Source organism: Ursus maritimus, unplaced genomic scaffold (assembly GCF_017311325.1).
Source record: "Ursus maritimus isolate PB19 unplaced genomic scaffold, ASM1731132v1 scaffold_26, whole genome shotgun sequence".
Taxonomy (NCBI): Eukaryota; Metazoa; Chordata; class Mammalia; order Carnivora; family Ursidae; genus Ursus; species Ursus maritimus.
This window is the reverse complement of record NW_024425119.1, coordinates 28,003,800-28,075,888: the sequence shown is the minus strand read 5'-3', so window position 1 is coordinate 28,075,888 and position 72,089 is coordinate 28,003,800. Positions and strand designations below refer to the sequence as shown.

The following is a 72,089-nucleotide window of genomic DNA, read 5'->3' as shown; positions in this document are numbered from 1 at the left end:
ATAGTGACCACCTATATTCCTTGGTTTGTGGCCCCTTCTTCCAACTCCAAAGTGCATCACTCTATGCTCTGCTTCTGTTGTTGTCAAATGGCCTTCTTTTTCTCTCTTACTGTAAAATCTCCCTCTGCCTCTCTCATATAAGGACACTTGTGATGATATGGAGGGCCAACCAAGATAACCAGAATAAAATCTCTGTCTTTTTTTTTTTTTTAAGTAATCTCTAGGCCCAGCATAAGGCTTGACCTCATGACCCCAAGATCAAGGACCACATGCTCTACTGACTGAGCCAGTCAGGCACCTAAACTCCTGTCTTAAAGTCCTTAATGTAATCTCTTCTACAAAGTCGCTTTTCCCCTGTAAGGTAACATTCACAGGTTCTGTGGATTAGGATATCTTTGAGGGCCATTATTCAGCCTACCACACTGCCTATCTTTTCTACTTCCTTAACTTCAACCAGCAGGGTTGACTGTTTAAACCACTCTCTCCAATATCCTCCCCACTTCTTTGTACCCACGTCTTTTTTCTCCCACCTAGCCCAGTAACTTATTGTCTCTAGAACTCCTGAGTCCTGCTAGAGAGGAAAAACTAGGCAACTACAGATCATCACCACTACAAACTTACGATGTCTAATCTTAGCTGTATCCTCAACCCCCTCAACAATTCTTTGAAAGCACTCTCTCCCACTCCACTCAGCAATGGTTCCCTCACAGTTCTTCTCAATCTACTCAAGCACAGGACTTTGTTTGTTTGTTTTTAAGGATTTCATTTATTTATGTGACAGAGAAACAGCCAGCGAGAGAGGGAACACAAGCAGGGGGAGTGGGAGAGGAAGAAGCAGGCTCCCAGCGGAGGAGCCCGATGTGGGACTCGATCCCGGAAGGCCGGGATCACGCCCTGAGCCGAAGGCAGACGCTCAACGACTGCGCTACCCAGGCGCCCCCAAGCACAGGACTTTGACTCTTAAACACACTAACTGGCTTCCATTTCATAGAGAAAAATCAAGCTCATTAAGCAATAGATATCTGATCTCTCCCATTCCTAAAAATGTGGCTTTATTTTCCACCATGGCTGCAACGTTCCCACAAGTCTTAGAGGACGAGATATCATTCTCCTGCTCCAGACTCACTCATTCACCTTTGCTCCTGATTCTGCTCTGTGTTGTTTTCCCCAGGACCCTGCTTTATCAGACACGTTCTCTCTTTATCTCCAATTTCTTCCTCTCAACTCACTCACCCTTGGGTCTTAGCCTAGGAGCATGATCAAGTTATTCACACACCAAAACAAAACAAAACATATAAACAAAAAACTTCCCTCGAACTTGCATCCTCCTCTAGCTTCTACTCTTTCTCCTTCCCCTTCTCAAATCAGATGGGATTATCTTCTTCTCTAAACCTGTTCACTTTCCAGTTTTCTTTCTTTCTTTCTTCCTTTTTTTTAAAGATTTTATTTTTAAATAATTTTTCCCCACACTGAATTAATTACTGTAGTTTTATTGTAAGTATTGAAATCAGTTAATACAGTCTTCCAAATTTGTCTCTTTTCTTCAAAGTGATTTAGGCTCTTCTAGGTTCTGTGCATTTTCGTTATAAATTTTAGAATTAGTTTGTCAATTTCCACAAAAAAGACTGTTAGGATTTTGGATGGGATTGCTTTGACTCTATAGATCAATTTGGGGAGAATTGACTTCTTTTTTTTTTTTTTTAAAGATTTTATTTTGTCTAATCTATAGCATCATAATCTTAAGTGATCAGCCTGCCTCCGGTCTTATTTCTTTTAATCTGTCCTCCATACTACACCTAGAATTGGATACTTGCAAACATTAAATCTCATCATGTCACTCCCCTGTTTAAATGCTTTTAATGGCTCCCATTGCCTACAGCCTAAGTCCAAACTCTTTATTAACATGGCTCACAGGCCCTCCATAACCTGACCAGACTTATTCCCCATAAATCCCATTCATGCACTTGACACTGTAATAATTCTGCATGTTCCTTCAACATGGCATGCTTTTTTCCACTTATGGGCTCTTGCTTGTGCTGTTTCTGCAGCATGCAAAGCCCTGCCCATGTTTGCTCACCTGTCAACCTCATATCCATCCTTCCAGATCCACTCAAGCAACATTTTCTCCAAGCCTTCTCTGAACACCAGATGGGACTAAATATTCCAGCTTTGTGTGCACTTAGTACTTTGCCCTTAGTACCTTAGTACCATGTTGTGCTGAAATTATCTATTTACCTATCTGGTTTCCTTACAAACTGCTTAACTGAGGGGGACAGATCATCTGAACTCATATAGTAATAATGGTGAGTATATTTCATTAACACAGAGCTTGTTTTATTTACATTTTATTTTGAGTGTTTGGGTATTTACTTTTTATGTCAGTTATGTCTCCCTCATGGGCCTGGAAGCCCATTAAGAGTAGGAAGTATATTTTATGACACATCCTTATTATACAGCAGATTATGTACATAAAGATATCTATTAATGACTATTATTGTGAATATTATGAAAAACAACTCAGGCATATACTTTACTAATCGTGGGGAGCTCTATCATTTCTGTGTAATAAGGGCAGCTCACTTCTGGTCAAATCTAATCACAACTAATTACAACAAGATCTCTAAATTCTTATACTGATAGTTAATATAATTCACACAGATTTGTTGTTGTTTTTATTGTAAAAGTATCTGGCTAACAGGCAGATATATTAACAAAAACAGATTCCCTTAATAGGCAGTTCCTCAGGTAAGGAACACCGTATTTTATGAGGCATATGTCGTCAGTCCCGTTCAACCACATTCCTGCTGTAGTCCCCTTAAGTCCTCTTCCCCACCCCACATAAATGCATCCTTGTTCAAAGCACTTCCAGGCACTAGCTAGTCTCCTTTTGCTATCTTATAAATTCAAGGGAATTTGGGGAAGCCAACGCAAACTCTTTTATTTTTCCAGGATAGCACGATCATTTTTATTCAAGTGTGATATGGATAAAATAAGGATGACTTTCAAAGGAAAAGACAGAGCAGAGTCATCATAAAGGGCAGTATATAACCTGAGAGAATGACCTAAAAAGCCCGTTCTCCTCACTCCTTCTGGCTGTTTTTACGTTAACATCTGCAGTGTGTTTGAACACACCTTTGTGCCCCAATTGTTTTACCCGTTATCCGCACAGCATGCTACCTCCCTTGAGCTTGTGTCTGGCTGGTCCTTACAGTGTCCCCCATCGCCCGACCTCTTGGACTTTTCTTCCTGTAAAGGCAGCTCTGAGTCTATATTTGGATTTACAAAGATCATGAATGATTATTTGTACTTGGACAAATAGTTATTGGACATCTGTTTTTCACACAAGGGTCTATGAACATTCAAAGGTGGATCAGGTGTGGATGAGCTGAGCAGTCCTCAACCCTTGGTGTGAACCGAATGACCTACGCCGGTTTTAAATACGCGGTTAATCAGGCATCGACTGCAGAAAGTCGGATTCCATCGGTTTGTGGTATGAACATTTTTTAAAAGTTCACAGATATGTTGATACCAAAGTCAGACAAAAACAGTATAACTAAAGAAAACTACAGACCGACATCCCTTATGAACATCAATGCAAAAGTCCTCGACAAAATTCTAGAAAACCAAATTTAGCAGCATATTAAAAAGTACTACACACCATGATCTGGGGGAGTTATTCTTGGAATTCAAAGACAGCTCAACATTTTTTAAAACAAAACAAAACACATGATTATCTCAATTGATACACTAAAAGCATCTGATAAAATTCAACACTTTTTTTTTATGATAAAAACACTTAACAAACTAGGAAACTACCTCAACATAATAAAAGCCATATATGAAAAATCCACAGTGAACATCATACTCAATGGTGAAAGACTGGAAGGTTTTCCTCTAAGATCAGGAACAAGGCAAGGATGCCTACTTTGCAATTTCCATTCAACATAGCACTGGAAGGTCTAGCCAGAGCAAATAGGCAAGAAAAAGAAATGAAAAGCATCCAGATTGGAAAGGAAGAAGTACAGTTATCTCTATTTGCAGATACAAGGGAGAAAAAGATTTCCTTTGGCCCTCTTAGGGTCTCCGGTGGCATCTGAAAATTAAAAGGACAAAGATCAAGGGGAGAAAAGCATACGAATTTATTTAAGCGTTATGTAATATGAGAGCTTTCATAAGAAGACTCAAATAAACAGTTAAACCTGGGTATTTTTATGCTAAAAAGCGTGGACAGTCATGAAGATATACAGTAAGTCAAAGAGTATGAGGTAAGTGTAGTAAACTGAGGGAAACTTGTTAAGGTCTGCTTGTTCAGATTCTTAATGTCTCTTTATCTTTGAAAACAAGGGTGTTCCTTTCCTCTAGGTATAGGAAGGGCATCTTTCACATGAGAGTTTTATGACCTGTTTCAGGGGAGAAGGATGAGAAGAAGGCCAGAATGACCTTCCTGCTTCTGCCATTCTGTCAAACCCCTTTTGCTTGAAATATTCAATATGCCAAAGTGCCATCTTCTGGAGTAATGCGCCTTAAATCTCATCATAGATGATACGATCTTACATGTAGAAAACTCTAAAGATTCCAAAAAAGAACTATTTATTAGTTAGAATTAAGAAACGAACTCGGCAAAGTAGCAGCATATAAAATTAACCTGCAAAAATCAGCTGCATTTCTATACACTAACAATAAACAATCTGAAAAGGAAATTATGAAAATAATTCTGTTTACAATAGCATCAAAAAGAATAAAATACTTATGAACTAAGTTAATCAGTGAAGTGAAAAACCTGTACAATAAAAACTGTAAAACATTACTTAAAGAAATTAAAGAAGATATAAATAAATGGAAATACATTCCATGTTCATGGATTGGAAGACTTAATATTGTTAAGATGTTAAGACTACCCAGGGCACCTGAGTGGCTCGGTTGAGTGTCAGACTCTTGGATTTGGGCTCAGGTCATGATCTCATGGGCCTTGAGATCAAGCCCCACGTCTGGCACTCAGCAGGGAGGCTGCTTGAAGATTCTATCCTTCTGCCCTGCCCCCCAACTCGTGTGTGCATGTGTATGTGTGTGTGTGTGTGTGTGTGTGTGTGTGAGAGAGACTGCACGTTCTCTCTCTCTCTAAAATAAATAAATAAATCTTAAAAAAAGATGTCAATACTACCCAAAGTTATCTACAAATTCAATGCAATCCCTACTAAAATCCCAATTTTTCAGATATAGAAAAACTCATCCTAAAGTTCATATGAAATCATAAAGGACATGGAATAGCTAAAATAATCTTGAACAAAGCTGGAGGACTCACATTTCCTGATTCCAAAATTTACTACAAACCTCCAGAAATCAAAACAGTGTGGCACTGGCATAAAGACAGACATATAGACCAGTGAAATAGAACTGACAGCCCAGAAATAAACCCTCACATATTTGGTCAAATGATTTTTGACAGGAGTGCCAAGACCATTCAATGCGAAAAGGACAATCTTTGCAACAAATTGTGCTGGGAAAACTGGATATCCACATGCAAAAGAATGAAGTTGGACCTTTCCTAACACCATATGCAAAAATTAACTCAAAATGAAGCAAGGACTTAAATGTAAGACCTAAACTTATGGAACTCCTAGAATAAAACCAAGGACAAATCTTCATGACATCGGGTTTAGAAATGATTTCTTGGATATGACAAAAAAGGCATAGGTAACAAAAGAAGACAGGCAAATTGGACTTCATAAAAATTTAAACATTTTCTGTATTGAAAGACAATTTCAACAGTAAAAGGCAACCTAAAGAATGGGAGAAAATATTTGCAAATCATATATCTGATAAAGCAGTAATATCCTTAATATACAAAGAATTTCTAAAACTCAGTAACAAAAAACAAACAACCTGATTAAAAAATGTGTAAATAGATATTTTTCCAAAGAAGATATACAAATAGCCAATAAGCACATGAAAAGATGCTCAGTCTTACTAATCTTCAGGGAAATGCAAGTCAAAACTACAATGAGGTACCAACTCGAACCCAGTACAATGGCTACTCTCAAAAAGACAGAAAATTGGGCGCCTGGGTGACTCAGTTGGTTAAGTGTCTGTCTTCAGCTCAGGTCATGATCCCAGGGTCCTGGGGTCCAGCTCCACATTAGGCTCCCTGCTCAATGAGAAGCCTGCTTCTCCCGGCTCATTCTCTCTGTCGCTATTTCTGTTTCTCTCAAATAAATAAATAAAATCTTTAAAAGTAAAAAAAAAATTTTTTTTAAGCCGGATAATTAAAAAAAAAAGACAGAAAATGACAAATGTTGGTGAGGATGTAAAGAAATTGTAACCCTTGTGCCCTGTTGGTGAAAATGTAAAATAATATAGTTCTTGTGGATAACAGTATGGTGGTTCCTCAAAAAAATTAAAAATAGAATTACCACATGATCTAGCAATTCTACTTTTGAGTATATAACACGCCAAACTGAAAACAGGTTCTTGAAGAGCTATGTGGATAGCATGGTCACAGCAGCGTTATTCACAATCACTAAAACATGGAAGCAATCCGAATGTCTATTGATAAGCTAAATGTGGTATATACATACAATGGAAAATTGTTTAGCCTTAAAAACGAAGAAAAATTTCACATATTCTACAACATGAATGAACCTTGAGGACGTTATTCGTGTGAAATAAGCCAGTCACAAAAAGACAAATACTGCATGATTCCACTTATATGAGGTAGTTAGAGTAGTCAAAATCATAGAGACAGAAAATAGAATGGTAGTTGCCAAGGGCTGGGAGGAGGGGAGAATGGCGAGTTATTTTTTAATGGGTTGAGTTTCAGTTTTACAAGATGAAAAGAGTTACAGAGATAGGTGGTGATGATTTGCATAATGTTATAAATGTATTTAATATCACTAAGTTGTACACTTAAAATCATAAAAAATGGTACATTTTTTATGTCATATGTTTTTTACCACAAGAAAAAAATTGGAAAAAAGAGTTCACAGATGATTTTCATGCCCTTCAAGGGCTGAAACTATTAGATTTAGTTCTCATTGTCATATAGAGATACAAGGCTGCACATGAATAACTGAAATAAACTGAAACAAAGCAGAAATTGATGTGTCTTAAGATGCACTGACAACATGTTAGAAGGGTTTGAGAGGACGAAAATATTGCTTTCTGTTTGAGAAGTCAGTGCAAAGTCCGTAGAGGAGGACAGGAGAATGAATCTGGAACTCAAAGTCGAGAGACCTGGTTTCCTCGCACCTCCACCACTTACTATGACACATGACACTGATTAAGGCCCATTGTTTCATACTTAATGAGAAGGACTCATATCTATGTCACAGGATTATCACGAAGCTTTGAAACAATGAAGAGAAGAAATAAAACATGCACATAGAGTAATGCTATATCCAGAGCTGGCAATCAATAAATGATAATTATGTCTAAACCTGAGCTGGCATTTGAGCCAGGCCTTGAAGTATGGGTAGGACTTAAACATTCAGAGATGAGGGAAAAGAGAATTCAGGTAGAAAAAAAGAAGATGTTTATGGGCTGTATGGTTTTATAGCTATTTATGTGCACACACCACACAAAATATTTTGGAAGCTTTAAAGCCAAATTGGATATGGATCTTCGGTTCACGAAGCTAACAGTTACCTCAGTAATTCTTCAAACTAATACACACACTTTTCTTTTTTGTATTCCTAATGTGCTACATGTGTTTTAATAGGTGTTTTTCCACCTTTAATTTTTATACCATAAAAGTAATTGATGCTCGTAAAAGTTCAAGGAGGAAAAAATTATATAAAAATTATTTAAAATAAAAATCACTGCTCCCACTTGCTTTCTGACTTCCATCCTCAGAGGTAACTGTGACTAACATTATGGTATGTCTCCTCGCAATCACTTTTATGCACATACAAACGTGAGATTTATTTATATATATACACATACATATTTTCTCCATATATTATTTTGCTCCTCAAATGAAATCATACTTTTTTTTTTAAAGATTTTATTTATTTATTCGACAGAGATAGAGACAGCCAGCGAGAGAGGGAACACAAGCAGGGGGAGTGGGAGAGGAAGAAGCAGGCTCATAGCGGAAGAGCCTGATGTGGGGCTCGATCCCAGAACACCGGGATCACGCCCTGAGCCGAAGGCAGACGCTTAACCGCTGGGCCACCCAGGCGCCCCACAAATGAAATCATACTTTACCTATTATTTTGGAAGTTTCTTTTTATCCACATACCTGTGTATCCTGTGTAAATATATCTTAGGGAAAATTCCCAGAAATAAAACCAAACAGAAGGTTTTAGATTTCAATAGATAATGTTAAACTGGTGTCTTGTTGGAATGAATATACCACCAGTAACAGAGTATGAAATTTTTTTCTGGGGTGCCTGGGTGTCTCAGTTGGTTGAGCAGCTGTCTTCAGCTCAGGTCATGATCCTAAGGTCCTGGGATCAAGCCCCACATCGGGCTCCCTCTCCCTCTGTCTCCCAGCTTGTGCTCTCACTCTCTGTCAAATAAATAAATAAAATATTTTTTAAAACCCCAAAATATATCAATTATTAAAAAAAATAACAGAGTATGAGTTTTTTTTCTACATAGTCATCAACCCTGGATATTATCGAACAAATTTATTTACAGTCAACTCTAGATAAAAAGTGGTTGATTCCATTTACATTAAAAATTATTACTAAAGTTTTTATTGTAAAATTTATTTTTTTAAAGATTTTATTTATCTGAGAGATAGAGGGAGAGCGAGCATGAGAGAGAGAGAGAGCGAGAGAGAGAGCGCGAGCAGAGAGAGTAAGCAGGGTGGGGGGGGAGAGGCAAGGAGAGGGAGAAACGGACTCCCCACTGAGCAGGGAGCCCCATATGGGGCTTCTCCCTCTCCCTCTGTTCCTCCCTGCCCTGCTCTTGCTCTCTCTCAAATAAATAAATAAAATTTTATTTATTTATTTGAGAGAGAGAGGGAGATAGCAATAGAGAGCATGAGCAGGGGCAGGGGAGAGGGAGAGGGAGAAGCAGGCTCCCCACTGAGCAGGCAGCCCAATGCCGATGCTGCCGGGCTTGGGCTCAATCCCAGGGCTCTGAGATCATGGCCTGAGCCAAAGGCAGATGCTTAGCCTACTGAACCACCCAGGTGCCCCAATAAATAAAATCTTTAAAAAATATATTCGATATAAATTTTGAATTCCACCATAATTCCATCTTTTAATTGCAATATTCTTTTTAAGTAATATTTATGACATACCAAAAAGAGGAAAACGTTTATAAATTTTCTCTTTTGATTATATCATATCAGTTACGGTAAAAGTTAACAGGAATACTTGTGATGAGCCCTGGGTGTGGTATGTAACTGATGAATCACAAAATTGTACTACTGAAAGTAATATAATACTACATGTTAACTAACTGGAATTTAAATAAAAACTTAAAAAAGAGGAAAGTTCATAGAAATCTGTTTTGTTTATACTCAGTTTTCCAAATCAAGAATTTGAATAAAAAATAATTAATATCTGAAATGGATTCCAACATGACTGACAACTGTTCTGATTTGAATAAATGAGGGAAAGGTAAAATTTTAAAGAATGCATTTTTTCAGAAATGATTTTTTTTTATTTATTTTTTATTTTTATTTTTTAAAGATTTTATTTATTTATTCGACAGAGAGAGAGACAGCCAGCGAGAGATGGAACACAAGCAGGGGGAGTGGGAGAGGAAGAAGCAGGCTCATAGCGGAAGAGCCTGACGTGGGGCTCGATCCCAGAACTCCGGGATCACGCCCTGAGCCGAAGGCAGACGCTTAACCGCTGTGCCACCCAGGCGCCCCAGAAATGATTTTTTTTTTTTAAGTGGTCTCCATGTGGACCCCAATGTGTCCTTGATATCAAGACCTGGGCTAAGATCAAGAGTCACACACTTAATCGACTGAGCCGCTCAGGTGTCCCAGTGGCTTTAAAGATCTTGGAATACTCTATTCTCTTCCACAAAATCTTATTTTGTTAATTATTAGTTTAAGTGTAAATTATGTTATTGACATTACATTAATGCTTTAGTTGTCAACAGAGTACCAATATCCTTCCCTATTTTCAACACATCTGAGGATGTTTCCTAATTCTATTCCTGTAAAGAAATTTAAATTATGTTCATATACTAAATGTTGCCTGCTAAGAAGATAGTATGCAATATGTTTTACTCTCTGATGATACCATCTTCTTTAATAACGGCCATAAGTGCACTATGGTACATTAATTACCTCTGTTTCATCTGCTTTGTATTTCCATTTCTGGAACACTACAGCACTGCTAAATTAACAATATATCTAGATAAACTATTTTTTCAAGTTTATTTATTTTTTTTAGTAATCTCTATACTCAACATGGGGCTTGAACTTACAACCCTGATATCAAGAGTCACATGCTCTCCCCACTGAGCCAGCCAGGAGCCTCTAGATAAACTATTGATGTTTGTATCATCTAAGCTATGATACTGCGTTCTATTTTTAAAAATTAATGTACAAGAGTTCAAATTCTTTAAAATATATATTAAAAAGTTTTTATAACTTTTGTTTATAACTATAAACAAAATATTAAATTTTTCTACATTCCTGGATATTTTATTCCCAAAGCTTTTAGAAATGGCAACCCAGCATGTTTCTTTGACTTTCTGCACCATGTGTCTGTTTGTTCACTTGTTTATCTGTTGATGAAGGCATACTTACCTTCAGGAATGATTTGAATAATTAGAACAGGGATTCTTCTAGGAAGTGGACTTTATGGACGGGGGATCGATTTCTTATTGACATTTAGAAAAATAAACTTTCATAGAAGTAAAATATATTGATTTAAACCAATTGTAATCCAATCATATAGGGTTTGATTCTGGAATACTTTTGGCAAGTAACTACTTCTGACTCAGTGTAGGTACTTCCAAATGCATAGGTCTTAAATCCTGATTTCTCTTGGTCTCCAACACCTGACACCTACTTTTCCCTCAAATTGGATTCATGTATGACTTTTATTCAATCAAAGACATGAGTCTTCTCCTAGTCCTGTCTTTCCTACCACCCCAAGTACCATGGCTAAGAACTTATTTCTGATGTTGCCACTTCAAATTCTCCATCTTAATCCTGCTAATAGTTCAACTTTACTTCCTCAAAGATGATTTTTCTTACTTCCAGTTTAGGTCAGATTCCCTTGCCATACATGATTAGGCTCACAGTACTTTTTTTCCCTTTTATTTCTTACAGTTCATAATTATATTTGCGTGGTTATTTGGAATGCTTGTGTCCCACATTCCATGAGAGACCATTTCTGCATTTCATATCATTTTATTGTCAGAAACTGGCAATTAGTAGAAACTCAGTAAGTATTTGTTGAATGAATGAATGAATGAATGAGTTCAAGCTCAAATCCCATCCTCTCCAAAAAGACATTCCTAACCTCTTCAGCCACAGTGATAAATCCCTCTCTTGAGCTTGAGGCACTTATTGATGGTACCACTCATTTATCCCATGGGATAATAGATCCACAGAATTCTATAGGAGTTTAGAGGTAGCAAGCTTTATATTTTACATAATGTATGTAATTCATTGAAATAAAATTTTTCCTTTTATTTTTGTGAAGACCATCATTAGTGATGGGGAGTTAACCTATGAAGTATTTTTTTTTTCAATGTTTTATTTATTTATTTGACAGAGATAGAGACAGCCAGGGAACACAAGCAGGGGGAGTGGGAGAGGAAGAAGCAGGCTCATAGCAGAGGAGCCTGATGTGGGGCTCGATCCCAGAACAACGGGATCACGCCCTGAGCCGAAGGCAGACGCTTAACCGCTGTGCCACCCAGGCGCCCCAACCTATGAAGTATTTTGAACAATCTTTGGACTATTCGTATGTGTTGAGATTTTTTTCTGATGTTTAGCAGAAATCTACATTCTTGTGATTTTCAAAACAAATTTGGTTCCTAGGCATAAAAGAACGAGCCCATTCGTTCTACTAATGATGGTCTTTCAGACTGTCAAAGATTGCTTTCTTGCACAATCAAAACACAGCCCCTCCTTCAATTACTGCTTTTATGCTGTGGTTTTCAGCTCTTTCATCATCCTGATTTACTCTCCTGTGAACTGACTCTAGTTTGTCAATGTCCCTTTTTAAAAAAAAACATATATTTTATTTATTTATTTGACAGAGAGAGAGAGAGCACAAGCAGGGGGAGCGGGAGAGGGAGAAGCAGGCTCCCCATTAAGCAGGGAGCCCGATGGGGGCTTATCCCTGGACCCTGGGATCATGACCTGAGCCGAAGGCAGATGCTTAACCAACTGAGCCACCCAGGCGCCCCAGTCAATGTCCTTCTTAAAATAAAATTACTTTTGTTACCAGTACTTTCATTTTTTTTAAGGTATGCTATTCAAATATCATAAGATAGTAGTATAAATTAAAATTTCTATAAATTTAGAGGTTCCTCTAAGAATAAATTTGTGATGATTCTTTAAATCTTTAAGTTCAAAAATTTGAAAAGTTAACTTTAATTAAGTAACAGATATCTTTTTCTGGCAGCTGTCAAACCGTTGTCAGAGGATTGCTTGGATCATATAACCAATTCTATTCCTTATAGCTTAACATTATCTGGCTTGCTCTGACCACTTGCTAGTTGAACTTCAAAAGAATTTAAATAAGTAACAAAATACCATGCTTGTTTTGGTGTGAGGAAAAAGTTTAGTCCTATGGCTATTACCTGGGAGTAACGAAACCCAATGTTTAATAATAATAATCAGCTCTTTCCTGGGCTCAACAAAATGTTTTGATGTGGTTGGTACCAGCCTCTGATGAGGGTATTAGCCTTCATTTAAAAAACGATCATTAGTTTGAGTTGGCGTTACAAACATTACTAAATTGCTGATAATATCCTTCATTACCAGACAAGAATTGTCCTTTTCAGTCCTCTACAGATAATTTATCATCCATGCCAAGAATATTATAAGAAATTGTGAAGTAGCTTAATAGTTCAGTCTCAAAAGAAGGCAAAGAATGCTACAGAAGAAAAAGTAGCAAATAAAATAGAATTATATGGAAGTTAGAAGATGTAAGGAGGGCTTGAGCTCCTCTACTTCTGAAATGGTTTTACTATCTGGCACAGAGTTACGATCATTAAACCTTTGCTAAATGAATAAAAATGTTCAAGCACTAGGGATAATTCTACAGTGGGGACAACAAATTATGAGGAAGGTAGTTGGCTTAACCAGAATATCTTGTACCTTATTTTCAATTTAAATTTTTACTATATTTTTAATTTCAATATTTTTGAGAACTCAATATGAGTTCAACATAACACTATAGTCACTAAAAGTACTCAAATATTTTTAACACTGTGTAATTTAATCTCCTATTATCCAAATTTATATATTATAAATAACTTCTTTTTTTCCCTCCCTCCCTCCCTCTCTCCCTTTCTTTCTATGAAAATTTCACTTGGGATGTTTATGTAATAGTATTTTAAAGTAGCCCATAAATGAACTATTGGACCTGGATAGAGACAGCCATAACAACATGTTCAAGCAACAAAATGAACACAAGAACCTTTGGAATGCATCTGGCTGTTCAAAAATAGGGGGTTCTTTTTTTTTTTTTTTTTTTTTTTTTAAGACTCTTAGAAACTCAAATTCCTCTTTAAGGATTTTTTTTTGCTACCTTTCCTACAAAAATTACCCAAATTATTTCTTGACCTCTACTTTGAGAGCACAGGAAATCTTGCTGTACAATATTAGGTAACTCGATAGCTCTGAAGCTTACCGGTACTTTTTTATCTGAACAATATATCCTAAATACTGTATGTAATTCCTGCATTGCTTGCACATTTGAACCTATTCCATCCCTGGGTTACAGTATATATTCTTTACATAAACTTTCAAGAGAAAAGCCATTCAAGGTACATTTTAAATTTTATATACACATATAACATGTATAGATACATCTTGTAAGCAATAATTGAAGTTTGAGAAATATTATCACACTTGCAGCTTTCATACTTGCAAAAGCATATACTAATTTGAAATTATTTGGGGGAGATCTATCATAAACCAAAGAAGTATGTGAGTCAATCCAGGACAACTTAAAATTTTTTCTTCAAAAAGAAGGTAGGTGTTTATGCTCAGGGTCCAGTTTGTTACCAAGGAAAGCCCAGAAACAGCTGGAAAGCCTACACCACTTTACCTACTATGATAAGAACCATTCGAGCATCATAGGCATCGTATTAATCGAGGTGATCACTGTAACTTCCCAACTCATTTTAGATTAAATGCAAAAATTCTACACTAAAGTAAAGCTGTTTTGACTTCAGATTAATCTGATAAATAACTTTGAAAATGCCCATCAATTTATTATTTTACAAGCCATTTTTCATTTTTTGTGCTATGCCCTGTTTTAGGCACTGAAATACAAAAACGAATACAATATAAAATTTTTGCCCTGAAGTGAGTTCACATTTTAGTGACAGGTGTCTTTTCTCCTCTTTTTCCACAGGTATTTAATATGCGGTTTTGACATACACAGTTAGGGAAACAGTATGTTACAGGACCCACAGTAAAAAAGAAGCATAGTTGAAAGACATTGGAAGTCGGTATGTCTTGACTGTTCTATGAATTGGTTGTTGAAGTAAATTAGCGTTTCAGAAGTATCTATTTAAATCCATATTGTTGACATTACAGTGAAAGCAGTGAAACTTGTCAGCAGATGATTAAGTTTTATGGTTGATGTCCACACTTTTGTAGCTTGGGAACAATATCAAGTTTCTGGGAAAACCATCCTTCCTCTCTCCCCATCCTCCATCTTTTCATCAGGGGCTCAGTCCGTTGGTGTTAGGTGTGTTATCCAAATAAAGGTGTATCGCAATTATTCTTTTTTCATTTTTCACTTAACATGAGAAGAGTTACTTGAATTTTTCAGGTTTTTTTTCTTTCCTCCTGAGACAGGAAGCTTTTAAATTGTTGGTTTATTATATATTTCATTAGGGAATGTTTGCACTTGACTGGCTACTTTTTCCATTCCCAAGACCACCAGTTAGTGGTATTAGTTCTGGGTGAGTGGCACACCCTTTACAAGCAGCTGGAGGAGGTATGCATGTTCCTAGATTACTGACTTTCCACCGACTAGTCTTTTAGGAAATCTACACTGTTCCCACGGAAATTAACAACCATTCAGCTCGGACAGGCTTGAAATCTTAAGGCCAAAGTGGGGGGAAAATTGGATCGTTATGGGTTGGGTTACTGCTTGAGGACGGCAGGCGGGAGTTAATGAATGGATAGAGTATCAAAATGGGAGTTTATTAAACGACTCATTAAAACTGCACGAAAAACGAACCTCTCGTGGTTCCAGAGGACTAAAAAAAAAAAAGGTTCAAAAACCCAACTTTAAATAAAATTTAGGAAATATAGGAGGCATAAATTCAGTCTGGTGGCTTGGAAGACCACCTCCTCTGACTCCTCCAGCCTGAAAGTAGGCACAGGTGTGACAATTTTGCAAAAACCGCTTCCAAAACTATTTTTCAACGAGAAATGGTGCGTCCCAAGAACTTCAGGGTGGAAAGCACGTCACGCAGCCGAACGTTCTCCCTCCGCTGCTAACCTTTCCGCCTTTCCCACCCCGCCACTCCCCCTACGCCGCAGCCTCCAGCCAGGGGGCGTTTGTTTACGTGACGTCAGCCGTAGTAAGCAGTCCCCGCCCCCGTTTCCCTCTGGCCGCCTCGTTTCCCGCGCCGCGGCGCTTCTCCCCTTAAAAGGACAATAGAGGCCTCGGGAGCGCGCGCGGCCGCCGGGCCTTCTCCCCTCCCAGCCCTCGACGCGCGCGCGCCCGTATGCAAATAAGTTCGATTCAGGAGAATTTTGTACCGGGAGACGCGCGTGCGCAAAGGGAAAGCGGAATCTACACCTTCCCGGCCAGCGGTAGCAACTGCAGAACTGCAGGAGACAATCTTTCTAGACAAGGCAGTTGAGGAGGAGGGAGCGATTGAAGGGGGGGTTGGCTTGGCGTGCAGTCCGCACCCCGGGAACGTTATTGCGCGTGGAACGGCTGCCTTTGGAAGGTGAGTGACTCTAACCATTACTCTGGTGCAAAACTGTCTCACGAGGCTTTGATTTCAGAGTGTTTTTTTTTTTTTTCCTTTTTTTCACCTCCCCCACTTCCCCCAGTCCTTCCACACACATAACGCACACACACGCACGCACAGGAAGTTTTGTCTTGGAGATGGCATTGCTGGGAGCAATGTTCTCGTGATCTTCAAACCCCGGGTTCTTTTGTATACATATGTTTAGTGTGTCTTTTAATTGGGGAGGGTACAGGGGGCAAACCGAAAGTCTTGGGGTGGGGGAAGTGAGTGGTGGCAGCAAACGAGTGAGGAGTCGCCGGAGTTGAGGGATCCACGTTGAAGGTGACAATGACTTTTCTCAGCCGTAGTGTTCTCTGGCGGAAAGGAACTGGGTGGCTGGAAGGCCCGAGAGAAAAATGACTTGCTGGCAATTGCGGAGGGGCCCCGGGCTGGTGCATCCGCGTGGGCGCGCGCCCCGGGAGTGGTCGGGCGCCGTGGTTGAACCTCGTGGTTTAGTTTCATTGCAGCCCCCCGCGCGTGTTTGAGAAGGGTGGACAATAAACGCCATTCGCTCGGAAACTTAAGTTGCCGTCTACTTGCGAGCTGGCGGGCGTGAGGGGGTTTTAAATCGGCCTTTTGGGTCAGCGCCGGGGTGGCCGGAGTGCACGCGGCGTGGCGTTGTTTGCCGAACTCCGGAGGGATGCGGATGCGACAATGAGCAACACGCGGCCGCTCTGAAGCAGCCCGGCTCCCCAACGCCTCTTCCCCCCGGACCGCGCCCAGGCAGCGCGGGGGGCCGATGTGTCTGTGGAGCCTCAAGTTTTGTTCGCAATTTATTCACCTGTAGCGTAGATGTGGGCGCCACGGCGAGGGCTTTCTGGGGCAACCGTGTGCGGCTTAAGATGGCCAGTCAGAGCCAAGTTGACTTGGGGATGGAGGCAGCGGCGTTGTCTGCGCCGAAGGAGTGCGAGAACTCCGGAGGGCACTGCTTTTTGTGCTGAACATGACAGACCACGTGCTTGGGGCTGCGACCCTGGTTTTCGCCAGAGGTCTGTGTGACTGTCCAGCTCCGAGCCGGCAGTGAGGTGCGGGTGCTGTCGGGGCCGGGCGGCCGGCAGGACAATGTGATTTGCTGATGATGGCGTCTTGCCAGTTTAAAAAGCAGAGTGAAAGTCGCCAACTCTCCGCTGGTGCGGGGCGGGTAATCGGGCGTTTCTCATCAAGGACACTGAAAAACTTTGATTAAATGGGCTTGCTGCTGAGGGGAGGACGGGGGGACAGGCCCCGGGCTCTCGCGGCGCGGGGTCCGGACCCTTCCCCAGGGTGTTCGTCAAGTGTCTCGCCTCTGAGAAACAATCCGACATCCCTGATGCTGCACGTAGGCAGCGCCCGGCTGGACAGAAAACAAAGAGCTGCATGTGCCCGTGCGGGCCCCGCCGGCGCTCGGGGCGGCCGCCGGGCGGAGGGCCGTGCGGGCCCGGCCCCCCGAACTTCGGGCGAGTTTCGAGAGGGGCTTTTGTCCCTCAGCCCCTCGCGGGGAAACTTTGGCGGCGCTGCTGGTGTGAGGTGCCATGCTGGTGCGCGGGGAGGCGGCGTGCTCCGCGCTCCGGGCGGGCAGGGAGGCGGCGGTGGTCTCGGGGCCCCGGTGCTTCAGCACGGGCGCCGAGTGCCGCGACGGCCGAGGGGCCGGGAGAGCGTGGCCCCGAGTTCTTGGCCCGTTACCCGTGGCCCGGAGCCTGTGTCTGGGAGGTCTGTGGATTCGCCTTTGAAGTCGAACTGTTGCCATGTTTGAATTACGTCAGGGCAAAGCCATGAGGAGGAACAAGCCCCGGCAGCGCGGCGTGCGGGAGGCGCGGCCTGCGGGAGGCGCCGGGCGGGCGGGTGTGCGCGGGGGCCCGTTGTTCCGGCGCAGGTGAGGGAGGAGGCGGAGAGGGACGCGGGTCACCTCCTGCCGCCCTCGCCCCGGAGAGCAGCTTTCCGCAGGAACTTTCTTCCCGACCCAAGTTGTTCTATTTACCAACAAACCCACCGGGGAGCGTTTCTATTTGCTGCCTTGGTGCCTCTCTCTTGGCCGTCACCGTGTGCCCGAGGGGGAAGCGCGTTTGGGGGGGGGGCCTGAGGGCCGCGGGAGGACTGGGGAGGCATCTAGCTGCTTTCTGGGAAGCCGGTGCGTGCGGCGAGCACCCCCAATCCCCCCGCAGTCGAGCCGTGGTCCGCATGTTCAGGGGACCCAGCCCCGACGACACCCGAAAAAACCACCGTGGGGAAGTTTCGGGGCTCCCCGTCGTCCTACAAAGGGAAGTGAGGACTGTGCCTGAATTGTGCGTGCCGCTGTTTTCTTTGTGTGTTTACGTGTGGGAGGGGGATCCGGGAGGGGCGAGGTTTGTTTTGGTTGCGGGTGGGGTTGGTTTCTTGGGGTGGCAGGGCGGTGCAGTTTGTTCTGGTAACTAGACCTAGTAGGTTTCTTTGTTTTTATTTTCTCCGTCTAACCTTGGATAACTACAGGCACTGGGAAGACTGGGAATTGCCGATTAGACCAGTACGGACCCTGCGTGAGGCAGTTTTATCCCAGCAGTACTCCCCCAGCCCCCACGCATCACGTTGTCCTAAGGAAGGTTAAAAAAAACTTTTTTCTTCTTTTTCTTTTAATAATTAAAAATATGAACGTGATGACCTTGTCATTAAAAGTACACTGAAAGCACCTGTTTTTGAACTGGAGTTTGCTAGACTTGAAAAGCCTTTTATTTTAATAATGTATGTCGCAAAACCGAACACGTTTACTTAGTTGCTCAATCTAAATTAAATTAAAGTCTGGGAGTTTGTTTCTGGTGGAGTTGGAGAAAAGCCTGATGGCATTTAAAGTATTTATATAACGATTTGGGGAAGGGGGGAAAATCTCTCTTAGCCCTAAAGATTTGCCTGGCTCAGTGTTTGGTGATTGTTCACTGCGTTATCTTAGGATGACCTTGAAGAAGCTAGCTGGTGGGGAGTTGGGCCTTTCTTGGAGATTTTATATGGGGGTTGGGGAGGAAGCTGCTCAGGGGGATGACAGGGTAAAAGGCTATAGCTAGGTATCCCTGCTAGCTGCTTCCTAGTTCCTGTGAACTGGGGTTGACCTTCTGGTTACCCCTCTTAGATTTTCTTTTCAAGCCAACCTTTTTTTTTTTTTTTTTTTTTTTTTTTTTTGTTATGTGGCCCCAGGCATAGCTCAAAAATTATGCTGGTTTGACACATGGATGCTTCTTTGGTATTTGGGGTTTGCCTGCAGTCTAGACAACCGATAAGCAGCACCGTATCCGCTGCTTCTTTCCTGATTTCTCGTGCATTTGGATCATGTTTAAGGGTTAGAATCTAAAAGTGGTCATTACCAAAAATTAATATCCTTAGATGCCAAGCCCAAACCCCCCCCAAAAAAGCTGTACAAATTATACTTTTCATTGTTCTGTTATTAAATAGACATGTTTCTCCCAACTTTTGGTTGACCAAAGTCCGAATACTTAAAGGCAGCCAATACTAGTAACAGCACATTTCTGAAGTGGGTAGAAGAACATGTTAAGAAAATGAGAAAGTTTGTATTTAATAACTTTATTTTGTGCAGTTATTTCTCTGGGTTATTTTTTTTAAATGCATAAGATGCTTTGTAAGTACACTAAGAGTCTTTGATTTGTTTTTCTTAATTAGTATTTTATACCTGGGATACAGCTAGAATTTCAGTGTTCTGGAAGATTTCAAATACAATAGAGCTTAATAGTTTGTTTTAAATATCACATGATATGTGCAACGGAGATTTTATTTATCAAAGTGAATGAATGAAGAGTGGGAAAGACCGACAGACAAGGTCTGCTGCCTTTTTGCGTTACTTTTTGAGGGAGTTTGGAGATGAAAAGTTCAATATGTAGTGTATTCTGGAACCTTGGTGGGCAGCAGGCCTCAAGACTGCTGTCGTGCAGTATTCTTAACTCTGTAGGTCTGGAACCTGGATGGTCAATTTATTTTCCCAGTTGTAATCAGGCCTTGGAAAAACCTGGCTCATGGGGCTCAGACTCCAGCAGATTTATGTCAGAAAAGCAATTTGAGAATGATTTTTCATGTAAAATAAGTTTTTCACTGGGACAAGCTTAAGTTTATTTGAAATCTAAACCAACTTCATAAGCTGTCATGAGAACAAATTAATTTACCATGCTAACACATAGTAGGTTGCTTTAAAAATAGGACATTTTTCCCCCCACGTAAAGGGAATATAATTGGCTGAGAAAGAAGGGGGAACCCATTTGTTGAGGCACTTAGGTTAGTTGTTCAGAAGTCTCGGCTTTAAATGCCTAAGTTTCAAAGCTCTGATCATGTTAAATAAGTCACTTTGTGGTCCAGTTTTTCTCCTCTGCAAAACAGTAATAATAATTTAACCTACTTCACAAGGCTGTAAATAATTAAGCTAGTAATGTGCTTGGTAAATACTGGCTGTTCTCACAACTTTGGGAAGTAGACATTTTACAGGAGACAAAACTGAGGCCTGAAGGCCAGTTACATTGCTGGAGGAAATACTCAATAATGTTGAGTGGAAAGAATGAGTGTCTTTGGCCCTCTCCCCCACCTTCAGAAACTGGTTTTGGGAAGACATTGTCTTCTACACCAGGTTGCCTGTCCAATTCTGATTGAACCATTTTACATCAAAAACTTGTGGAAATCGAGAAAATGCCATTTTCTTTCTTTCTGATTTCTCTTGTCCACAAGAGTCCTTTCATTTCCCACACTTAGTTTTGATTCTGGGAGGTTATAAATTGAAAGCATGGTCTTTTGGCTCTTCAGTTTCTCTTTTAATTGAGTCTGTAGCTAAGGTTTTCTGTATTATGGAAATGATCCGGAAATGCATCTAGTCTAAGAGAAGGCGGTTCATTTTCAAGGAAGATTTTCTTTTTTGCACCAGAAGTATAAGAGTTGCAGTTGAGCTAAAATAATTCATTTCTAGCTTTGTATTGAGTTGTTTACACCTATTATGAGTTTGATTTGTCTTAATGTAATTTTAATTTGGTTCATGTTAATGTATGCTGAGTTTAAATAGCTCTCATTTTGAGATTCATTTCGTTCCACGCTATTCTCCTAATCTTTCCTTCCTCCCCACATGCCTGCTTCAAATAAGCAAGAAATATTTTTCTACTGATTGTTACGAAAGCATTGAATTATTTACTATTAATCTTCTCTAATTAAAGTAATTCACTTAGTTTACATTTCCTGGATCTTTGAACCTCAAGATTTTTTTTTCTGCAAAAGTATAGACTAACTGTTAAAAATGACTCCATTCAAAATATCAGTTTTTTAATACACCTCTTTATTGTGGACACCATTTCCCATTCTGTGCCCTTAAGTATACAGTTCAGATCTGCTTGCCTATCCCACCTTCAGGTGTTAGCAAATTCTGCATGTATCTGTGTACCATGTACAGGCACCACCTGGCTGTAATATAAAACTTAGTTCCAGCCCTGCAACAGTTTACCATTGAGAGGAAGAGATAATACAGCAAACAAGTATGTAAAAATCCTGTGTTGGGTGTTATAATACAGATATAGACAGCTTTTGTTTAAAAAAAAATCATCATTTACTGAGTTAAGGGGATGGAGGTAAACCATTCCAGACAGAGATAACAACCTGAGTAGTGATGTGGCTAGTTATTAAAGTTGGTTTGACACTCCTGGAATATCAGGACTCCAAGTTGGGAGCAGCTGGTAGGCAGGACCAGATCCTGAAAAGCTTTGCATTTCTTGCCAGGGAATTTAGATATTATCCTGAAGCCCATGTTGATTGATACCTTGGAAGAGATGATTAATGTTTGAGCTTTGGGAAGGGACCACCTGTTTGAAGGTTCTGAGGAAGTCAATTACGAGGCTCCAGCACCATGATGAGGAACAAATAGGCAGTGGGGACAGAAGGGACATGAACCAGAGAAGTGAAGGAAGAAGTAGAGTCTTCAAGGACTTTATAGTAGAAACATGTTGGAGGCCACCCAGAGGATGAGAAGGGAAAGCCCAGTTGACCTCCAGATTTTTTGTGTGACTGTATAGGTGATAACTAAGATAGGTAAACACCAGAAGATGTTGTCTGGAAGAGAAGATTATAGAATTAATTTAGAGTAAAGGTTAGGACTTGCCAGTCCTTGTGTTGATGCTTTATAGGTACCATCAGAAATGAGAGGGTCAGAGAGCTTAAGAAAATTTTCTGAGGGTTGGCTTAGACCAGGTGTATGCTAACATATCCCGTTTCTTAACATTTTTCGTAAGTTTGGAAATAGCTTCACAGAAAAGAATATGGTCCAATTTCATGACCTTAAAATCTCCCTGAAAAGACCAAGTTCCTCTTTTCCCGAAAACCTGAGCTTAAAAGAAAACCTTCAGAAATCAGGATTCTATCCTCAGTTTAATTTGTTGGACATGTCCTGGGATCGATAGAGTTTATATTTCTATAATGTGCAAGTCTTATAAAAGCAAGGAAATAAGTGGTATACAGACACTGGTATTTTCATACTCTTGCTTCACAGCATCCCTGGAAAGTAGAAGTGAGATTTCACCCTAATATTGCAGAAGGGCAAATAAAATTAGAAGTGACTTCCTATTCAGTTGTAAAGACAAAAGCAGAAATAGACTCCAACCAACTTGACTCATTACAGTGCCTTTTTCACCGGACTCAATAATAGTTACATTTCTTAAATGATGATAATCACCCTTTAGAAGCAAATAAATACTATCTTCACACTGGAGATCCACTGGAATCACTCCTAATCTAGAATTGGGATACCCACTGTTTTTTCACACTATTAAAAATGGGAGGACCTAATATTTTTTTTTTACACTATCTAAAAACTCAGAGACCTCGATTTTTGATTTTTATTTTTAACTTATGCTATTTCAGTTGAAGACTTTATTTCTGAGTTTGACCTCTTTCCTCTAGGATGAGTTCTAGGTTCTTATGCTAAGTGTGGATTCCATAGGTAGCCATAATAAATACTTTACCATATAATTTCTCAGAGATTGGGTGCATGTGTGAAGAAGCCAATGGCAAACAAGTGGGGTCCACAACCCTTTCTCAGTTTTCCTCCAGGCAAGTTAAAATTTGTCCCTTAAAAGTGAATAAGTAAAGTAAATTCAGAACTTCCAATGTTAGGATGTGGATTGGTATCAAGGAGGTATGAGGGAATAATCATGTTCAGTTACTCCATGGCTTTTCCTTAATCGCTGATGAAACAGGTCTCATTGTGGGGGAACATTGCAACCAAGTGGCCTAGCAGCATGAGAACACAAAACACACTTAGTACTATTTGACTCTGAGAAGTGTTGCTCCAGTTACATTGTCGGTGTTTACTGGATCCTGTACTTACAGGTGATTAAAGATAGCATACCACTGAGTAAAAATGGTGTCAAGGGTGACATTAACAGTTACAGCAACTAAAGGTTGCTTATAACTTTTGATCATGGGTGTTTTTCAGTGTTTATATCTCTTCCTTTCCAATCATCCTGTCACTTAAAGTTCAACTCTAAAGAAATGCCATCTCCTTCACTTCAAAGTTGTCTTTGGTTGCTTGGTTCCTTTTGTCTTTGTTCACCGCTGCTTCCTTCCCACTTTACAAATCTTTTGCTTGTCTCTTCTCTGCAGCTTCCTTCCCATTCTGCTCCATGTCTGTTCTGTACTCTGTCTCTGCTGCGGAGCATATTTCCTAATGTGTATCTCTCCATCTTGTGTCTTTGAGGAAGTTTGTTTAAACTCTCTGGGCTCTTTCAGATCCCTCTTTAGTTAAGTCAAGGTGTGCGATAACTCAGGTTTTGGGGCGTGGTGCTAGAAAGAGGAAAGTGAAAGTAAGCTTCCTTCATTCTTGCTCCCCTCAGAGGCAACCACTAGTTATGAGTTTTTAAAAACCTATTTTAAAAAGCCAGTTTATTTAAGGTTCCATTTTAAAAACACTATGGGATTGTACTGTGTAACTATTACTCAGCTTGCTTATTTTACAGAACAAGATATCTTGGATAGTTCCCACGCTGTACATGTCACAGATCTCTGCATTCTTTTTAGGGGCTGAAACTGTATTCTGTAGTATGAAGACATAATTTAACCAGTCTAAGAATCAATGGACATTTAGGATGCTTCCAGTATCTTGTGTATTTTTTTTTAAGGTCTGCGTCAGTTGGTTTTTTTTAGAAAAAGTCGTGATTAGAAGCTGTAGGATTTTAGTCTATTGAAAATGAAAAACACTTTAGGAATACTGTTTTGGGGGAGGATGCACTTGTAATTGTGTTAATAGAATTTCATTTCCCAAAGTGGTGTGGACAGATCGTGACATTAACTATAAAGTTGATTTGTCACCCTTGGCATACATACTTCTCTTTCAGTTTTCTTCTCTCTAGTCCATCCAGTGGCATTTTGAGTTTTGAAAGGTATTTTTGAAAATAAAAAAACCCTTTACTTCCTGAGAGGAATCTAGAAAGTGGAACTGGGGAAGTTATCTTTAGGAGGAACTATTGGTGTCCTTCAAAGTATACCAAAAAAGGTGAGCCTATTAGATGTTGCATTTATCATAAGAAGATAAATCTCTGTTTTCCTAAATGTTAAATTAATACCCTTATAAGATATAAAAGACAAGAATACTGTGTAGAATTAAGTTCTTCACCTCACTGTCTCCAATTCCATATTAAAAAGGGTACTAAAAGCTTTAAAATTTGCATTTCACTAGTCTTCATACGACTTCCTGATTAGAGTCAAGTTTAAAATGAATTTAATATTGTTAAAAGACCCTCTTTAAGGCTACAATTATTTATCAGAAAACTTTTTCTTAAATAGCATCCCTTCACTATTAGCTATTGCTGTGAAGATTCCTTTTCTTTCCCATTTATATTATATTGCACTCAGTATACTTACCTTCCTCATGTTGAATTAAGTGTAAAATAGATACCATCCCCGCCCTTTGGCTTTGTAATCTCATTAGATTAGATTAGAATTGGTCCTTTTGATGGGGCTTCTGGTGGCTCAGTCAGTTAGCAGAGCATTGGACTCTTGATCCCAGGGTTGAGTTTGAGCCCCACGTAGGGCCTAGAGATTACTTGATAAATAAATAAAGAGTAGAATTGGTCCTTTTGTATCTTTGATATGCAGCGTTGACGCCACCCTTTCCCTGTGTTAACGCTAAGGTTGCATTCCCCATCCTTTAATTAATTTGATCATTAGATTTATATGAAGTGTGCAGCTTTAAAGTGGAAAAAAACTCAGGAAATTAAATGTTTAGAATTGTTGCATTTTTCAAAATTCACTTTTTGTTGTCTATGTATGATATTTTGCCCATATAATTACAGTTATTTCTCTTATGGTTTTTGCTGACTTAACTATTAACTTTAATCTTTTTAACTTTGGGAGATTGAGTTAAGTTGGACAGAACAGTAAAAATCTGTGGGTATTTGGCTGACAGAAGCCAAAGAAATAATGTTAATGAAAGTGCCTTATAAAACATGAAATGCTATATAAACAACTTTTTTAAAAAAACCAACAACTTGTGAAAAAAATTTAATCACATTTATTGAGTACCTACTAAGTGACAGGGATTATTCTAGATGCTGAGGTTATAAAGATATATAAAGACAGGAGCAGTCCTAACCCAGTCTGTTTTCATTTTTAAAAACAAGCTTTTTGAGATTAATTCACACACCATAAAATTCACTGTTTTAAAGTGTACAATTAGTATATTTACAGAGTTTTGCAACCATTGCCACTATTCTAATTTTAGAAGACAAATGGCAGTTTTTAATAAGCATTTTTAGTCTTTCCTGATTTTTGGCTTTTTCTCAAAGCTTAATTTTCTCCTGCTTTACCCACACACTTTCGAGCAGGATTGTGTGGTATCCACTCTCTTCTGTAATTATTCATCAGTTAGGAAGCAGATGGTATTAGCTTCCGTCTGTGAAAACAGTGCCGAATGATGGGATTCCTGTGAGTAGATGCAAAAGTCACAAATAGTTTAATAGCTTACAGTGTCATTTGAACAAATAAATTGTTCTGGAGGAATCACTTAATATTGCACAAATGTGGGACTAGGAAAGAAGTATTCTGAAGAACCACCAGATTTGTTGAAATAACAGAAATTCCAGGTTTAAAATCTACACACCTACCTACCACGTTCTCAAATATAAAAAGTAAGTTGGTTTTTGAACCATTTGTGTCCTTTTCCTCCGGACAGTGGATAGGTTTTTTTAGGGTTGTTTTTGTTTTATTTTGTTTTTTTAAACATTAGCAGGTCTGTAGATTCCTTGGAAATACTTTCATTAGTTTCTGGGCTCCCCAAAGTGCAAAATGGTTAAACACCAACCACTGCTTAACTGGGTTGCTGTAAACAAAGCCCAGAATGAAACCCCTGTGTATTTGCTGCAGATTCCCAGGTGCCTCTCAAGTGCAGGAATAAGCTCAGAAAAGGTTTAATAGGTTTAAGTAATCCGTTAAAAGGTTCATACACTACTTGTGTGTTGTGCCAGGTGAGTGCCTTGCACCTTACTGCATTTAGCACTGCCTAGAAGAGCGTGGGCACCCCTCTCAGACATTGAAGCAGAATTTTATCAGGATGAACATAAGGTCTCAGAGCTACATAAAAGATTGTCAGTCAGAAGATATTAGGCTATTTTATTTTCCCTGATAGCAAAAAACAACAACAACAAAAAACTCAATCTGAAGAATGGGATGTCTTGTAGGGATTGTTGGGTAAGTTTTGTGGAGATCCCCACCAACAAAAAAAAATCATACTGAAGATGAACACTTGATTCACAATAGCTGCTTATAAAACAGAAGGCCTTGGTATTTAGCTGTAACCCTAGCATTCCTTAAAAGCTTGCCAGTGTAATAACTGGCACAAACTCTGTTTCTTGGTCAAATCCAGTCTTAGTGAAGATAGTTCCTATCTTGGAGATGACCCTAATGTATGGTTTTGATAGCATGTTTATTTGTGGAAAGCGAAGGGGATTGTGAGTGGAGAGATAGGAATCTATCTGTTGTAATAGGATTTGGTCTGTGTATTAATGGAATGAACTGGCCTTTCTTGCTGTACTTCCTTTGTCCTTGCTGAGAAGGGAGGCTGAAGTTTCCTAGAGCTATTGATGAAGCTGGCGACTGTAAGAGGAAGTGTGGACTTTTGACCTTCTTGATGGTAATGGAGAATGTTAGGGGAGTTTGGAGAGCCCACAGGTTAGTTGTGAGGACTAGAAAGAGTTATGTAACATTTTTGCCTCGAAACAGGAATACATAATCATTTTCTTCATGACATTTTCTTTTCTTTTTTCTTTCTTTTTTAAGATTTTGTTTATCTATTTGACAGAGAGCAAGAGAGCACAAGCAGGGGGAGCAGGAGAAGGAGAAGCAGGCCCCCCACTGAGCAGGGAGCCCAATGCGGGCTGGATGCACATGACCTGAGCCAAAGGCAGATGCTTAACCAACTGAGCCACCCAGATGCCCCCAGGACATTTTCTTTTCGTTCATCATTTGGATTGGTTGTTTGGGGAAAAAAAAATCTGTATCTCATTTCACAGGCCTTACTATATATACCTCTTCCTACCAAATAGATTATCTTCCTCATTTTTTTCTCTCAAAAAAATCAAATTCCTAAGTGCTCCACTTAACAGAAATAATCAACTAAGAATATTTTGTTTTCTTGTGTTAACAATTCTTAAATTGAAATAACTGTTTAGACTTGAAGTGCCTCAGTGGCCTTCTGCCCCGCCCCATCTCCCTTCTTTGCCTGCCACCCTTACCAACAAAAACATTAAAGAAGAACGCTTGATAAATAGCCCCGGTTTTAAAAAGGAAAGCTTCAGTGTTTAGCTAATTGTTAGCTAATAAAACATTTTCTTAAAAATAAATCATAAATCCTCTGTCCATATTTCAGAATCCCTCAATCTCAGACACATACCACAGCATGGGTATTTTGTTATTTCTGTGAATTGTTTTTGTAAATACTTGCTCTGGTATCCTAACCAGAATTGAGATGGATGATCAGATCAAAAGACATACCGAAGTTTTTGTTTTACTCCTGTATTTCAGTGTATTTCTAAAAGACCTTTAAAAGGAGATGGTGTTCTGTGGTTATGACTCCTAAAACTATGGGCACCAATCTAATTGGTATTAATAATTTTTTCTTATTGATGTTGTATGTGATGCTTTTGTGATGATTTGTTGTTGGACTCTTAACACTTGTCCATTGGGGTTCAGTTTCTTTTTTTTCTTTTCTTTTTTTTTTTTAAAAAAGATTTTATTTATTTGACAGAAAGAGAGAGCAAGCTCAAGCGGGCAGAGCAGAAGCAGAGGGAGAGGGAGAAGCAGGCTCCCTGCTGAGCAGGGAGCCTGATGTGGGGCTCGATCCCAGGACCCCGGGATCATGACCCGAGCCGAAGGCAGATGCTCAACCAACCGAGCCACCCAGGCGCCGCGGGGTTTAGTTTCTATATTCATTGCTTTTTAGTCCATCTCTTATGGGACACCATAAGAGAACACCAGATGTTCTGGTGAAACTGGCCCTTGGTTTGGATATTCTAAATTTCTTCTAAGGTGGGTATTTACTGCCTGCTACGTTTTTGCTACATGTAGCTCTAGAGCCGTTTCTTCTTCTTGCTTGATGTTGAGATTTTTTTTTGATCATGAGAATCACAATTTATCTCACCCTACATTTCTTGGATATCTGCCTTTTATTATTTATTACTGCTCTCAGCCACAGGGCTCCATAGAGAGCTCCAGAAACTTCTGTAACAGCTGAACCAGACCAATGGTCAGGAAATACGAGCTTGTTTTTAATTCATTTTAAAGATTTATGAAATTATTATTTTTAAATCCTGACCCTGGATTTTTGTGAATTTTACATCCTCCTTTCAGTAGTTTTAATTCAGAGTCAACTTGCTGCTGAGAACTTCCCATTTATCACAGAAGAAATCCCCTCTAACTTCCCATAGGGCAAAGTGTTGTGGGTTGATGCATATTGAGCTACTTGTGTTCCTAGTATCAAACAGTGGTCATTGTAAATGCTCAGAACTTCCCCAGCAGGGAATCGTATCCATGCAAAGGTGCAAAATAGAAGGGGGGTGCCTTACCTTAAATTTTAGGATGCGTCCTTCATTGTGATTCCATCATTTTATAGTGGGGAGAGTTTGTTACATTTTCTACTTAAAAAGTTGATTTTTAAAAAATGCTTCCCTCCCTTCATTTTTGGAATGAGTGTTGCCAGGAGGGCAGTAGGAGGTATGGTAGAGGCCTTGTTAAGTAACTGAGCTACTCTGTGTTTTATACACTTGCCATGCTAGTGCCAAAAATGGAGGTGGATCCAGGAGGTCTTCCCCAGAGCCCTCCTGTCTGGCTTGGTCATGTAATATCAAGTTGCTGCGGGTGGGGTGGAGCAGAGAACTCTCTTTTTAATGGTTCCTTGTTACAGCCCTCAACAAAGCTGTGTCAATTCCCTTGGCTTTACAGACTATTGCCCAGAAGAAAAGATGTTTGGTTTTCACAAGCCAAAGATGTACCGAAGTATAGAGGGCTGCTGTATTTGCAGAGCGAAGTCCTCCAGTTCTCGCTTCACTGACAGTAAACGCTATGAAAAGGACTTCCAGAGCTGTTTCGGGTAAGATCATCTGATGTTTTTACCATTCTTAGAGTGAAAAAGATCACAGCTTACGGAAGTATTTCCAAGCAAGGCAGGCAATGGGAGTAGCATGCTAATAAATTAAAATCACTTGCATTCTCATCTAGGCTATTTTAAGACTCTTGCTTTGAAAACGAATCAAACAATACTGACCACTTACCCTATTCCAGATTATAAGGAACTACCCAGTTGGAAGCCCCTTAGTTATACCAAACAAACTCTTTTCTTTTTAACTTCTAGATATATAGAGACTTTTACTCTTATTCTCTCCTAATAGTAGTTGTTCTCCGGTAGTTTTCTATTCTTTGCATTGTTTTTTCTAAATTATGGAAATGTATTTTAACTCAGCCTCCTGAGGATAATAACAAGACTTAATGTCCTGCCCTGAAATCTGTCATTTTATAATTTTGTTCATTTATGTTTTTTTTTTTAAGATTTCTTTTATACATTTGGGGGGAAGGGGCAGAGGGAGAGAGAAAATCTCTGAAGCGGACTCCCCGCTGAGCGCAGGCAGTAGGTGGGGCTCCATCCCACAACCCTGAGATCAGGATCTGAGCTGAAATCCAGAGTTGGACGCTTAACTGATCAGCCATCCATGCGCCCCTCCTTTATCTTTTGACAGTAAACCTCTGGTTAATAAAATGGAATTTGCTTTCTGACAAATACTTGGATAAAATACTTAATGTTGAACCATTTCCCATGTTAGAAGTTATTTTTGTGACTTTTTTTTTTTAATGAAAATACTTGATTGTTTGTTAATCCTGGATTTTGTAGTTATTTTGAAGGTTGTTAAAGTTTCTCCTGACCTTGCCTTTTTAAATTAAACATTTTTCTCTTAATGTTTCCAGTGGTATACATGGTAAAAGTCACCAGTATTTTTCTCTATGTATTTATAATACAGGAAAAGTGTATTAAATGAAAGTTCCTCAAAGATATAATTTAAAAAGAGCTTGCTGATTAGTCCTATAGATTTTTCCCCCATGCAGATGCAATCATTTTGAAGAAATTTCAGTGCCTCTTCAGTTATGTGTCTTGTAAAACTAGAATATCATGGTACATTATTTGACTTAAAAGGTGGCATTTGGTTGCCTGTGGAAGTACCTACACACTTCAGAAAGATTAATTGGACAACATTGTTTGAAACCATGGTGATCAGGATCTCCTCTAGGTCTTAAATTTTACTTTAATTTTAAAAACATTATTTTAGAATGACCAAATTGCAGTACGTAGAATTGGTTCATTGGATCGAGGAGTTAATTATATTTCCAAAATGTACCACAGAAACAATGGAACTGGATCGCCCAGAGCAATTAGAAATAGCATCTATAAACTATAAACTGGTGTATTTCTTTCTAAAAGAAGTGTAATTGCATGAATTCTTTTTTTTTTTTCCTCCTCTAACATTTTATTTTTAAGTAATCTCTACACTCAGTATGGGGCTTGAACTTATAACCCCAAGATCAAGAGTTACACGCTCTACCAACTGAGCCAGCCAGGAGCCCCTGCATGAATTCTTTAATGTAAATGAGACTAATAAAGGTTTGATTGTTTTCTTATCAGGTTGCATGAGACTCGTTCAGGAGACATCTGTAATGCCTGTGTCCTGCTTGTGAAAAGATGGAAGAAACTGCCTGCAGGATCAAAAAAAAACTGGAATCATGTTAGTTCATCTTTTGTCTTTCTCAGTTATACCTCTATTACGTTTAAAGTAACATTAGCTCCCCCCCTCATTTAGGAAGTAGTACATCCCTCAGACGGAAAAGTGGAAAAAATAAAAACACCAGTTACTGCTCAGATATAATTACTTAACATTTTGGCATGTTTAGAAGCAAAATAGCTTGGTGTAGCATTTCCCTAAGGCTGTATCCAGTATCCTCATTTTGGAGATTTCACAGTGTACATTCACATATTTTTAGGTTTAACACACATTCCTCCAGTTAATTAGACATGGATCCTTTTTTTCATCTCTTAGGATAACATTTATCCTAACTCAAGGTGGTACCATTATGAACACGTAGGGTTTAGAATCAACTGGATTTGAATCCTGGCGTTACCACTTACTAGTTGTGAACTTCAGGCAAGTTACATTTACTTATGAAGTGCAAGGATAATAGCTATCTCATAGCTCTTGTGAGAACCGAATGAGATTATATACATAAAGTCTAACACACAGTGATCAATTATGTGGAAGCTATTCTTATGCTCTATATTTAAATCTAGTTGAGCTCATACTGATATGTAAGTGTGTTCTATTTGCTCATTGTCACTGGTTTTCAATGACCAGAACAACACCGTTAAGTCTTATTTAATTCTTCTGTATGTAGCTTTTAGAACATTTATGGCATTTATACAAAATACTTGTTTTTAAGCAAGCAGACATTTATCTTTTTTGGTAACACTAGCCTTACATTGTCGTTTGGTGACCGTGTTACATTATTATGATAGGTTTTTGTGGGCCTTATAACTTACAAAAAGTTTATTTAAAAAAGTGACTGTTCTTTAATTAATAGCTTATCTAGAAACGGTCCCAATTGTGATTTTGAAGGTGTTGGCAACGTTTTTAAGGGTAGAAATGCACAAATAGTAAACATGAATGAATTCATGAGAAGTGGTACCATGCAGGGCCGGACCAGTGACCATGCTAGAACATACCGTTGCTGTCATGTAAATGACCCCAGCGGACTAAAACGTGTAGTGAAAAGAGCATAAAGCATAGGTAGTGAAAACCTTGATTTGAGTCTTGTACCCTTCTCTACCCATTCTTGCCCGTTTACTAGCTTAGTGAATATAAGGCAAAAGATAACTTGTCTTGTTTTCCTTCACTCTAAATTGGAGTAACAGAAATAGTCCCCTTACTACTTTGTAGTGAAGGTAAAATCAAAAGTGTGTGAAAGCTTTTTATAAACCGTAAAACACTGTCTCGTAGAAATGTTAGTTGTTGTTAGGCTTGCTTTTCTTTAACCTATTGGGTCATTCTTATATAAATCTATTTCAGTTACACTTATTATTGCCTGCTTCAAAGGAAAAAAAATACGACATGAACTGTTCATTCTACAGTACCATGTGATGATTAAAAGTACATGTGGATGCTCAAACACTCTGAGTAGGAAGCTGGTTCTCAATTTTGGCTGCTTCAAATAGGCATTTGTCTGAACCAAAGGAATACAAGAGGTGTCATTTTTTAAATGGTATTAAATATTCAGTATTTTCTTCCAGGTGGTAGATGCAAGGGCAGGACCCAGTCTGAAGACTACATTGAAACCAAAGAAAGTGAAAACTCTATCTGGAAACAGGATAAAAAGCAACCAGATCAGTAAACTACAGAAGGAATTTAAGCGTCACAGTAAGTTTGATATTGAAATACAGGTACTTAAGAATAGTTGTTTGGTTTTTGTGTGTGGGGTGGGGGGTGGCATATCGTATATATAGATTTCTTAAGTTTCTTTTAAAAAGTGTTTGAAGGCATTGTCTTCTGTAGAGATATTTCTATGGACTCTCGAAACTCTAATTTTGATGTCATCAAAGTACTTTGACCAGCAGCTTCTTCAGATTGTGTGGAGACCCCTCTGACCACTAAGATCTCTTTATTACCATCTTACATTTTCTAGAAGATGTGTTTTTCAAGCTTGTTCACTTGTTTTTTGTGGACAATATGAGACCAAAGCCCAGGTTTTCTGGAAAGTGACTTTAGAAATCATAACTCACATATTGCACTAAAGCTAGCCTCAGGACTTTCGGGTTTCTGGGGCAGTGTGTGTTTTGTGTGGTGAAATGGGAAAGGAATGACAAACTAATATCAGGTTCATACACTCTTAAAGGAAGTTGTTGAAGGAGAGGGCACCTGTAGTGGTATTTCGGAGTTTAGATTTCAGGGTTTGAAAAGGAAATGCAGTACACATAATGTTGCTATATTTAGCATTTGCATCAAGCGGGAGGGTTACTAAGGCAGCACTATTGAATTAAATACAGTAGTATTTCTGTAGCAGAAATTCAGAGGAGTATTCACATAGGTGGAATAAATAAAACTTGCATGGGCTAGTCAGGCTTAGCTACCCTAATTTTATAGTTCAGGTCAGGCCAGATTTTGTGGCCAAACTTTCTGTTTTCAGAACTTTTTTTTTTTTTTAAAGATTTATTTATTTATTTGATAGAGAGCCAGCCAGCGAGAGAGGGAACACAAGCAAGGGGATTGGGAGAGGAAGAAGCAGGCTCCCAGTGGAGCAGGTAGCCCAATGCGGGGCTTGATCCCAGAACCCTGGGATCAGGCTCTGGGTTAAAGGCAGATGCTTAACGACTGAGGCACTCAGGCGCCCCTATTTTCAGAGCTTTTTCTCAAAACTGTAGATGGGGGTGGTGGACCAGTAATAGAATTTTCAGCATTAAAAGAATAATCTGTTGGACCCTGTAGAACAATTATAATAACAGTTCGAAGGACAAAATATTATCAATCAATGCTTGTTTTAGAATAATGGTAAAAGATAGTTAAGTATACTGATAAGGTAGAGTGAGAAAAGGAAAACTATGATTTCTTGGGCATTTTGGTATATGTACCAAGCACTTTACATACATAGCTGTCTTGATAATTTGTTTAGAGACTAGGATAGGAACTAGAGTGGTGATTTTACCGTGACCCAGGTCATTTAGTAAAGATGCTAGAGATGAATTCAGCCTCTGGTTTGTCTTGACTTCAAAGGCCTGTGCTCTTTCTATAATACCACCCTGCTCTCTGGGGTAGTATAATCAATACCCATGACTCTGAAGTCTTTGCAGAACTTCTGCTAACTTTCTGCTCTTTTAAGTAGGTGTTACTAGTTCATAGTTATTCTGATGATATATTTAATCTTTGGCTAAAATATCTTAATACTTTATAGTAAAATATTTAGGTAATAGCATATATGTGTGTATTTTAATTATACATGTTCTTCTGTCTTTTATTTAAAAAAATGTTTTTTCCCCCAAGTTTTTATTTAAATTCCATTTAACATACAGTATAATATTAGTTTCAGGAGTAGAATTTAGTGATTCATCACTTAAATATACCCAGTGCTTATCACAATACGTGCCCTCTCCCTAATACCCATCCCCCACTTAGCCCATTCTCGCCCCACCCGCCTTCTAGTAACCAACCCCTAGTTTGTTCCCTTTAGTTAAGAGTCTGTTCTGGTTTGCCTCCCCCCACCCACGTTCATGTCTTTTATTTCTTAAGTTGTACGTATGAGTGAAATCATATGATATTCGTCTTTCTCTGACTGACTTATTTCACTTAGCATAATATTCTCTAGCTCTATCCATGTCATTGCAAACCTTCTTTTAAAAATCTCATTCTTGGGGCGCCTGGGTGGCACAGCGGTTAAGCGTCTGCCATCGGCTCAGGGTGTGATCCCGGCGTTATGGGATCGAGCCCCATATCAGGCTCCTCCGCTGGGAGCCTGCTTCTTCCTCTCCCACTCCCCCTGCTTGTGTTCCCTCTCTCGCTGGCTGTCTCTATCTCTGTCGAATAAATAAATAAAATCTTTAAAAACATATATATAGGGGCGCCTGGGTGGCACAGTGGTTAAGTGTCTGCCATCGGCTCAGGGTGTGATCCCGGCGTTATGGGATCGAGCCCCACATCAGGCTCCTCCGCTATGAGCCTGCTTCTTCCTCTCCCGTTCCCCCTGCTTGTGTTCCCTCTCCTGCTGGCTGTCTCTCTCTCTGTCAAATAAATAAGATCTTTAAAAAAAAAAAAAATCTCATTCTTTATGGGTGTGTAATGTTCCTGCGCGCGCGCGCGCGCGCGCACACACACACACACACACACACACACACCCCCATCTTTGTTTATCTATATAGATGGACCCTTGGGTTGCTTCCATAGCTTGGCTGTTGTAAATAATGCTTCAATAAACATAGGGGTGCATACATCTTTTCAACTTAGTGTTTTCATTTTCTTTGGGTAAATATGCAGTAGTGGAATCACTGGATCACATATTTCTATTTTTAATTTTTTGAGGGAACCTCCATACTGTTTTCTACAGTGGTTGTACCAGTTTGCATTCCCACCAATAATGCACAAGGGTTCCTTTTTCTTCACATCCTTGCCAACACTTATTTTTTGCCCTTTTTTTCTTTCTTTGGAAAAATGTCTTTTAAGGACCCTTTTGTAACTGAATTATTTGTTTATACATGTTCCCTTCTTAATCAGCTATCACCCAGGGAAAAGAAAAAGACTAACTCTGTCCTCCATTTTTACCAGGTTTTAATGAACATTTGGGAAATAGTAATTTTCTTCTACCACTTGAAGGTTAGAGGAATTGATCATTCGTATGTATATTCTTAGCTCCGCCCTTTAATTATGGGGAAAGTGATACCTGACTCAGTTTTGCCTTACCTAAGGGAATATGTCCAGTGTAATTTTAGATTTTTATTACAAAGCTGTGTTGTGGAGAGAGGGATTGGAGACTGAAAATAAGTCCCTTTGAAAAAGGTGTGTGGGCCTTGTAGGCTTAGACCAAAACAGGGTTTTCCCATGTGCATTGTGAATTGATAGCACCTGTGTGTAACACAACAGTTTTGAGTTTTTATACATCATCCACTAAATAGTGTTCCCACCTCTGGTTATATATTTGCTTCCATGCATCCTGCCTGTACCTGACCTTTATTTCTCTTTCTGAGATAGTCTTTCTTATGTGTGGTGTACTGGAAAGGCATAAGACCTAGAGCTTGAAGATCTGGATTTGAGTTACTGTTCTTGAAACTTAACAAATATGTGACCCTCGTGGCACTTAACATTGAACCATATTTTTCTAATCTGAGAAATGGGGATAATCAAGTTAAAAAGTGTTTTGTAAAACAAAACAAATTCCTATATAAATGTTATTCTTTTTGTCATTCTTCTTAAAATCTACAATGAATTCTGGTTGCTATGGAATAAAGTTGAAAATCCCTAGTGAGTCTTTTGGAGATCCTATTTCAGGCAAAGAATATTTGGACTGAGTCAGTTCCCTTCCTGTGCATAGTGTGTTCTGCTTCCACTACTTTGCTCATCATCCCTACCTACCCCATGCTAGCTAATTACTCTTATGTGCCTTTTCAAATCCCACAGTTTTTAAGATTTTAAAAATTGTAGTTCTTTGAAGAATTTCCAGGCCTGCATTCTAGAAGAGAATTTTCTTCCTTACTGCATTTTTATATAGTTAGTTGTATTCTTGTATCCCAGGTGTTAGATTTAGCCATGTGAAATTGCCATTTTTATGGGTAGAAAATGGTCTAATAAACTGCAGCTTCAAATGTTTCTTAGATATTAAGTGCTTCCTAGGATAGTGCATTTTCTTCACCAGCATAGAGCTGATTGCTGCTGTTGCTGCTAATTGTTTGGGAAGCCTTTTAAACATTCCAGTAGACTTATTTCTTAAAGCGTGCTGTTCTTGAGGATTTTGTAGGTAAACTTTCTGGCTTGTAAATTTGACTTGTCTTTTAGGGGTAAAAATACTAAGTCATGTTTAGCTTGTATCTGATGAATTGCTTTTATACCTTTTGAAATCAAGATCTGTTGTTTTTCCTTTATAGGTAAGGTATTGTTTTTCTTTGGTTGTTTTTAAGATTTTTTCTTGTCTTTAGTTTTAAGAAATTTAATTAATGGTGTGTCTTGGTATTGATTTCTTTGAGTACATCCTGTTCGGGGTTTGCTCAGCTTCTTGAATATATCAGTTTATGTCTCTTGCCAAATTTGGCAAGTTCTCAGCCATTATATTTCTTTAAGTACATTTTCACCTCCGCCCTCTCTGTCTTTCCAGGACTGCAGTGACACAAATGCAGATTTTTTGTTATAGTCCCAGAGGTCTCTAAGTCTCTATTCAGTTGTTTTCTCTGTGTTGTTCAGGTTGGATAATTTCTGTTGTTCTTTCTTCCAGTTCATTGATTGTTTCCTCTGTCTCCTCCATTCTGCTGTTAAGCACATCCACTGAGCTTTTTATTTCATTTATTGGGTTTTTTTTTTCCAGTTCAAATTTTAGTCCACTTGGTTCTTTATTTTTTAAACTGAGATCTACTCATGGAGACTCTTTTCATTTGTTTCAGTCATGTTCATGATGGCTCACTGAAGCATTTTTGTCACAGTTATGTTAAAATCTTGGTCAGTTAATTGTAACATCTGTCATCTTGCTGCTAATATCTGCTTAACTTTTCTTGCAGTTTGAGATCTTCTTGGTTCTGGATATGGGGGATTTTTTAATCCCCTTTTATTTAATATTTATTTTAAATAAACTGTTCCCTGGGTGTGGAACTCGAACTCATGACCCCAAGATCAAGAGTTGAATGCTCTACCAACTGAGCTCTACCATAGGTGCCCCTATGAGGGATTTTTTTTTTTTTTTTAAGATTTATTTATTAGAGAGAGAGTGCACAAGCAGGGGGAAGGGCAGAGGGAGAGAGAAATCCTCAAACAGACTGCCTGCTGAGCACAGAGGCTGACATGGGGCTTGATCCCAGGACCCTGAAACCATGACCTGAGCTGAAATCAAGAGTCAGACATGTAGCCAACTGAGCCACCCAGATGCTCCTCCTTTTTTTTTTTTTTTTTTAAGATTTTATTTATTTATTTGACAGAGACAGCGAGTGAGAGAGGGAACACAAGCAGGGGGAGTGGGAGAGGAAGAAGCAGGCTCCCAGCGGAGGAGCCTGATGTGGGGGTTGATCCCAGAACGCTGGGATCACGCCCTGAGCTGAAGGCAGACGCTTGACTGCGCCACCCAGGTGCCCCCCCCCTTTTTAAAGTAGTCTCCATGCCCAGTGTGGAGCCCAAAGTGGGACCCAAACCCACAGCCCTGAGATCAAGACCTGAGCCAAAATCTTCGGGTGCTTCACTGGTGGAGCCACCCAGGTGCCCCTGAGGCATTTTTTTAAATCGAAACCTGTGGAATTTAAGAAACAAAACAGAGAACATAGGGCAAGGGAAGGAAAATAAAATCAGATGAAAGTAGAGAGGGAGGCAAACCATAAAGAGACTCTTTTATAGGAAACAAACTGAGGGTTGCAGGAGGGGAGGTGGGGGGGATGGGGTAACTGGGTGATTGGGCATTAAGGAGGACACTTGAAGTAATGAGTATTAGGTGTTGTATGCAACTGATAAATCACTGAATTCTACCTCTGAAACTAATAATGCAGTATGTGTTAATTGAATTTAAATAAAAAATGAATTGAAACCTGGACATTTAAAAATTATGTTGTGGATCTTACTTAAACCTTTGATTTTACTGGCTTTTTTGGACACCCCTGTAACAGAGGTATTAAAAGTTACTGCCCAGGGGCGCCTGGGTAGCGCAGTCTTTAAGCATCTGCCTTCGGCTCAGGGCGTGATCCCGGTGTTCCGGGATCAAGTCCCACATCAGGCTCCTCCGCTGGGAGCCTACTTCTTCCTCTCCCACTCCCCCTGTCTGTGTTCCCTCTCTCGCTGGCTGTCTCTCTGTCAAATAAATAAATAAAATCTTAAAAAAAAAAAAAGTTACTGCCCAGTTAAAAGTCAGGTTCCCCCCTCCACCTCCATTGACACCTGGGAGGTGGGAGAGGAGCTCCTCATTGCTATGGGATGGGGGTGGGAGTTAAAGTTCCCACATGGTGGGGGTACTCATTCCTGGTAGGCCATGGTGAAAGTCCTGACTCTTCAGCAGGCTTCCTCTTGACACCCTGGTGGAGTTGTTGGGGTTTCATACCAACCTTAGGAGGATGGAAATCTTAGGCTCCCCACTTGGCCTGTGTTGGAGTGGGTGGGGTTGGGGCCTCTTTTTTCTGTGGTGCTTGAGTAGAGTGATTATTGTCTATAAAAGTTTCCTGTCTTGTTAGGCTGCCACTTTCCTCCTGGCCTTTTGTTTAGAGAGCAGGGTTTCGTTGGCACCTTTTGGGGGGGAGTGTCTATACCCATTGGTATTTCTGGGTTGTTGGCTTCTCTAGCTCTAAGATTGGGATTTATGAGGCAAGAAGAAAACCCATAAAAACTAGGGAACTCACCACCGTGTCTTTTCTTGGGTCGAGCTCTCTAACTGTTGCCGACTTTCAGAGTCTTCAGGTTTGTTTTATATGTAATATCCAGGGTTTTTAGTTGTACTTATTTATTAGTAGGAAGAATGGGGAAAGGTATGTCTGTTCTTATCTTCCTGGAAGCTTATATCCTCATTTTCTTTTAGAAACACTTTAGTACAAATGTCTTCAAATACCAGTAATAAATAGAAAATAAATTCTTTTTTTCTTTTTACTAGTTCTTTCACAGTTTTTTATGCTGAGCCTTAGCTGCATATAATGAAATTATACATTTTTCTTCCTCTTTATTGCAGATTCTGATGCTCACAGTACCACCTCAAGTGCCTCCCCAGCTCAATCTCCTTGTTATAGTAACCAGTCAGATGATGGCTCAGATACAGAGATGGCCTCTGGCTCTAACAGAACGCCAGTTTTTTCCTTTTTAGATCTCACATACTGGAAAAGGTAAAAGCAACAGAAAATATCTTTCTAACCAGCAAACCTTCTTAATTACAGGCAATGGTTTCCCACTTCCTTAGCAATTAAATGGCATTTGGCAAACAGCTGTTAGCACACATGGTTGGAGGTGGATTAAGCAAGAACTGAGCTGAGAGTTGGGATTTTGTGTGCTTTTCCTATTAAAATTGATGTAAAATAAAAGTCATGTTAGAGAACCTAGATTTCCTATAATGGAGTAGACTAGGTATTGATCAGTTCTCTCACTGGAAAAAGTAAAAGCTAGAGATTTATATTTTTAAGTCTTTAAAAATAGCATTGATAAGTGAGTAAATTAATAAGGAATAATCAGAGGCCAAAATGCTAAGTGAATGTAGGACCCCCAAAGTCAAAAAAGGGAGAATAGACCAGGAAAGAGAATATTCAAAGAGAAAATGATTAAGGATTTTCTTTTTCACAGATTTGGGGAGACTAACAAATTAAATGTGAGATAATAAGCATTTATCTTATGATAGAGAAAATTCACCCACAGATGACTTGTTAGAGTGAAACTGGAAAATGAAAGACAAAATAGATCTTTAAGCAATGAGAAAATAAAGACATTATTTTCAAAGGAACAACAAACATACAAAGCTGAGTTCTCAGCATGAACAAAGGAAGCCAAAAAACAATAGTATTTTCAACGGACCAAGAGATGGTAACTCTCAGCATAGAATTATGTATATGTAGCAGAAGTATCCCTTTGTGGGGTACCTGGCTGGCTCAGTTGGAAGAGCATTTTATTCTTGATCTTGAGGTTGTCAGTTTGAGCCCCATGTTGGGTGTAGAGATTACTTAAATAAACTTTTAAAAAAGTTATCTTTTATGAACAAGGGCATAGGACTTTTTGACTGGGAAAAATACTTGAGAATTTGCTGCCAACCTGACTCTAAATAAAGTTCTACAGACAGAAAAAGAGATCCTAGATTAAAATTCTGAGGCTAGATAAAGAACGTAGCAAACATTTAGGTAAATTTGAACAAACACTTACTGCTTGAAATTACAATAGTTGTGGGAGTAAAAAAAAAAAAAAAAGAATTACAAGACAACAGTAATATATAAATCCAGGCAATAAAAGTGATAGGAGTTAAGGTATCCTAACATCCTAGCATTGTTGAGAGTGAATCAGTGAATAACTAACTAGATTAACTATGTCACCACGAAAAGAATAAAAAAAGAGTGAAAACCTCCAGAGTCGAGAAGGGGAGGGCAGAAAATCTAAAACCTACCTAAATGTACCTAGCAAAACAGGATGGAAATAGAAAACCTCTATATTTGTAAATTAAGAAACCATAGTCCAGAGAAGAAAGTATAATATGAGAAAATCTTTATAACTAAAGAATAACTGAAAAATACCATGAGTCAGAACATACGGTATGAAGTTTAAAAGAGTTGGAGGAAAAGTTAATGCATTTATTTATTTATTTTAATTTAAGATTTTATTGATTTATTTGACAGAGGGAGTGTGCTCAGGAGAGAGCACAGAGCATGTGCACAAGCAGGCGGATGCACAAGCAGGGGGAGTGGGAGAGGGAGAAGGAGGCCCCCCACTGAGCAGAGAGCCCGACGTGGGTTTTGATTCCGGGACCCTGATGCAGGGCTCGATCCGAGGACCCTGGGATGGTGACCTGAGCCGAAGACAGACGCTTAACCAACTGAGCCACTCAGGCACCCCAAGTTAATGCCTAAATGCTTAGAAAAGAAAGACTAAAAATAAATGAAGTGATACGTATCCAATTTAAAGATTAATGAAACCCAATACAAAGAAAAATAAAAGCAAGGAGGTCTTAAAGATACGAGTAGAAACAAATGGAGTAGAAAGCCAGTATGTAGTGAACAGGATCAGTAAAGTGTTGGATCTTGAAAAAGACCTGACAAAAAAACTACTAGAGATGAAGCAGATAGATAAAAAAGAGATAATACACATAAGCATCTTGGATAACAAAAGGGAGATTTAGTTATAAATAAAACAAATTTAAAAGGCAGGACATTAAAAGCAACTGTATGCTAGTAAATTGAACATATAGGTGAAGTGGATACGTGAGTAGAAAAAGTTTACCTAAATTGTCTCAGGAAAAAATAGAACCTGTATAGTCTTATAATAAGTTGATTCATTGGTCAAAGTCTTCCCTCCAGAAACCCCAGGCCCATTTAGGCAAGTTCTGCCAAACATTCTAGAAACAAATGATTCTGATCTCTGATCTTGCATTGGCTTTTTCAGAGTAAAAGAGTTCTTTTTTACATGAGTAAAAGAGAACATTGGCTCCAAGCATTCTATGAGGCTAACATAACTTCAGTACTGAAAGAATGTATCATGACCAGATTAGATTTATTCTAGGGATAGAAGATTGGTTTAAACATTAAAAATCAACTCATAGAAATTTGCCACCTGACAGTTTGTAAAGGAGGGGGGAAAATGCCTACCATTTTAGCAATACTTTGAAGATGTTTGATAAATTTGAATGTTTCTTCAAAGTTTAAAATAAAACCCTTAGTAAATAGGAATACACAGGAACCACATTGATAAATAATTGGCATTTTCAAGTAAACATGAACATGTTTCCATTTCTGTATCCCAGAACATAGCCTAGAAAACGTTTAGGCATACATTGGTATGTATAGCATGCATGTAGTGGCAGAAGTTGTACCAATAAAAGGAGAGTGGAGGGGCGCCCAGGTGGCTCACCTGTTAAGTGTCTGCCTTCGACTCAGGTCATGATCCCAGCGTCTTGGATCAAGCCCTGCGTTGGGCTCCCTGCTCAGCGGGGAGCCTGCTTCTCCCTCTCCAGCTCCCGCTACTTGTGTTCTCTCTCTCGCTGTCTCTGTCAAATAAATAAATAAAATCTAAAAAAAAAAAAAAAGAGTGGATAAACTGTGGTATATTTATATGGTAGAATACTATACCCAAAATGAAATAAAAGCTCTAACAATAGGTATGAACCCAATGTTGAGCAAAAAAATTGCAGCATAGAGTATGATTCCATATATTATGGGTTTCTTTTAAATAGGAGATAACCAAGCGATACATGTAGAGATGCAGATGTGGTAAAACTATGAAGTGTAAAGAAAAAAGGCAGTGACAGGCTTAAAATTAAAGAGGAGAGAATGAGATGGGGTAGGGTGGGATTGGAGAGGGGCCTACAGGAGTACTTCATAGGAAATGATTTTTTTTTTCCCATAGAGTATGTGATCCATGGATGTTTTGTTGTACTGTCATTTTTTATGCCTTTATGTATATTTGATTATATATATATTTACCGGTTGTATCAGCCTGTTTATGATGACTGTTTGTTTGTTTCCAAGAGTCGGTGATTTTTAGGGGAAACAGTTTACAGTGTTAGGAGCAGCTTCTGAAACTGCTATCTCTCAGAATGACCCCTGCCCCCCGTAATGTTTGATAAGAATCCAGTGCGAGATTGAAGGGACCTGGGTAATTCCCATAACTTAGCTAATTGGGGGTCTCTCTAGGAGCCTTTCATTTGGACTGTTTGCTCATGTTGTACTTAGTTATAAGGATGTAGATTTTTTCCCCCTTTGCTTTCTTGTATTACTAGTTTTCTACCTTATTAATCGATTTCTCTCCCATTTTTTTCTTTTAGACAGAAAATATGTTGTGGGATTATCTATAAAGGCCGTTTTGGGGAGGTCCTCATTGACACGCATCTCTTCAAGCCCTGCTGCAGCAATAAGAAAACAGCTCCTGAGAAGCCGGAGGAGCAGGGGCCAGAGCCTCTGCCCATCTCCACTCAGGAGTGGTGACTGAGGTTTAGGTAGAAGGGGAACAAAAACGATTTAAATTTTGCAAAGAAAACAAAGCAACAAAACCCTCCTATTTTTAACTCGGATACCTGCTATTCCGCCAAAAGACAATTTCTAGAATAGTTTTGAATGGGCTGTTATTTCTCCTCCAGTTCCACAAACTCTGAAGCCAGTGTCTAGCTTACTAAAAGAAAAAAAGAAGTGTACATAATATTTAAGATGCTGAGTATTTCATAGGAAAGCTGAATGCTGCTGTAAAGTGCTCTTTAAGTCTTTTTTTTTTTTTTAATCCCCTTCTAATGAATGAAACTAGGGGAATTTCAGGGGACAGAGATGGGATTTGTTGTATGATAAACGTATGTAGTTTTAGCCTTTCTATATTGAGAAGCAGTGGTTGGGGCATTTTTTAAGATGGCTGGCTATACTTGTTTTCCTTCATGATAATAAATTTGTCATAACTCAGTAACATGGACTTGCCCCTAGAGGTAGTTGTTGATAATTTTGCAATAATAAGGTCTTGCCAAGGTTCTGATGACTCAAACCTGTACTACTGAATATGAAGCAGGACAGACGAAGCTCTCTGGTGCAAATACCTTGAAGGAGTAATTTCTAAGTAGACAGAGAGGTAACTTAACTGTATATGTTGTATCCTGTGTCACCTCCCTCCATATTGATGTTTGATAAAGATTTTAATCTATATTGAAACTTCTAAAGCAGAATCAGAGCTCCTCTGGGGAAATGTCAAGTTTTAGGATGAGCAATCCTAAATGAATAGTACCAAAGCATTACCACTTGGTAGAGATCACATTCTATTAAAAAGGTTAAATTATCTGAAAAAATGTGCAAGTCTTCAGGATGGCACACACAACTAGACAAAGGTTAATGCTTCTTGGGGCACATTTCTTAGAGGGCTTGCCTAGTGTGTAAATAATTGACTTTTGTTTGTGTTTCATGACTGGCGACTTCATTGAAAATCTGCACAATTCAGTTTTAGCTCTGGATTACTTCAGTTGACCTTTGTGAAGGTTTTATCTGTGTAGAGTGGTTGTTTGACTTGTTTTAACCTATTAGGGTTTGGGGTTTCTTTTCACTCTATATTAAAGTAAAATTCTACTAAAAGAAAAGAGGTGTGTGTTAATGCTGAGTGGGTTGGTTTAGGTTTGGCTTCTTAGAGTCTGGCTTTGTGAACCCTGAGCTATTAGATGATAAATCCTAAACACGGAGCTCTTCAGTTCTAAAATCTTCATTTGAAAAGCCTTTTACTTGAACCCAAACCAAAGTACTCTCATCGCCTCTTTTCTAAATGTTCAGGAAGAACATACCCCCAGTTCAGACTTTGATAATGAGGGAGGATCATTTGCCTGCCTTATAGTAACATGACTCAGTGCTTATTTTTAAAACTGGATTTTTAAAATTGGATAGTATAAATAACAATAAGGAGTGAGCCACTTTTTATGGGCACCCTGTAGTTTTATAGTTCTTAATCTAAACTTTAAAATTTTATATTTCTTCCTTATGGCAAAAACTACAAGCCACCATATGCACAGACTACACAGTGAGTTGGGTTGGCTCTCCCACAGCCTTTGAGGTGTATTACAAGAGTCCCAGCCATTATCATCTTCCTCCCGTTATTTTGAAATGGCTTTTTTTTTTTTTTGTACATTTTGGCTACAGTATTGGTGGTAGAATATACTATAATATGGATCATCTCTACTTCTGTATTTATTTATTTATTACTAGACCTCAACCACAGTCTTCTTTTTCCCCTTCCACCTCTTTGCCTGTAGGATGTACTGTACGTAGTCATGCACTTTGTATTAATATATTAGAAATCTACGAATCTGTTTTGTACTTTTTATACTGTTGGATACTTATAATCAAAACTTTTACTTAGGGTATTGAATAAATTTAGTCTTACTAGAAAATAAAAGAAGCTGTTCTGTGACTTTGTTTAAAAGGTGTTCTTAGGTAAGAATAACTAACGTTTTTGGCCTTCACAGATACTCAGTTTAACTCCCTAAGTTTTATAATAAGCCATGAAGGAAAAAAGTCCTCTTTATGGAGAGATACTTTAAAAGACATTTTAACTGACATGCCGAATAATTAACCTTAGTAGATAAGAAGATTTTAATAATGAAGGACAAACTCTCTCCAGTGGTTAATTGATTTTTTTTTCTTTTCTGCTCTTCTGTTTTCTATTTCATTATTTATCTATCTATCTATCTATCTATCTATCTATCTATTTATTTATTTTTAAAAATGTCTCCAGTGTTTTAATGTCTATGATGTGGTTTTATTGTTACTGCCTATTGGAGTAGTGGGAATCATCATTGAAACTTTTTTTTTTTTTAGACTTTTTAAAAATTAACATATAATGTATTGTTTCAGGGGTACAGGTCTGTGATTCATCACTCTTGCACAATACACAGTGCTGCCCACAACACACACCCTCCCCAATGTCCATCACCCAGCCACCCCATCCCTCCCACCCCTGGCCGCTCCAGCAACAAACCCTCAGTTTGTTTCCTGAGCTAAGAGTCTCTTATGGTTTGTCTTGCACTCGGGTTTTTGTCTTGTTTCCTTTTTTCTTCTTTTCCCCTATGATCCTCTGCCTTGTTTCTCAAATTCCACATATCAGTGAGATGAAATAATTGTCTTTCTCTGATTGACTTATTTCTCTTAGCATAATACCCTTTACTTCCATCCACATAGTTGCAAATGGCAAGATTTCATTTTTTGATGGCTGCATAATATTCCATTTTACACACACGCACACATGCATACATACACATACACACCACCATCATTGAGACTTTAAAGAAATTATAAAAACTGGTGATAGCAAAAGGTGGATTTTGGCACTGGAGTCAGACATGGTCTTTTATTTTAATTTTTTTTATTTTTATTTTTATTTTTTTTAAAGATTTTATTTATTTATTCGACAGAGAGAGAGACAGCCAGCGAGAGAGGGAACACAAGCAGGGGGAGTGGGAGAGGACGAAGCAGGCTCACAGCGGAAGAGCCTGATGTGGGGCTCGATCCCATAACGCTGGGATCACGCCCTGAGCTGAAGGCAGACACTCAACCGCTGTGCCACCCAGGCGCCCCTAGACATGGTCTTTTAATTTCTGACCATGCCCCTTTATTAGCCATTTGAGTCACTTGGTCTTCGTGAGCCTCCAAACTTCTGTAAAATAATTTACTTTATAGAATTATTTACTTCATAGAATTATGAGGAATCTAAAGGGGTGTAATCCATATCGAAGTTTTTTTTTTAAGATTTTATTTATTTGAGAGAGCACAGTCACAGAAGAGGGGGCAGAGGGAGAGGGAGAAGCAGACTCCCTGCTGAGCGGGGGCCCTACGTGGGGCTCAATCCCAGACCCTGAGATCATGACCCAAGCCAAAGGCAGACACCTAACCATCTGAGACACCCAGGCACCCAATACAGTGTTTGAATTTGGTTTGAGATAGTCCAGATGATTTGCCAACATCTAATCTAGTCACTCTGAATTTACGAAGTTAACCTGAAGTTAAGCTCAGGTGGTTGGCAGAAATCATTTCGTGTGGCTTTAGGATGGAGAGCCCAGATTTCTTAACTGGCTGTAGGGCCCTGGGTTCCTCGCCACCTGGGTTCTTCTGATGTGGCTGCTTCCTGCATCAAGCCAGCAGATCTCCAGAGCCAGTTTGCTAGCGAGTCCGAGTCTCCTCAGGTCCTGTCCACATTCAAATGAAGAAGATTACACAATGAACACCGTGAGGTGGGGTGTGGGGCTCATGAGGGACGTCTTAGAGTGTTCTCTGCCACAGCACCTCATTTTCTTTTCTGACTGAATCACTTGAAATTGGGCCTCTTTGCCCTACATTACAAGTGCTTTCTGTAGCAAGTTTAAAAAAAAAATTCCCCTACTGTGGGTCAGGCGCTTTTAAACATTGTTTAAACAACTTTGCAAAGTTAAAAAAAAAAAAACCAAACAAACCTGTTCACAGGTAAGTGGAGGTGCAAGGAGGTCTTTTGTAACTTAAATCAACTTTCCTGATTCCAAAGCCTTTCCTCACTGAATTGGCCCCTATCCCTGCTATAGCAGTGGTATTGTCTTAACCTGCATTTGGAGGTGGTTACATAGCTCTGTTTTAATGAGAGGTTGACTTAGTCTAAATCAGTTGATCAAGTTTTGTTTCTTAATTGTGATGTATCTGTTAATATACTGTCTTTTTGTGTAGCGAAACAACTGGGTATTCTAAAAATAAATGAAGGTAGCCAGAGCTCCCTGCTTGCTCTTCAGTGGAGGATGAAGATGCCCAGGGAGCCTCGTGGTCCAGCGTTCCTATAACAGTTTCCTAATGTTCCAGATTTGGCATTGTGGTACTCTGGCAGTCATTTTTGTGTGATGTTCAGTGACCTGGGAAGGGAGGCAAAAGCCAAATTGGATCAAAGATAGATAATTTCACAGGCTTATGTTCTCAAAGAAAGGGATCTGAGGGTTCTAACAATTTCTTGAACTGTGGAGTTTGGTTACTCATTGTGACCATGAGAATGCTTTCGGGTGCAGGTATCTTGCACCCTGGTTAGAAGCTGCTTGTTATTGTATGTTAAGTTAGGCAGTCTTGGACATACTTAGTTGCTGGCTTCAGGGTAAAAGAGTTTATCTTGTAGTTTAGAGAACTGAAAAGATTTGGGCAAAGCCTCTCCTTTTTTTCAACGCTTGAAAGGGGGGGGGAAATAATTTGGTCTGTTTTAGAACTTGGTTTTCTACACTCAGCTTACATTAGCTTTAACATTGTGGGGGGTTTTTGTTTTTGCTTTTTTGTAATTACAAGAAAGAGTGGTTGTTTTAAATATAAAAAGACTCAAAAATCTCAAGATTATTCAGTCATTGGTAGGATTAAAATAGGAACTTGAACAATTATGTTGTGTCCCCCCGCCCGAACACGTTTGTAAGGTAACAGTGTATTCTTCGCCTCCAGCCACCTGTATGATCCACCCAGGGTTGATTCTGTCCCCACCACTCCAGGGACCACTGATGGCTTTCTCATGGGGAATTCCAGAGTCCTCAGTTTTTTCACTTAGCTCCTCAGCAGCACTTGCTGTAATGGATGGTATCTTTCTTCAGATATTCTTGGCTGATAACACTGCAGCTTCTAGGTTTTCCTACCTCAGATGCTCACTGGCCAGGTCATCTTCGGGGCTCTTCCTGGACCATCTCCATTCCCACCATCCCAGACACTATCTAAAATATGCAGGCATCTCTGAAGTCTGTCTCCAGAGCTTTTACCAGTCAGGGTGCTGGCAGGAAGTAGATGACTTACTGAAATGCATAATTGAGGAAAGCTTCATAAAGGGACTTTACAAAGCCGTGCATGTGGTATAGGGAAACCCCAGGGGAGAATGCAGTTCTCAGGCCCAGGAACACTGGGACTAGTAATACTGGGGTGCTGTTCCCGCCTGCAGGTCTGAAAGGTCGAAGGGAGGGAGTGGTTAATGGAACCAGGAGACCTGCTCTATAGAAAGGGTGGGAAACTGGGAAGCCGCAGGAGTATATGTATATTCCTGTCACTTTCCAGATTGACCAACTCCATCATTAGTGCTTTCACACATACTGTTTGGTCCCCCTGACCCATTTCCCTACTACCTTCTAGCCAGGCTTCACCTCCTTACACTTCAGGTTTCCTCTCAGGTACCACTTGGGGAAGCCTTCCAGAGCAGCCTCTACCCCCATCACTCACAATTATATGTTGAGTAGGTTCCCTGAAAGTTGGAACCATGTCTTTTCTCACCATTATCACTCCCACAGTCTAGCGCAGTGATTACTACGATGTAAATAGGAACACAATACATATTTATTGATTATAATTTTGTATTTTCAGAAGATCATAGAAGAATTTATGCTAATGGTCTGTTTTTAAAAAATACTTATTTTAGAGAGGGAGGGACAGGGAGAGGGAGAAGCAGACTCCCCGCTGAGCAGGAAGCCTGATGCCCATCCCAGCACCTGGAGATCATGACCTGAGTCAAAGGCAGAGTCCCAAGCGACAGAGCCACCCAGGCGTCCCTATGCTGATGGTCCTGATATTCAAGAATTTGAAACACATTTAAAAGTTGAAAGGGCAGTACCATAGTATAACTTGCCTAGATCCACCAACTGTTAACCTTTTACCACATGTACTTCGAATTTGTTTTGCTGAATCATTTGAAAGTGACAACATGGCACTTCATCCCTGGATACTTGAGCATTCATCTTGGAATAAGGATTTTCTACATAAAACCACAATGCCATATAATATAATCTGTATGGGATAAATTGCCCTATTATGCCAAATGTCTTTTAAAACCTTTTGCTTGGGGCACCTGGGTGGCTCAGTAGGTTAAGCGTCTGACACTTGATTTCAGCTCAGGTCATGATCTCAGGGTTGTGGAATTAAGCCCTATGTTGGGCTCTGCTCCGCGCAGGGACTGTTTGAGATTTTCTGTCTCCCTCCCTCTACCTGTTTTCCCCCCATGTTCTCTCTCTCTCTCTCTCTCTCTCAAATAAATAAAAATCTTTAAAACTTTTTCCTCATCCAGGACCCAATCAAGGTTTTTGCATACATTTTAATCTGGAATAGTCCTCCCTGCCTTTTTTCCCCCATGATATTGAGTGTTGGTGTCCCAGTCAGTTGTACAATGTCCCATATCCTGGACTTTTTCTGGTTTTTCTTAGTAGATTTGGACTGTACTTTTTGGTAAGAATGTAACAGACTATGTGGTTCATCTCTTATTGTGTCACATCAAGATGCCTGCAATGTCAAGTTGATGCTAAGATTGATGATTTGGTTAAGATGGTGACTGCCAGAACTTTCCATTTTAAAGGACGTTTTTTCCTTTTGTAAATGAACAATCTGTGGGGTGGTAAGTACTGTGAGACTTTTTAAACAAACTTTCATTCAAGTATTCATTGAGCATCTATCTCCAAGACCCTGTTACGTGTCCTAAATAGTTCCTCACACTTGAGAAGTCCTGTCGTCCTTACCTCCTTTGAGGATCTCGGCTCACTTAGGGTTTTGTGCTTATTCTTGTCCTTTCATTGCCCTTGACTCATGTTCGTGATTTCTCTGTGGTTTTCATTCAGAAGTAAAGTGGTGGTGTAGGGGTTATGTTTGGCACATGAGCTTGTTAGTAAATATCAACAGGGCATAGATGAATAAACAATGGAATTAGAGTCAAAAGACTTGAATTTAAATCTTGATTTTGGTACTTTCTGGCCCTATGATCTCCGATAATTTCTCTGAGCTCATTTCCTCCTCTGTAAATTGGAGGAAATATAGCAGAGCTGTAGTAAGAATGAAATGAGGCAGGCGCCTGGGTGGCTCAGTGGGTTAAGTGTCTGCCTTTGGCTCAGGTCATGATCCCAGGGTCCTGAGCAAGAGAGCTCACTTCTCCCTCTCCTGCTACCCATGCTTCTGCTCGCTCGCTCTCTGTCAAATAAATAAAAAATAAAATCCAAAAAAAAAATGCTAATAAAATGAGAGAATGCATCATAAAGGGTCTAGCCTAAAATAGGTGCACAGTGAAAGGTGTGGGCCATCATTTGTTCTTTTCTTCTTTATGAGGTCTAAGTGGTTACAATAGGAATGAAAACTCTTATTATCTATAGTTCCGGTGAACACAGGAAAGGTCTTCAACATTGTACATCAAGACACCTACCTCCTCAATAAAGAGCTCTGAAGCTTTGTTAGGTTTCAGTGCTTAAAGGAGAAAATGTATTCACTACAAGATGATTATGCTTTGGCAGCACATGAATCCCAGGACTGGGAAAGTGTACAAAGGGCATGAAGTGGTGCCAGATATACAGTAATTACGCTGCACAAAAGTGTGCTGAAATGCAGGGAGTGGCCAAGATAGGCTCTTGGGATGATTTTTGAAGGGTAAAATTTGGCTGTTGTCACAGTGGAACCAATTCATAAAACATGCTGAAATAGGACAGAATACCTTTTAGCCTTGAGGCCCAAATCTCTTAACAGTTTAAGCCCAGCCAGTTTCCTGCTTCCACCAGCCTGGCCTTCTGGAAGAGCTCCAAAGGAGCACCATTCACACTGTAACCAAAATGCTGTCCCCCTTCCCCACTTAGGCTGGTGCCAAAGACAGTGGCATTGGAGTGCAGAATTTCAGGGGTGCTTTGGCTCTTGCAGCTTGAGACTCTGCTCCTTAAATTCTCCATTAGACAGATTTCAGATTTTGTAATGGTTTCTTTCTTTTCCAAATAAGCCTATGATGAGAGAGGAGTGCAGTAGGGATAGGTTTGGCTGTTTCTAGAGCATTCCGGGGATGTCAGTCTGTCAGGTGTTAAGAGGAAGAAATCTGTCATAGTTAAAAACTATAATTTTCATTTTTTTTTCTGAAGAACTAAAGCCATTTCACATATTCCCAGTAAACTATGAATTATTGAGGAGGCTGTCAGGAAGAACTGAGGGGCTAAGGCCTTCAGTGCTGTTTCAACCAGCAGCTTTTCTACCCTGGCCATGTAACTTCCCTTATCATGTACTTCTAGGAGAATGTCCACGAGGTGGCGCTAGTTACATATCATGCCCTGAGAAGGTTTTCGCATCATCCAGGTTCGCACGCTCATTTTGCAAATGAAAGTTACCTAGCGATCACGTAGGTAGGTAGTTGTACAGCTTAAACTGGAGTTAATCCAATGCTTCATCCATAGGTAAGTAGTCATTTAGCTTAAATGCAAGCCTTAGAAACATTTAAAATGTTTGTAGAATCTATTTCTAGTTCCTTTTGGAAGAGAAAATTTTACTGTTTAATAAGAAGTAAAAGCCAGCCCTTACTATTTTCTGCAATTAATTTTAAATTATTACAAAGGAGAAAGAAAGTGTTCTCTAAATGTCCTTATCTTAGAAGACTGCCATTTCTGTTTATTTTGTTTCTCTCATTTTTTTCCTCCTTTTTGTATTGAGGTATAATTGACATGTAATGTATTAGTTTCAGGTGTACAACACAGTGATTCGATATTTGTATATACTAGGTGTTTATGCACTGTTTTATGTTTTATAGTATATATATCAGCACAGTGCTACATGGTCATAATATGTAAAAAAAATGAGTACATACTCATTTTTTTCCTAATGAAAAGAGAGATCAGAAAGATTTGGAGAGTTGTGTACCTCTCTGTATGTGTATTACATGTCAATAAGATGAAAAGTGTTTGAAGGAAACCATAGAGCCATGGAAGATTGGGGGTGAGGGCTATTCAAGTCCAAGAGATGATTTTGGTGAAAGTGGGTTTACGAACCTTTCCTAGATTTGAGGGAGAAGGAGTGAGAGCAGCCAGAACTGTTTTATATTACATGCTTATCAAACGGTTGTTTCCTCTCCCTTGCCTGTATCCCATAGTGTGTTTTTCAGAATGGGATATCCTACCTCAGGAATAAAGTTATTAAGCATGCCATGTCATCACTGGAAAGGAAACAAAAACCTGGCTTTACCTGGGGACTTCTGGTTTCTTCCTTCACCTCCCATTTAATTGGATGCCCACAATTCTTAGCCCCAGATTATTTTTTCTTTTTCTTTTTCTTTTTCTTCTTTTTTTATTTATTTATCTATCATTTTTATTATATTATGTTAGTCACCATACAGTACATACAGTACTAGTTTTCGATGTAAAGTTCCATGCCAGATTATTTTTTCTTAATCATGTTGAAATGTTGTAAAAATTAGTGGGAATGGCCAAACTGGTTTATTCATCAAAGATAAGTCTCTACATTTGGCCCAGAGCAGAAAAAATTATGACTTGCAAGGCTTTTTAAAGAAGGTTGAGTGGAAGGTAGAAATGAAGTTATTTGGATATGGCAGTTGTAAAAAAGTTCGACAGCTGCCCTAACAAGACAGGTAATAAAGAATATGAGGGACTAGTAGAAAGAATATTTTAGGGGAAAGTATTAGTGGATGATAGAGACCAAGAAAACTTGTTTCAGGGAAAATGAATGTGATTCCATAATTTAGCAATAAAATAGATGCTGCAAAGTATCTGAAATTTATTTATTCAATCATCTACTAAATAAATATCAAGTTTTTATTCTATGCCAGAGGCTGAACTAGACTCTGGGAATATTGTATACTACACAGTATCCCAGCTCTCAAGTGCTTCACCGTCTTGCAAAATAGACAGTAAGAAATGCTAAGACAACGGTTAGTACAGGATGCTATATTAGCCACATGGGAAGTCCCACTGGTTTAGAGAAAAGTATTAAGTTACCATTGAATATTTTGTACCAGGCACTGTGCTAAGCACTTTTAAAATCACACTGGCTTTTATTTCTTTTTTTAAGTTTATTAATCTTTTTTAGTAATCTCTACAACCCAACATGGGGTTCGAACTCACAACCCCAAGATCGTGTTGCATCCTCTTCTGGCTGAGTCAGCCAGGCACCCCTAAAAATCACACTGGCTTTTAAATTCTACTGTTGTCCTCATTTTACAGATGAGAAAACAGAGGTTCAGAAAGGCCAACTGGTAAGAAACAATTTTGATGCCAATACCAAAAATTCTGTAAGTAGAAATCTGAAAAACTAAAAAGTAATTTGAAAAGTATTTGCATATAAATATTTAGCCACTAAAATTTTAAGCTTCCCTGGGTACATTTATTTTCAAATTTTTCATCAAAGTGTAATACATAAAAAGAAGGGCACTGTCAGAGCCCCTGGCTGGCTCAGTCAGTAGAGCATGCAATTCTTGATCTCAGGGTCATGAGTTTAAGCCCTATGTTAGGTGTGAAGTCTACTTAAAAAAAAAAAAAAAAAGGACATTATCATAAATGTATAGCCCAATGACTTTGCTAATGAGCATGCCCATGTAACTTGCATCCAGTTTAAGAAATGCAACATTACCAGTTTTTTCAGAAGCCCACCCACCCATGCTCCTTTCTAGTCACTACCTTCCCTTGACTTCCAACAATCTAGATTAATTTTTCCTGTGTTTGTACTTTGTAGAAATGGAATTGGATAGCATGTATTCTTTTCTATCTGGCTTTTTTTTTTTTTTTTTTTTTGCAAAACCTTGTTTTAAGATCATCTACATTGTTGCATATAGTTTTAGATCACTCCTTTTCCTTACAGTATAATTTTCATCATTTGAATGTACCATAATTTTTTTCATAGGTATTTTTTTAGCTTTGATGAACATTGCAGTACATGTCTTCTGGTGAACTATAGATGCATTTCTGTTGGATGTATAGTAGGGGTGGAATTATTTTATCATAGGATACGCGTGTGTTCACTTTTCAGAGATATTGGCAAATGATTTTCCCAAGTGTTCGTACTGTTTTGTACTCTACCAGCAGTGTATGAGAGTTCCATTTGTTCCATATCCTTGCCAACAATTGTTATTTATCATCTTCTCATTTTAGTCGTTCTGGTCACATTTTAGCTTTGATCCACATATCCTTGATGACTGATGAGTTGAGCACATTTTCAGGTGTTTATTGGCCATTCATATAGCCTTTTATGAAATATGTGCAATGTCTTGTCTTTTCCTAGTTGACTATCTTTTTTTTCTTACTGATTTGTAAGAGTTTTATACGTATTCTGGATATTAATCCTTTGAGTGCCATGTTTGTGTGTGTGTGTGTGTGTGTGTGTGCGTGTGTACATAGATGTGTGGCAAATATCTTCTCCCTCTCTGTAGGTTGCCTTTTAGATCTCTTAATGCTATCTTTCAGATGTTCTTAATTTAATTTAATTTGTGTAGGGAGTTGTGCCTGGCTTGGTCAATTCCAGGTTTGGAGGAACTGAGACCTGAGAACTGTTTTTTATAGTAATTCCAAATACTTTCAAATAGATAACTAATTATCATTTTTTTCCAGCTTTGAGATATAATTGACAAGTAACATTGTAAGATATTTAAAAGTAAACAATGTTATTATCTATACACACACACACACGCACGTATATATAGTGAAAGTGTTCCCCAAATGATTAACATAGAAGCTCTTCATTTTAATACAAACTAATTTATCACCTTTTTCTTTCATGTTTATTTTATTTTTTTTAAGGATTTTACTTATTTAGGGGCACCTGGGTGGCTCAGTCGGTTAAGCATCTTCCAGGGTCCTGGGATCAAGCCCTGCATTGGGCTCCCTGCTCCACAGGGAGTCTGCTTTTCCCTCTCCCTCTGCCTGCTGCTCTCCCTTCCTGTGCTCTCTCTCTGTCAAATAAATGAATGAATGAATGAATGAATGAATAAATAAATAAATAAATAAATAAAATCTTTTAAAAAAAGATTTTATTTATTTATTTATTTGAGAGATAGGGAGAAAGAGAGATTGGGGGAGCAGAGGAAGAGGGACAAGCAGATTCCATGCTGAGTGCAGAGCACAGAGCCCAATGTGGGGCTCCATCTCACTATTCCAAGACCATGACCTAAGGCCAAATCAAGATTTGGAAGCTTAATTGACTCAGCCACCCAGGTGCCCCTGTGGTTATGTTTTTATGTCTTCTTTAAGAAATCTTTGCTATAGGGGTGGCTCATGATCCTGGGTCCTGGGATTGAGCCCCACATCTGGGATTGAGCCCTGTGTTATGCTCCCTGCTCACTGGGAAGTCTGCTTCTCCCTCTTCCTCTGCACCTGCCCCCTGCTTGTGCTCTGTCTCTTTCATGCTCTCTCTCAAAAAAGGAAAGAAGAAAGAAAGAAAGAAAGAAAGAAAGAAAGAAAGAAAGAAAGAGAAAGAAAGAAAAAAGAAAAAGAATCTTTGCTACAAGGTATCTTGTGAAATGGACTTTATATGTAATGGAAAAGGAGGCTTGCCACTGAAAGGAAGTATGGGAAAAATAGCATCATATGGATTGGTCTCTCTCCAATCAAAGGAGCTCAGAAAGGAGCATTGCTTGGGATTTATAGGCTCTGAAGTGAAACTGCGGAGTGTGCTCTCTATAGAAAATACTGCCAACTTGACCCTTACTGTAGTGCATATTCCCGGTATCAGCTCTGCCAGACAGCTTAGAGAACCAAGCTGCCCTGATGTTTTACTCATCGGAGGGAGAGAGCTTTTAGACCTTCACCATGTGTAAAGCCTATATTTTAGTTATTTATTATTAGTTATTTATTTTTTCATATTGTGAGAGAGAACTCACTACTTGGTTAGATATAGCTTTCTTCTTTTATGGATTAATATACATATATATATATATATTTTATATATTCGGTGAGTAAGTTCACACGGTTTTCCTGGACTGCAGATACCTCATGTTATGTAGGGTGCAATGGGTGCATTAAACATGACCCTCCTTGCATCAGAACAAATAACCATAGCCATGAAGCCAGGCTGTCTGGCTTTAGAAAAAGGTATTCTCATTGTAAAGATAATGGTACATTTTTAAGAACAAAGTAAAAAATCACGTGTAAATCCAGTTTTCCATTCCCGACCCCCAGTGTACTAATAGCCTTGTCTTTGTCGTTGGCTGTGGAGCTCAGTATCTAGTCCTGCCCTATTTAATTGAGAGAGAGATGGAGAGAGAGTGCACACAAGCCAGGGGAGGGGCAGAGGGAGAGGGTAAACCAGACTCCCTGCTGAGCAGGGAGCTCCACGCAGGCCTCAGTCCCAGGACCCTGGGATCGTGAGGGACGTTTATCATCATCGTCATCATCATCGTCATCATCAAGGCAGATGCTTAACCGACTGAGCCACTCAGGCGCCCGTTTTCCTAGTTTAATCGGCACAATCCAAATGCCAGCCAAATAGTCAGTCATAAAAAGGAATGAAGCACTAATTCCTGCGGCACCGAAGTGCCACAACAAGGATGAATCTTGAAACATGTTGCTAAGTGAAAGAAGCCAGGCACAAAAGGCTACATATAGTATAATTCTATTTATCTGAAGCACCCAGGACAGGTAAACCATAGGACAGAAAGTAGATTAGTGGTTGCCAGGGATGGGAGAAGGGGGCAATTGGGAGTGATTGCTAATAGTATGGGGATTCTTTTGGGGGTGATGGAAATGCTCTGGAACTAGATGGTGGTGATGATTGCCCAATCTTGTGAATATACTAGCAATTTCTGAATTGTACATTTTAACACTGTTAAAATGGTAAATTTTGTTTTGTGAATTTTATCTCAGAAAATTTACCAAAATAATTTGGCTTACAAGGATGTTCACTAAATTTTTTTTTAAAGATGTTATTTATTTAGGGGCACCTGGGTGGCTCAGTTGTTAAGCGTCTGCCTTTGGCTCAGGTCGTGGTCCCAGGGTCCTGGGATTGAGCCCCGCATTGGGCTCCCTGCTTGGCGGGAAGCCTGCTTCTCCCTCTCCCACTCCCCCTGCTTGTGTTCCCTCTCTCACTCTCTCTCTCCCTAAAATAAATAAATAAATTCTTTAAAAAATAATAATAACATGTTATTTATTTATTTGACACGGGGTTGGGGGGGAGCAAGCACAAGCAGGGGGAGCAGCAGGCAGAGGGAGAAGCAGGCTCCCCACTGAGCAGGTACCCCAAATTGTTTAATTTTTTGTTTTTTAAAGAAGATTTATTTATTTAGAGAGCATGAGTTGGGGGAGCAGCAGGGGGAGAGAATCTTTCACATGGATTCCCTGCTGAGCACGGGCCCAGCGTGGAGCTCAGTCTCACAATCCTGAGATCATGACCTGAGCTGAAACCCAAAAGTCGAACGCTTAACCGACTGAGCCACTCAGGCACCTCTAAATTGTTATTTTTAATATAAAAAAAGAAGGAAAAGAAAACATTTTAAATGTTCCATGATGGGATATTCTTGAATAAATTGTGCTACAGACATGTACAGATTTGTAGACATTAATTTATTGACATAAAGTTCATGATATTGAGTAAAGAAGAGCTAGTTAAGGAATGACAACAAAATAACACAAGAGTGAGAGACTGGGAGGGCATGCACTAACATGTCAGATAGCTCTGGGTGGTGATTTTGTTCCTTTCTTCCCTTCCCCTTCCCGCCTTCCCCCTTCCTCCCTCCCTTCCTTCTTTCCTTCCTCCCTTCCATCCTTCTTTCCTTCCTTCCTCCCTCCCTCTCTCCCTCCTTTTTTCCTTCTTTCTCTCTCTCTCTTTCTCTCCTCATTTTCTCTGATTTTTCCACAATAAACTTAGGCTGTGTTCTTTAAAAGTTATGTTAAAAACGAAGCTAAAGAGCCAGAAGAATTATATTTCATGCAGAGGTGATCCCAACTCTAGCTCTAAAATTTGCTCCCCAAATTTCCCTCTACCCTTTCTCTTTCCCTTGACNNNATTATGGTGAAAGAATTGGCAAGAATGGAGGAGTCTAGAATTCTGAAGTCCTATGCCACCTGGGCTCTCGGGCTTGTCCAAAGCAGTGTTTTCCTCAAAGTCGGGAAAACATGACAATTGAAGCGGAAGGAGAAGGGTCTCTAGGGAATAAAGAAATCGATTTAGAAAATGTCATTAGGCAAATGGTGCCTATAACTGCTAGAGTGCCTGCTGCTTGACTATTTCCTCTGGCCCTTCATACCTCTCTAGTGTAGGAGGTAAAAGAGACCAGTGTGTTGGCAATAAAATTGTTATAGCAGCACCTGGGAGTGCTACTGTAATTATGGGTCTCTGAGCACTTTCCTGCAATTCCAGTTTTCAGATGTTTAGAATTACGTTGTAAACTCTTCATCCACATTGAAACTTAGCACCTTTGATTGAAGCCCAGAGATTTAATTGTTAAAAACAACACCACCTTTTGACTGGAGGGAAAAGAAAAATAGGACTGAACATTTTTGGAGCTTGGAATATATTCTCCCACATCATTTTGCTTTTCTAAAATGAAAACTTTTACACAGTAGTCTTTATTTATTATTTATTTTTGGCACGTTAGTCTTCTTGTATCCTTAGCAGACTTAAAAACAATATGAAAAGTTAATATCTTGCAAAGCCATTTTTAAATGACTTATTGGTGAATGTTGAACATTTCTAAACACTCCAATAAATGATAAAATAAGTTTTACTATCAGCCACAAGGAACAGAGGAGACATTTATTAGCTCTTTACTGGTTGTGTAACTTCAGGAAATTTACATAACCTCTGTGCTTCATTTTACTTTCCCCAAAACAGGGATCATTATAGAACCTCCCTAACTGTGGCCACCGTGAGGTGCGCTGCTGTGCAGCTCTGGGGAGCGCTTCAGCTCTTAGGACCTTCAGGAGCCCCCTCGGATTTTGAGGCAAGATCATGATGTTCCTAGGTAGCCCCCCAGCCAGTGACTGAGCTCAGTGGGAGGTGGGCATCACCATTTCAGCCCAAGAAGAGACTCCTTCTTGGAGGGTGGGCAAGCGTTGCTCCAGAGTTCCTGATGGCCAAGTCGTCAGACTGCATCGAGGTCAGTGAGGCTCTCCCCGTCCAACCTGACATTTAATAAATGTCAAATCTGCAGTGTGGTCTGAAGACTGCCTGCCCAATCCTACTTTTCCACCTTTTCCCTCTCATAGGCATGGTGCCCCAGTAAAGCTCCATCTGCTTCCCAGACGGTCCAGCTGACACAGATGGGTGGTAAACTTTAAGTGGGATAGTACATGACAAATGTAGATGAAGTCTGGCACATAGTAAGCCCTCTCAACAAATGTTTAATATTATGGGCACCGTGTGATTGATTTTAAAAATGAGTTTTTATTTTTGATCACCACTGTTTTCTCATTCCTGGTTTGTTTTTCACCATCCTTTCCTACTGGTATGTAAATGTGATTGCATATACACTGATTATGATTTAAAAATTTTTTTTTATTTTTTATTTTTTTAAAGATTTTTATTTGTCTACTTGAGGGAGAGAGACATGGAGAGCACAGAGGGAGAGGGAGAGGGAAAAGCAGACTCCCCGCTGAGCAGAGAGACTGACACAGAACTCGATCCCAGGACCCTGAGATCATTAGCTGAGCCAAAGGCAGACGCTCAACCTACTGAGCCACCCAGGTGCCCTGGTTTTTTGTTTTTGTTTTTTAATAACAGTTTTATTGTGGTTTCCTTGTGTGAAGAAAAAATTTAAATTCTGGGGGCTCCTGGGTGGCACAGCGGTTAAGCGTCTGCCTTCGGCTCAGGGCGTGATCCCGGTGTTATGGGATCGAGCCCCACATCAGGCTCCTCCGCTGGGAGCCTGCTTCTTCCTCTCCCACTCCCCCTGCTTGTGTTCCCTCTCTCGCTGGCTGTCTCTCTCTCTGTCAAATAAATAAATAAAATCTTTAAAAAAAACATTTAAATTCTGGCTAGCATTTGGCGAAGAAGTTAAAGACAATATAACAAAGAGAGGAGAATATTGTGCGTGGAGTGAATATAACAGATTCTGTGAGGGCAGAAAATTTTATTTAATATTTTTAAAATATTATATGTTGTATTCTCTTAACCACTCACCTGCTTCCTCTGCTCCACAAGAGTTCTTCGTCAGCACTTAAAAGTTCGCTTTTAAGAAGAGCCTTGGGTCCGTAGCTTAATCTTTTGATAAGCTAGGCATTTTTATTTCCCAAAAGATTTTCCAGAACTATGCCTTCATTAGTTTGTCCAATTCAAATTTAGGCTTGTTCAGCTTTTATCCTTTTCTAGTAGATTAGATTGGTTAGATTTTTCTATGTCATTTCCAAGCTTATTGACCATTTATTTGCAGTCATTTTTAAAATATCTTCTGTGACATGATTGCCGTCATGACCAATTGTTGACATTTCTCTCTATCCCCCCCTCTCTCTTTCTCTCTTTTAGTTTTGCTCTTAAGGCCTTTCACCTGATTGTATGAGGCTCACCCAGATTCTCAGGATAATCTCTTTTAACTTAAAATCAACTAACTATAGATATTAACCACATCTAAAAAAATACCTCACCTAGATGGGTGTTTAGCTGAGTAACTGGGGTGCTATATCCAGGCCAATTCGGCACATAAAACTAGCCATCACACAGCACATCAAGTTTCTTTCTTGCTGTAGGTCAGGAAATATAACAGCCATTTCTACTTTCCATTTGTTTATTCATTCCTTTATTCAAGAACTATATCTTTTTTTTTCTTTTCGAAGTTTTATTTACATTCTAGTTAGTTAACATACAGTGCAAATTTGGTTTCAGGAGTAGAATTCAGTGATTCAGCACTTACATACAGCAGCCAGTGCTCATCATAACAAGTGCCTCCTTAATGCCCATCACCCATTAGCTCATCCCCCACCCACTGCCCTCCAACAACCCTCAGTTTGTCAAGAACTGCATCTCGAGCACAAGCCATTTACCGGACACTGTGATAGATGCATGGATACATATTCTAAGATTCAGACAACCGACTTATAAATGACTGTTAGAATACAACCTACTTGTAGTTGGGACCCTATTTTATGTTTTTAGGGCTATCGTCTTATTTCTTTTTGAGTTACTTTATTTCCCTCTAGGACATAGACAGGAATGTATTCATTTTCATGGCTTTCATAAATCTTGAGTAGTTCCTTGTCAAGTAAATATAAATATGTCTTATCAAAAACAACATTTAGATTAAACCAATTGTTTTACCAAAACAGTTGAGCTCAATGGTTATTGAAGAAGAAGAGAAGGGCACCTGGGTGGAGTGGTTGAATGGTGGAGCACAGGGGACACAGTTGAGCGTTGGATTCTTGGTTTCGGCTCAGGCTGTGATCTCAGGGTCCTGGGATCCAGCCCTACGTAGGGCTCCATGCTTAGCACAGAGTCTGCTTAAGACTCTCTCTCCCTCTCCCTCTGCCCCTCTCCCACGTGATTATGCATGCAGGTGCTCTCTCTCTCTAAAATGGGTGAATAAATCTTTAAAAAAGAAAGAAGAAAGAAAAAAGAAGAGAAATCTCAACCTAATTTGGCAGCTTATTTCCAAAATCAGAAAGGACCAGCCTTGTTGCATAAATGATTAAAAAAAAAAACTTTTTATTTACGTATTTGAGACAGAGGGAAAGCAAAGAGGGAGAGTGAGAGGGAGAAGCAGAGAGCCCGATGTGGGGCTTGATCGCAGGACACTGAGATCATGACCTGAGCCAAAGGCACACGCTTAACTGACTGAGCCACCCAGCTGCCCCATAAATGCTTTTCAAGCCACTTCTTCCATTACAGTTGCTAATGTCCCATCATTACCCAAAGTAAGTCACAAGGCCGGTCCAGTTGCAAGAGGTGGGGAAATAGAATCAACATCTTTATAGAAACTGTTGCAAAGAATTTGTAGTTATTTTTGTTTTTTTCTCATATACTACACAGTTTTGAACATAATATGCAGCATATGACAGTTTGGAGCTAGTCAGAAGATCACACCAATGGAACCCAACTGGACATACGCTGGGTTATATGGGCTTTCCCTGCCATTCCATGATACCTGGTCACTTTTTAACGTAAAGGGGAAAGCTGAGGATTATGTAGTTAAATCAAACAAACCAGCTAATTCAAGCGTAAAAAAAAATATTTGAAACCGGAATTATTGATTTTCCCATCACATTAACCAGACACCTTGTCAACTGTGCCCCTTGTTTTGAAGATCTTAGACCTACAATTTAAGTTACTGCCTCTTTCCTTTATCCTTATGCACATAACCATTCCATTAACCGTTGGAAAAATACCCAAATGTCCTTCTTTTCCTTGATTATACACCCTCTAAAAGATTACTCTATTATTTATTTATTTATGTATTTATTTATTTTTAAAGATTTTATTTATTTATTCGACAGAGATAGAGACAGCCAGCGAGAGAGGGAACACAAGCAGGGGGAGTGGGAGAGGAAGAAGCAGGCTCATAGTGGAGGAGCCTGATGTGGGGCTCGATCCCATAACGCCAGGATCACGCCCTGAGCCGAAGGCAGACGCTTAACCGCTGTGCCACCCAGGCGCCCCTGCTCTATTATTTAGATTCAGAATAAAACATTCTACTCACCTAGCGATACCTTTTTATGTTTTCTTACATAAGTAAACTGAAAGATACATGTGCTATGGTCGTTGTTCCCCCACCCACCCCCTACCCCATGGAGAATTACTTAGTTTCTGCAATAAAACATGCTATGCTTTAAAATTTGGCAAGAAATAATGAAAATACACCCTTCCACAAAGTTCTGCTGGGACACCTGAGTAAGCAGTAGTTCAGATACTACTTAGCTACGCAAATTCAACCATAACTTTCTAATTCAACTGTGCGCTAACATTCAGGATCTTGCAATGTGACCCTACTGATCTGAAAGAATGAATGCACCTTTAAAGAATGAGATTACTAGGGGCGCCTGGGTGGCGCAGTCGTTAAGGCGTCTGCCTTCAGCTCAGGGCATGATCCCGGCGTTCCGGGATCGAGTCCCACATCGGGCTCCTCCGCTGGGAGCCTGCTTCTTCCTCTCCCACTCCCCCTGCTGTGTTCCCTCTCTCGCTGGCTGTCTCTCTGTCACATAAATAAATAAAATCTTTAAAAAAAAAAAAAAGAATGAGATTACTAGCTTCCCATCAGCAGGCTTAAAGGCTCAGTATTTTCATGGCTGTGAAATAAAGCTTTGAAAGGAGCACAGTTAAAATACCACTTTGCCAGAGTAGGAGAAGATTCAACTCAAACATATTTCAGTTCTCTTAAACAAATTTGGCCTGGGGTGTGCACACATACAATTGGTTACTTTCCTCAGTGAATGTTGGACAGCCACATGCCCTAGAAGAATCTGGCTGTGTTCAGTTCCAATTAACAAAGGGCATTTTTCAAACACCTCAAGAGTGGTATAAACAGTTGAGAAGGGTGTTCATTGCAGAAGTAAGCTGGTTTATCAAGTGAATATGTGAATGAGCTTTGTAAACGTCACAAAATGCTCTAAAAATATTTGTTCTCATTCTTTTTGTATTTGTGTGCACAATACATGCACAAAGACTAATACATTCCACCTTCCACAAAATGGTTTTGCAGTGTGTTGGGCTGAAAATGAAATCATTTTGGTAATGCTCGTGGTTAACATTGTCAGATAATTTAGGTTTGAATTCTGGCTCTTCCACTTTCTAATTACGGTAATCTGGGCAATTTATTTATTATCAGTTATAACTCAGTTTCCTTAGCTATAATATGGAATAATAGTAGTGATCTACTTTGTAGGGCTATAGTGAGGACTAAGTTAATTAATACATGTTAACATTTGGACCGGTTCCTAGCACATTATAAATATTCAGTATTATATTTAAGGTTTAAATAATTTTTATCACATAACACCAAGGCATAAGCATTTCCCAAAATAATTTAAAACACGTATTTAATGAATGTGTGACTGAATATCATATTCCATTGAATAGCTCTGCCATAATTTACTTGACCAGTTCTGTTGTTGAATATTGTGATTCCAAATTGTTACTATTATCAATATTATTTTGGTGACTATCTTAATGCCTAAAGTCTTCTCTGCCTTTTGGATTATTTGATAAAGTAGATTAAGTTGATTCCTACAAGTAGACTGTGGTGACCAGCCTCCAATATGGCCCCCAACAATCCCCTTTTCCTAGTATTCTTGCCCTTGTCTAAGTCTTCCCCACCTCAAACCCACACTAAATAGAGTTTTTTTGTTTAACCAGTAGGATATTGCAAACATGGTGAAGGGTGACCTCTGAGGCTAGGTCACAAAAGTCACCATGGCTTCTTTTCTCTCTCTCTATGGGATCACTCAAGCTGGCAGCAGAAAGCTGACATGTTGTGAGGACGCTTTGGTATCTCCATGGAGAGGTCCTTGTAAGGAATTGAGGCACCTGCCAGCTGCTACGTGAACGAATTGTCCTGACAGCAGATCTTTCCGCCTTGGTTATGCCTTCAGATAACTGAAGCCCTGGCCAAGAGCTTGAAAAACACTGAGCCAGAACCATCTAGACCAAGCTACTCCCAGATTCCTGACCTGTGGAAACTATGTGACATAAATGTTATTGTCTATAGTGAATGTAGACAACAGTATTGTATTATAATCTTCAAACCTGCTAAAGGACTAAAACTTAGTTATTTCAACCACTAAAAAATGATAATTATGGAACGTGATACAGGTGCTAATTATCACTGCAATGGTAATCACATTACAATGTATAAATGTATTAAATGTACATGTTATACACCTTAAATTTATGCAATATTACGTGTTAAATATATCTCAATAAAAATGTGCTATAAGATGCTAAATTTGGGGGTAATTTTTCATTCAGCAGTGGATTAGTAATATACAGACAAGCTGGATTAAAAGGTAGAACATTTAAACATCCTCGATAGTGTTAAATGACTTTCCAGAAATGTGAGATTGATTAATTCTCATCGGAAATATGTGAGAGTGCTTATATTATTATACCTTCATCACCACTGACTGCTCAATTTTGTAATCTTTGTTAATTTCATAGAAAAAAGTGGACATTTTGCCACTTAAAATTTTTGCTTTTAATTGATCTCTAGTGAGATTAATATTTTTTTCTCACAGTCTTTCTTTAGCCTATTTTTTGGAGCAGTTTTAGGTTCACAGTAGAGTACAGGAAGGTAGTGAGGTTTCCCATTCACCCCCTTCCCCACACATGCACAGCCTTCCCTACTCTCAGCATCCCTCAGTAGAGTGGTATATTGTTTACACTCGGGAACCTACACGGATACATCCTGATCACCCTCGAAGTCTGTAGTTTACATTAGAATTCACTCTTGGTGGTGTGCTTAGGTTAATGTTTTCATATTTCTTTTCCATTTGTATTTTCTTTTCTTTCTTTTTTTTTTTTAAAGATTTTATTTATTTATTTGACAGAGATAGAGACAGCCAGTGAGAGAGGGAACACAAGCCGGAGGAGTGGGAGAGGAAGAAGCAGGCTCATAGCGGAGGAGCCTGATGTGGGGCTCGATCCCATAACGCCGGGATCACGCCCTGAGCTGAAGGCAGACGCTTAACCGCTGTGCCACCCAGGCGCCCTGTATTTTCTTTTCTGGGAATCCTCTTTAATATATAGTTTGTTCAGTCTCCTTTTGGGATCTTAGAGTTTTTCTTAGTAGTTTGTATGAACTCTTTATATATAAAGGACATTAATCATTTAAATTATTTGTTATGTTTTTCAACTGGTTGTTACCATTTGGTTTTGTGTTTAATGATACACCAAGGTTTAAAATTTTTATGCAGTCAAATGGAATGTGATATTTTCTTTTGTGTGTAAGTTTAGAAAGTCCTTTCCTATTCAAGGTAAAGGTAAATATTCATGTTATAGTTTTTGGTTTTTTTATACTTGGATCTCTAATTCATTGAAGTTTATAATTTTTTTGTATCACCCAACAGGTAGTTACCTTTACAACACTATTACAACACTATTTATGCAGCAAATGGAACAATTTTCCCCCTCTTTCCTGTTGATAGTGATTTTTATATATTAAGTCCTGTTAAAATCTAGTGCCTGTTTCTGTGTTATCTTGTTTCAGTGAAAAACTCTTCTTGTGTCAGTGTCGCTCTGTTTCAATTACTGTGGTTTATAATGTTTTAGTAATCGAAAGGACTAGTTAGTAGAATGACCTTAAGAAGTATGACCTCATGGTCTCACAAACTGCAGAGCTTTTCAGAATGCAAAGAAACGCCATTCAGAAATGTTGAAGAGTTGGGTGGCCCTTCACCTAGCAGAGTAGGAAAGAAGGCAAAATTTCATAAAGATCAGAGGTCTGTGGAGCTGGCCAGAAAAAACATTTTAACATTCTAAGAGCCACAGAAATGAAAAGTGCAATCAAGTGTTTTAGCAGCCTGGGGGAGACTCGCAAACTTCCATGAGTAAATGGAAGAAAGAAGTCATGAGATGATTCAAACCCAAGGATGTAAATGAGTTCTGCTGCATAAACAAAGTTTGGCCAATAAATTAGTTTTCATATTTTTGTGCCTGTTTGTCAAACTATGGAAAGTAAAATTCCACTGCAAAACTAACTGAGCTTGGAAAGCTTCTGTGGACATTCCTGGGATAACTTAATATTTCAGTTGTAAGTTTCAGGTTTTCAACTTTTGAGTCAATTCTGGCAATTGCGATTTTTCTACTAATCATTCAATCGATATTCAAACAATACTGAGATTTCTGTTTATCTGCATATACTGATCTTCATTATTTTGTAATAAAACATTTCCAGTATATTGCTCATTTCTTATTTTATTTATGTTTTTCTCTCCTTTGTGTGTGCATATCGAATTTGACAGGAGATGTTTATTTTGTTTGTTTTCTTTTTCCCCCCCAAAACACCTATTGGATATATCAATTTTACTGTTTTTATTTTCTTTTAATTTAATTCTATTTAAAAAATATATATATATATATTTTTAAAGATTTTATTTATTTATTCGACAGAGATAGAGACAGCCAGCGAGAGAGGGAACACAAGCAGGGGGAGTGGGAGAGGAAGAAGCAGGCTCCTAGCGGAGGAGCCTGATGTGGGGGTCGATCCCAGAACGCTGGGATCACGCCCTGAGCCGAAGGCAGACGCTTAACCGCTGTGCCACCCAGGCGCCCCTATTTTTTAAAAATATATTAACTACTCTTTTTTATGAGTTGTATAGCTCGACTTTTTTTTTTTTTTTTTTAAGAAAGAAAGCATTTCAAGTTTAAGGTCATTTAGCACTGAGCATAGATAGATTGGTTACATTTCCCAAACTAAGTTTTCCATATATTATTCTCATTTTCATTATTTCACAAATAGTTTAATATTATATTTTTGTCTTTGCCTCATTATTTTACTAAAAAAAAATATTAAGTCCCGACTAAGCAAATCACTTCTTTTTACATTCTTAAAAAGTGGAACAACTCTTTTTGTTCCATACTTCTCTAAAAATAGTTTTTCAAAATTGTGCCAGAGCCGAATGTTGGGAAAACCAGTAGAAGTCACTGCAGTTGAGTCATGTAGTTCACATATTTGATGCTGCTTCCGTTATGTCCCAGATTAAACCAACTGATTTAGAGGATATACATTTTATACTATTTAACACTGAACAAGAGTGTAAAATGAAAGACGTAAGATAAAAGGATATTTTTGACATCAGCTAATTTGTGCCACAGCTAATACCTTGGATGCATGATTCAACTGCAGAAATGTAACTAAAACAGCAGTTTCATTTGCCCAGAGCGGTAGAAAGGTACAGGTGAAGGTTATAGAATGCAAAACCCGTGGGAAGGAGGAGCCACGTGACTATCATCTTCGGGAGAAAAGCAGCTCTGACCCCAGCTGCTGAGCCCTCAGGCTTCCCAGTGGCCATCCTGGGGGAAACATCCTTACTGCCCCCCCACCCCCCCCCGCCNCGGTGGGGGCGGGGGGGGGGGGGGGGTGGCTACTTACTGCAGCGACCTGGAAAGGCCTCGTGGATCACAGAACCCAGGGCCCTTGAGACCGAGGCACAGCCTAGAGCATTAATCTGTGCTCTGCTTCTTTTTCTGTACGACTGGGAAAGATTACTGCCCTATTAAGGGAAAACCTAGCAAACTCGACAAAATATCTCCACGCTTAAGTACTTAACCCTTGTGTCCTGTCCTCTGAGCCCCATCCTGATCCCACTGAGTCCTTGATACAAATACAAAAGGAGATGAGCCCCAAAGAAATCACCATGGAAAAAAAGAGTGATGGGCTAGCCTCATGCGCAAGCGGGAGAGATCTTCTTACTTTGCGGTTTCCAGGGACAGTCCCGCCCTCCTCCTGCGATCCGGGTATTCCTGAGCCCCCAGCCTAGCGCGCTCTTCATCGAGGTTGGGGTCATGGACTCGGAGCCCCTGATAGAGCCATGGAACCAGGAGTGAGGAAGCCTCGGGTCTATCACTGGCTGTCTCGTGGACAGATTATGGTGAGATTTTTCTTTTTTTTTTAAAACAAGCCTGCATCAGTTTTATTGAAGAAAACTCATGTGTGATTTACTTTCCACCAGTCTGTTGTGGCATGTTTCTAATGATATCAGAATCACCAGTAATGGCCAGTGTGCCCACTCTGTAGTGTTTCGCACGCGCTGGGCCCAGCTCGGTGTCATTGCCACCGGACGGGTGGACACCAGTGTTGGCCGACACGGCGTAGCATTCTAGCTCGGATTTGCTCAGGGCCGCGCAGGCGTTGGCGAGGATGACCAGGTTCGCTTTGCCCTGTCTGATCGTTTTCAGAGTCTACTTGTACCCAGCAAGTTCTTCCCACTCTTCATAGAGTTGGAGCCTAGAGTTGATCAACTCCAGCAACTTGTTCTACAAAGCAAACATTTAACATGGACCTGAAGGCCTTGTTTTTAACCATCTCAAAACCAGATCCAGCTTTCTGGAAGCCAAACCCTCGAATAAAAACTTGTAAGTCTAGGGTCCCAAGTCACTGAGGAGACATCTCGTTTCCTCTGGGGCTCATCTAAGCCAGTGGGCATGCTGTCTCTCCTAGTGTGAGTACTTTTGCAAGCCACATTGCCTCTCTGGTCCCGGTTTTCATCATTTAAAAAAAAAAAAAAAGCATTGGGATTGATGATCTCTGAGGTCCCTTCCTGATCCCAAATTCCTGACTTGATTTTCAGGAGTTTGGTCGAAGAACACAGCCTGGGATCCCGTCATGCCTACCCTTCCGTTTGTGAGGCTCTGTTGACTGCTTAACATGCTCCCATGCTCTGAAGGCTTGCGAGAATCTCACGCTGTCTCCATTCGACAGAGTGGAACTGGGAAGCTTCCAGAGGTTATGGACTTTATCCAGCTCATACAGCTAACAACCAGTGTAACTGAGTTCAGATTCTGGTTGACCTGACTTTAGAGCCAAGTCTTCTTCGCAACACATTACAACGGACTCTGTTTCCTGCTTGCTTCTGGATTATTTTGTCCTAGTCTTTACAAGTCAAGAAACTAAAATGAGAAAGAGTAGAAAATGTTCAGATTTTAGACGTCAATGAAGTTGTTTTTTTTTTTTTCTGAAGATTTTATTTATTTATTTGACAGAGAAAGAAACAGTGAGAGAAGGAACACAAGCAGGGGTAGTGGGAGAGGAAGAAGCAGGCTCATAGCGGAGGAGACTGATGTGGGACTCGATCCGAGGACTCTGGGATCACGCCCTGGGCCGAAGGCAGATGCTTAACGACTAAGCCACCCAGGCATCCCCTGAAGTTGTTTTTTTTTAAAAAAATATTTTGCTCATTTATTTGACAGAGAGAGCGCTCGAGAGCGCATGAGGGAGAGCAAGCACAAGCAGAGGGAGCGGCAGGCAGAGGGAGAGGGAGAAACAGGCTCCTTGCTGAGCAGGGAACTTGACATGGGGCTCGATCCCAGAACCCTGGGACCATAACCTGAGCTGCAGGCAGATACTTACTGAGCTACCCAGGCAACCCTAGAAATCAATGAAGTTTTTAAAAAGGAGGAGGAGGAGGAGGAGAAAAGCAACAGACATAGCTGTTTGGGATAGTTCAGACAAACAGCAATGATTGAGAATTCCACAGGGCAAATTTTGGGAACTAGTTCTCCCCATCCCGCCCCCTCACTCCCAATTCCTTTTTGAAAGAAGGACTTTCTGTAGCTAATGATACTTTAGAGGGCACTAAATCAATGGGATAAATCATGTTTAAACATAGTGTTGATAAAGTGTCTTGTATTCTCAAGTTGTTGCCTTGTTTTAATAAATGAAATCAAGACATGATAAATTTCTTATAGTTCATTGTGCTGTAGCTCCATTCATTACAACAGTATTTGTTTATTTTTAAAGATTTTAATTATTTATTTGAGAGAAAAAGTGAGAGAGAGCATGAGCAGGGTGAAGGGCAGAGGGAGAAGCAGACTCCCCCGCTGAACAGAGAGCCTGATGCTGAACAGAGAGCCTGATGCGGGGCTTGATCCTGGGAGTTTGGGACCCTGGGATCATGACCTGAGCCAAAGGCAGATGCTTAACCGACTGAGCCACCAAGGCACCCCCAAAAGAATTTAAAAGTAACTCTAAACTAATGTATTTCTAGATATTGCCTATATAAATCATGCCTCTATACTTCATATACCAACCTTGATCATTTTATAGGTCACAGAAGGTTAAAGTTGGAGGGAAACTTACGTGTTAATTTTTCTCTCCCCAAATACTAATGTGACATCATATCTGTGAATGCTCTAGGATCACTGCACATATATTCAGTTGTTCTAAAATGTTGGGGAGCGCCTGACTGGCTCAGTCGGAAGAGTGAGCGATTCCTGATCTTGGGGTCCTGAGTTCTAGCCCCACACTGGGTGTAGAGATTAC

The 72,089-nt window shown here is 39.6% G+C and overlaps 1 protein-coding gene across 1 annotated transcript; it reads left to right on the top strand.

The window, feature by feature from the left end:
- Positions 1-15,878: 15,878 nt before the first annotated feature.
- On the top strand, positions 15,879-45,881 carry SINHCAF (SIN3-HDAC complex associated factor). Its single transcript, XM_008683457.2, has 6 exons — positions 15,879-16,071; positions 29,545-29,692; positions 31,274-31,373; positions 32,930-33,056; positions 40,021-40,171; positions 43,801-45,881. Exons 2-6 carry the CDS (start codon positions 29,565-29,567, stop codon positions 43,958-43,960), a joined length of 666 nt encoding a protein of 221 aa, XP_008681679.1. The 5' UTR covers positions 15,879-16,071; positions 29,545-29,564; the 3' UTR covers positions 43,961-45,881.
- Positions 45,882-72,089: the final 26,208 nt, after the last annotated feature.

What these genes read in the sequence shown, in the direction of transcription:
- SINHCAF (XM_008683457.2), top strand. Translation starts at nt 29,565, where the DNA reads ATGTTTGGTTTTCACAAGCCAAAGATGTACCGAAGTATAGAGGGCTGC. An exon ending in CAAAAAAAAACTGGAATCAT is followed by an intron (nt 31,374 to 32,929) that starts GTTAGTTCATCT and finishes ATTTTCTTCCAG; the next exon opens with GTGGTAGATGCAAGGGCAGG. An exon ending in GATCTCACATACTGGAAAAG is followed by an intron (nt 40,172 to 43,800) that starts GTAAAAGCAACA and finishes TTTTTCTTTTAG; the next exon opens with ACAGAAAATATGTTGTGGGA.